The sequence below is a fragment of the Lolium perenne genome, chromosome 2 (genome assembly GCF_019359855.2).
Source record: "Lolium perenne isolate Kyuss_39 chromosome 2, Kyuss_2.0, whole genome shotgun sequence".
Taxonomy (NCBI): Eukaryota; Viridiplantae; Streptophyta; class Magnoliopsida; order Poales; family Poaceae; genus Lolium; species Lolium perenne.
Window position 1 is genome coordinate 170,908,826 of NC_067245.2, and position 71,714 is coordinate 170,980,539.

General features: G+C 45.0%; 4 protein-coding genes across 5 annotated transcripts; all 4 read right to left on the reverse strand.

Moving 5' to 3' along the window:
• Positions 1 to 4,589: 4,589 nt before the first annotated feature.
• Positions 4,590 to 5,705, reverse strand: LOC127330274 (transcription initiation factor IIB-like). The gene has a single exon (XM_051356538.2). The coding sequence runs from the start codon at positions 5,703 to 5,705 to the stop codon at positions 4,590 to 4,592; it is 1,116 nt and encodes a 371-aa protein (XP_051212498.1).
• Positions 5,706 to 11,225: 5,520 nt separating this feature from the next.
• On the reverse strand, positions 11,226 to 12,525 carry LOC139835660 (putative ubiquitin-like-specific protease 1B). The gene is made up of 4 exons (XM_071825518.1): positions 12,148 to 12,525; positions 11,917 to 12,006; positions 11,529 to 11,791; positions 11,226 to 11,382 (listed from the first exon to the last, which is right to left on the reverse strand). Exons 1-4 carry the CDS (start codon positions 12,523 to 12,525, stop codon positions 11,226 to 11,228), a joined length of 888 nt encoding a protein of 295 aa, XP_071681619.1.
• Positions 12,526 to 38,668: 26,143 nt separating this feature from the next.
• Positions 38,669 to 40,588, reverse strand: LOC127333935 (reticulon-like protein B8). The gene is made up of 6 exons (XM_051360377.2): positions 40,429 to 40,588; positions 39,853 to 40,044; positions 39,560 to 39,740; positions 39,299 to 39,440; positions 39,143 to 39,212; positions 38,669 to 39,043 (listed from the first exon to the last, which is right to left on the reverse strand). Exons 2-6 carry the CDS (start codon positions 40,031 to 40,033, stop codon positions 38,874 to 38,876), a joined length of 744 nt encoding a protein of 247 aa, XP_051216337.1. The 5' UTR covers positions 40,034 to 40,044; positions 40,429 to 40,588; the 3' UTR covers positions 38,669 to 38,873.
• Positions 40,589 to 43,059: 2,471 nt separating this feature from the next.
• LOC127333936 (U4/U6 small nuclear ribonucleoprotein Prp31 homolog) lies at positions 43,060 to 51,686 on the reverse strand. 2 transcript variants are annotated; one of them, XM_051360378.2, is made up of 9 exons: positions 51,455 to 51,686; positions 51,073 to 51,128; positions 50,909 to 50,971; positions 50,675 to 50,812; positions 49,257 to 50,149; positions 49,052 to 49,122; positions 48,861 to 48,963; positions 44,899 to 44,974; positions 43,060 to 43,480 (listed from the first exon to the last, which is right to left on the reverse strand). In XM_051360378.2, the coding sequence occupies exons 2-9, from the start codon at positions 51,073 to 51,075 to the stop codon at positions 43,373 to 43,375; spliced, it is 1,455 nt and encodes a 484-aa protein (XP_051216338.1). In that variant the 5' UTR covers positions 51,076 to 51,128; positions 51,455 to 51,686; the 3' UTR covers positions 43,060 to 43,372. The 2 variants fall into 2 exon arrangements, with proteins under 2 accessions (XP_051216338.1, XP_071682441.1); XM_071826340.1 differs by lacking the exon at positions 44,899 to 44,974.
• Between the last annotated feature and the right edge of the window lie 20,028 nt (positions 51,687 to 71,714).

A 71,714-nucleotide genomic window follows, 5' to 3' on the forward strand; every position in this document is an offset into this window, starting at 1 on the left:
TGGTTCTGATCCAACTTGAATGCAAGAACGTGTGTGGGGTGATGTGCGTGTTAGATGGAATAGCATGGTTTTAGTGATTGGATAGTGACAAAAAATTCATGATATATTATGGCTTTGTCTTTTCTATTGCTATCTCACTAGGGATAAAGTGAACGCGTGACAAGAGTGGTGATCTTGTTTATTCAAGGTAGCATATTTGATATTCAAACATCATGTCAAAGTACTTATGGCTATACTCTGTTAATTCTTGATATTTCCCTGTCTTGTGGAGTATAAGAGAGATGTGGTGCATCATCTCTATGTTAGGACATGATGCCCATATGAATGTGTATCTTACACATGTCGAAGTTATATTCTTTATATCTCATTGACGAATTGTTATTATCCACTACAATTTAAAAGAGAGAATAGTCAAGTGAACCCATGAACCCCGGTCCATTTTTAATCATAAGAAACACCTTTCCATTGCATTTATTTTACTTTTTATTTGCAGCACTACTTTAATCCGAAAATACAAAAATATTTACTTATCTTATTTGAACTCAAAACCCCAAAAAAACCTTTACCTCTTTTACTTACTTTACTTGTTTAGTTTGGTTTACTTTAGTTACTACTTTATTTTACTTTTACGTACACGAAACCTTGTGCTTGACAACCACATGGTGGAGCTGGGGACACAAGGCTTTATTTTATTTTGCAGGATTGCTAGAAAAAGAGAGGGAGATATAATTCTTTACTCAGTTCCCCGAGAGTTTTATATTACCCTCGAGTCACCCCTCTGGGGAAAATACTCTGCTGACACAACACTCTGCACTTGGAGTCCCAACGTTATCAAGACTATTTTTTTGGCAACGTTGCCGAGGAGTGGGAAGAGCATCTCACAACTGCATCATCATCAAGCTACGGGTACAACAATCCTTTCTACAACCGCAGGTCAATATTGTGTCAGCGGTTGATGCGTGGTGAAGCACAAGACTACTGCCAGATTATTTTCTGGCATCATCATCTTCATCATCAACTTAGTGCAAACACCCAAGCTTGGGGAGGTTGCACAACTATGAGCTCTCTTTTCTCTTTTAGATTTTGCAAAGTACTTTATTTGTCCTCTTTTTTAGTCTTTACTTTCTAGTTCTTTCTCATAAAATACAAAATACATAAAAATTATGTCCCCGTTTGTTCCTAGACTCTCCTTAGGTCCTAAGATAGATTAGTTCGTGATTGGAGGCCCCTTCTAGGTCTACCATCATCAACCTGATTTTCATTCTTCGTCTTTAGCATCTACCAAAACACAAGCAAATAAATATATCACCATTTGTTGTTAAAACCTCTCTTCCAAGAGTTCTTACAACATGAGAATGAAAACTAACATGGCTTATGAACCATGATGCAAACTTTCTAGCCGTCCTTTTTTCAATGTCCGTTACCCCTCCTCTCTCTGTGGTCTGATACTCTTACTTCAAAACTATCTACATACGAACTATGCACTTGCATTCATCATCAACCTGCATTCACCGAAGAATAATTTTTGGCCTTCACAAACATGAGCAACGAACCGGAGCAACGAAGCTATGAGAAATCTAGGGGGCAGGGATATAATTTTTGAGGAATAGACCTTGGCTCCTTGTTCAGTTTTAAATATATACTGGGCTCGTCTAGGGGTCTTGTTTCAAACCAAAAAAAAATTACCTTGGCCTTTACTCTCCCCAATATGGCCCAAAGAAACCTCGATGTGTTACTGACAAGTGGGACCCCTAATGAATTCAACGGTCCCCACACTGTGGGCTTAACGTGCATGACATATGGATATATGGACCCAGGTAGGCCCGATAGATGATATAAGCCCGCCAAGCTGCCTGGCAGGTGGCTCCACCTCTGACATGCAGGACAGAGAGTGCGCCACGTGATGGTAGGAAGACACGTGTAAGCACATGTGCGCAAAAAACATGGCATCGAAACTAACATGTGGAAACCTAGGTTGGTTATCCTGACAGGACTGGTCTACTTTGCTAGCTAGCAAGCTGTCGGAATGGTCAGTTCCACGTAGAAAGCTCATGTCAGTACCTAACACACGGGACTAAGTGCTGCCGGTCCTGTACATGTTTGCAAAAAGTGGTTGCCCCCCTATATATATGGGTCTTGGTGCTATAAGGCTTGGACTCTTGTGCATGCAGGTGTGGGTCCAGGTCGGAGAAGGAGAGGCGTCAGATAATAAAATATGTGAATATAAGCACACAATTGGTGGTTCATATGTGTCGTGGGGCCTGAAGCCTAGATCTTGTGATGCGTCCCCCCGGGAAGACGCGACTCGGGCCGCCCATGTCCAACGACAAAAGATTGTGGACAATCGTTGACGTTTAGAGGCCACCCATCACAATTTTCTATCCCGAGAAGGCCAGAGAGCGATCTGTGACGCGAAAATGTGAAACCATCACGAGAAATGACAATCGCTGACGGATTTCTCCAAATGGCAACTCCGTTCCGTCATTGAAACTCCAACTTGTTGTAGTGGATAGTTGCTCCCATTTCAGGAAAAGAGAGAGGAGATCGCTCTCGATCTACTACATACCAATCAAAATCCCTTCTTTGTGAGGGAATCCTCTAGATCTAGATCTTGAAGAATTTGTTTTTTTCCTTCTTTGTTCTTCCTCTCTTATTCTCACACAGCGTTTGTAGCCTTGGTGGAATTTGAGAGTGAGGCACTTGCCATTGCATAAGGTGCACCTGTTTGAGTTCTCTATGGAGATTCGGTGAAGTGAGAGTTCGTGGCTGATTCCTTTCAGGTGCTTGTACTCGGAGCTTATACCTCTTGGGTTCTTAGAACCTTAGAAGGTTTTGTTGTCCTTTGTGGTGTGGTGGTCTTTGTGGCCTTTTGTGGTGTTGTGGTCTTGGTGAAAATTACTTGGGAGCCTCCAATTGTTGCGGTATTTTCCTCAAGCTTGTGATCTTCGTGGAGATTACTTGGGAACCTCCAATTGAGTTGTGGAGCTCGGCCCATGATCGTACGGGTTCGGTGACCACCCTCTAGGGTCTCATAGTGGATCGGGGATTTTCATTTTGGTGGGAATGATCGAGGAGAATATGGTGCACCATTGTGACATTTGGAGTACCCTGTGCCTCCACCCTGTTCCAACAGAGAGTAGCACCCGCAAGGGTGTGAACTTCAACATATATCATCGTCTACGCATGGTTTGGTTATTCTTCAACCCAAGATCCTTTACTTACGCATTTTATTTTGTAATAGCCTTTGTGTTTGAAGTTCTATATCTTGCTATCACATTATTGTTTGTCTTGCTTAGCGTATGTTGTTAGTGGACATAAGGACCCTAGCTTGTAGGTTTTGTGCTTTACAAGCTAAACATTAACTTTATTTCGCACTTGCTTAAGCTCTCAATGTAAAAAAGTTTCAAACGCCTATTCGGCTATTCGCCCACCTCTAGCTTACATTCTTGATCTTTTAAAGGACTTCGTCAAAAGACTCGGATGGTGTGGGAGGCCTAAGGCACGCCCGCGGGGGCTAAGCGCGCCTAGGGTGCTTAACAGGCCCCTCTACGGTTCAGTTAAAACTTATGTGCTATTTTTCCATGATTATTTATTTATTAAAACGGGATGCCAGAAGGCTTCTCAACATCAAAATATAAAAAGGAGGATTTCGTTTTTCCAGAATTAATTAGGATTTGGTGTTTCCAGAATTAATTAAATAAAAAAATGCTTCTGTAGTTTAAGTTTTGTTAGTCTAGGATACACGCTTGTCATTAGCAGGTGCTACATTCGTATTTGCATGGAATCACTTGTGTTTTGCCGGAGAATTACCATGAAAGCACTTTTGATTTTCTGACCATGGTGGGCATATACTCTCCCCCATATGAGATGGATCTGAATTTGGAATACAAACTTACGTGAAAATGTGCACCTAGAACATGGCTTTTTTTGGCAATAAATAAGGACCATGTGGTACCTACATAGACACAGGCGATTGGGAGACTGCGACTAGAGTAAAACCCATCTAAGGTTTCCGTCCTTCTTGTGGCGACGCTATCGGTACACTTCACTTCCCGTGGCTTTGGGGTTTTGAAGGTGTGGTGAACCACGGTCTGTCAACAGCGGAAGGTTCTACGCTATTTGTTTATGTTATTTTTTCAGTGTCTTCTTTGGAATGATGAGACGGTGTCTACATTCTAAAGTCGGAATAAGGTCCGCTCCGTCTTACTCTCGTTCTCGTGGTGCGTCTAACATCGCCGGCGCGTGCCCGATGGATCCCATTTTTCGTGTTCGTTGGCGTGGTTTCAAGTGATAGAACATTTAATCTACTCTTTATCTAGTGCAAGCTAAAATGCAAGTGAGATCCAACCAAAGTGCCTCTTATAATACATTTTATAATCTTTACTTTAACCAAAATATTAAACTAGAAATCATAAAATAAAACTACACTGGTGAAATCCCACTTAACACCTTAACTGCAAGTTGCAACCCACCGCATGTGCCATCTTCCATTGTTGTAAGTCTGTACGGACGACCAAGGCCACCAGCTCTGGCACAACTCTCTAATCTACTCCTACTACTTCGTATGCCAAGAATCAACATCTGACTAGCTAGCCAAATAGCAGCTCGGCGTGTGGCCTCAGGTCCTTGTAGTAAACCTCCCTGATGGTCACCTCGCTGACCCCGGTGGCCGTCGACACGTCGCGGATGGATTGGTCGGCACCGGCGCGCTGGATCGCCATGTAGATGACGGAGGCGGCGATGGAATCAGGGTTGCGCCTCACATCCAGGTTCTTCTCCAGCCTCCGCGCCGCCTCCAACGCCGCGTTCACCTCCTGGTCGCCCATCCCGAGCAGCGAACCGAAGCGGCGCAGGTAGTCGCCCGCCCGCACGGTGGTGCTCATCATCATCTCCCCGGCCGCCTGCGCGCCGCCCTCGTCCCCGAGATGATCCTTGATGTGCTTCACGAGCCTCCCGATGTCCTTGATCCCCGCCGTCGCGCTGTCGCCCGTCACCGACGCCAGCTCCTTGAACGTCCGCGGGGTGCCCGCGGCGCGGCACGCGACGTGGAGGCAGGCCGCGTAGAGCGCGTGCCGGTTCCTGCACTTGCCGCCCTTGGGGAACGCCTTGGCCTCCTCCAGCTTCCTGTACATTTCCCTGGCGCGCTCCCTGATGGGCTCCGCCAGCCCCAGCCGCTCCGCCATGTCGTCGATGGAGTGGAACGCGTCGGCGAGCGACTTGTCGGGTACCGCGCCGCGCATCTTGGGCATGGCGCCGCCTCGTGGATGAGCTGCTGCAGCAGCGACCGCGCCGCGCATCTTGGGCATGGCGCCGCCTTGTGGATGACCTGCAGCACCGACCGCGCCGCGCATCCTCGGTAGTACTGAGCAGGCGCCCTCTTCTCCGTGTGTGTCGTCGCTGTCGCTGGCTTCGGGAGACTGCACGTTGCTTACTGGGGAAGGGTAAGCGGTCGTCGTGGCGTTGGGTTGGACGGCGTCGGCGAGTAAATGGTTGGCGGCGCCGCCGGCGTGGACGTGGCCGCTGCCGTCAATGCCCCCAACGTCGTTGAGGAAGGAGCGCCACTCGGAGGACTCGTCGACGTAGCGCTGGTCGAGCACGCGCGCGCACTGGGTGCACACGGTGTCGCCGGAGACGTGGTGGTTGAACACCGCGACCACGCGGCGGCAGTCCGGGCAGTAGCGCATGTTGTTCGCTCCGTCGCACATTGCTCTTGCTAAGAGTTCGATCTAGCGCTCTCCTATTTGGGGCTTCTTTGTTTGAAACTTGGTATCGATCGATATGGCTCGGTGCTCCTTTTATTGATGCAAAGAAGCAGGCCGAGGGCCCGACTAGATTTCCTCCACCGCCACCGTTCCGGATCCGAGTATGAGTCGTCGCCGCTGCGTACGTATGTAAATCTGGGAAGTTCGTGTGTCCGGTTGCTTCAGAGTTTTTGCCTGACCTTGGCTAAGAGTCGGGCTCGGATAGCGAAAGCGCGTCTATCGAAAGTTCGAAACTTCAAACTCGTCACCACCATATTGCCAATTTGCCATCGAGTTACAGCTCTGGCCTCGCTCTGCTTGACATCCACACTTCCCTGCCCGACTCCGGCTCCACCTCGGCGACCTCCCACATGATATAAGCCTAGCGCCGCCCTGCAATTACGACGCATTCTCTCGCTGAACCACTGAACCCTCCTCCCCTTCCTCTCTCCCCCGTAGCCATCGCACCATGGCCGGTCTCATGGCGCAGCGCTCGTCCCGGATGCTCAACAAGATCCGTCGCGAGCTCGTCCCGGAGCATCAACGTCGTCAAGGGGGAAGTCGTGAAGAAGTCCGCTGCCGCTCCGCCGCCGCCGCGCCTGACCCCATCCGTGTCTGGCGACGGCACTGCGACCCTAAAGCTCGCCAACGCGCCCAAGGACGAAGGAGTTGCAACGAAATTCTCTGCCGCGGTGCCGTACCCACGCGTGCTCATCCCCGTCGCATCACCCGGCGCGTCAGCTGCCGCCACGAAGGTGTCCACACCGACCACGTCCGCACCGATCCAACCACGCTCTTCGTCGATCGGCATGACCGTGAAGGTGCGCGGCTCGGCGAAGACCCTGCCAACGGGGGAGCGTATCTTCATCATGCACGCTGCCATTGTCGTCTCCGACGTAGAGGATGGCTACCTTGAAGTGATGTACCACGGCAACTACGTACCCTCGTCGTGGAGTCGTGTGGATCGACATGGATCAGGTGAAGACTACGCCGCCGCCCACCAAGTGATGAAGACAAGAAGTGGAGCCTCCCAGCCAACTACCGTCGATAGTCGTCGTAGCAAAGCTCATATGCATATATGCGTGACGAAAGGCTTAGCTAGTCAAGGATGTATCCTCCCAATTTAACCCTCGAAGTCCGGGGATCAAGGGACTTCTATGATGTAATGAAATTTTCATGTCAATTGAATGAAGATCATGTCCTCAAATTGCCTTGTGCTATGGTAACAAAACCATGTAGACGTCCTGAGGAATCGTCTATCGAGAAGTTCTATCCGTATCTAGTTGGGCTGTGCTACATCGAGGTCGACCTCGATTCCTGGTAAAACAAGGTCAGTCCGACCAGGTGAACTTTCCTTTTCTGGCCCACCGTGGGGACCACACACTTTCCTTTTTCGGCCCACCGTGGGGACCCCGTAGCATACGATCATCTCCCACGTGAACGCCACTTTTTTTGGGGACCACAGCATAAAGCTACATCTACATCGGATCCCATCTTCTTCTTACCTGCTACATGTGCGCTGGATCCCCATCTTCTTCTTCAGCACGCCAAGAACAAGGATGAACCAGGGAAGAACAGTCACATCCAGATTCTTGGAAAAAAAACTTCTCTCCTCTCGTCCAGTTCCTGCCACCAGTTAAACCTGCTACATCGATTCAACCTACTTGACGAATAGATCTGCTACATTGAGGGAGAGATCTGCTACATACTTGCTTGTTTCAGATCTGCTACATACATATAGGGAGAGATCTGCTACATTGAGAGGAGGGATCTGCTACATCTGACGACTAGCAGGTCCAGGAAAATCACCTCCAGCCCATCCCCCTGCTACATCGTCTATCCCTCTGCAAAATCAGTTGACTGGAGGTACTATCTTGCCCAGATTCAGTTACATGCAACTTTGCCTTTGCTACATCTAGTGAAAAATCTGATTTGGATGTAAACCCCTGAAGGTACTAGAGTGTCAGTACTGCCCAGATTTAGTTACATGCACCTTTCCCTTTGCTACATCTAGTGAAAAATATGGCAGAATCAAGTCTTTAGACAGCTATGTTACATGCACTTAGTAGGTGACTTCTATACTGCCTTCAGACAGAAATAAATTACTGCTATGTTACATGTGGCCACTAATGTAACTATAGGACAAACAAAAAGTAACAAGTCTAAAAAAAGAGCATAGAACACAAAAATAGCACGTAGAACACAGGATATAACACAAAAAAAGATGGAACACAAAGGTAACTGGTAGAACACAAAGGTAGGGCAACCATGTTGAACACAAGAAAAAAGCATGTAACTGGGAGAACAACTAGGTAGAACAGAAAAGTTAGGGGCAAAGCTAGAAAGAACACTAGACTGCAGCTGGTATGTTACATGCTCATACTGGTTATCAGTTTCATACTGGTTTGCCATTAGTAAAAGTAGTACTGCATAAAATTTGCCCATACTGGTTGCCATGTCAGTCACATGATCTTTCCTGGTATTGCCTTGGTTTTCTGCGGAACACAAAGATATTTACAACTTGCACCTGTAAAACAGGGAAAAAATAAAAAAAGGAGAATGTTATTTAACTGAAGATGGTAAAAAACAGATGTAAATTTACTTTAAAAAATGTTGTGCAACCAAAAAATCTTAATGATTCATGTCATTGATTCCATGCAGATATTTGTTTTTGAAGAAGAATGCCAAGGGCTCGCGGATTTGAATACTGGTTTGGTGGCATTGATCTCAATGCAACTCCTCAAGCTAGTACATCAACTGATCAACATGCTGGGCAGCCGCCAGAAGTCGGAGGCCATCGTGTCGATCCCCAAGGAGATGAAGCAGGTCCTTCAAACAATGATCAGCAAGCTGATTCGCGTGCACGGACTGGTGTTACACTTTCCAGTGAGGAAAGCGATGGTGAAGCTGAGGTTGAGTCAACGCCTGAAGGATATGTTCCAAAGGTTCCATTTGTTGGCATGATGTTTGACACACCTGAACTAGCTTTGCAGCACTACAACAGATATGCTCACCACATTGGTTTTTCAGTGAAGATAGAATCATCTAGGAGATGTGCTAAAGATGGTGAGCTAGATAAATTTGTTTATGTCTGCAACAAATCTGGGAAGCCTAGAGAAGAAGAAGCAGTCCAGTTAAAGCGAGAGGAATCGTAAGCTAAGCATGTCTTGACCAGCAAAGCAAAGCTTTGAGTAAAACGTGATGGTGCTAGATGGAAAGTTACTCAGTTTGTTGAGGTGCATACACATGAGGTGATTGACAAGTTTGCGCTTAAGAAGTACTTGAGATCACACAACAAGATCCCTGCAGAAGAGAAAACGTTCATTGACTTGTTGCATGAAGTCAACCTTACTTCAGGAAGAATCATGGAAATCATGGGGGAGCTATATGGGAGCAAGCGAGTAATGTCCCATACAACGGCAAACAGTTAATAACTACACTGCAAAACTAGGGAACTATGACAGGATTAAAGATATCCCAGAGCTGCTAGAGTACTTTGAAGAAATCAAGAAAGATGATCCCAGATTTTTCTACAGGTTCAAGCTAGATGCAGAAAATAAAGTGGAGAACCTGTTCTGGGTGGATAGAAAAGCAAGAGATGTCTACCCCCTATACAATGATTGTATTTCTTTTGATACAACATTCATGACAAACCAGTACAGCATGCCATGTGCTCCTTTCATTGGAATAAATAGATATGGTCAATCCATCCAGCTTGGTTGTGGTTTTGTGAGGAATGAATCTTCTGTGAATTTTGTGTGGTTGTTTGAGCGGTTTTTAGAGGCAATGGATGGACTACATCCATTGAACATCATTACAGATCAAGATGCAGCTATCAGAACTGCTATCCTCATTGTGTTCATTGGCATCATACACAGGTTCTGCAGGTGGCATATAATGCAAAAAGTACAGGAAAAACTTGGTACTTTTGTTGCTCAGAGAGAAGACTTGCGTTTAGAGTTCAATGATGTGATTGACTACAGCATGACACCGGAAGAGTTTGAACAGCGGTGGGCAAATATGGTGGAAACGCATGGGGTTGCAGATAACACACATTTTCTTGACCTCTATGATTTGCGTGAGTATTTTGTGCCAGCATATTTCCGCCACCGGTTTTTCCCATTCCTTCAAACTACATCTAGAAGTGAAGGGTTTAATGCTGTTCTTAAGCAGTATGTTCATCCACATGATAGCCTTGTTCGTTTCTTCAAGCAGTACATGAAACTGCAGGAAAGAATTGATGTAACAGAAGATGCTCATGAGTTTGATGGTGATGAGAAGACAGTCAGGCTTTGGGGGGACTTTCCCATGGAGAAGCAGATCCTTCAGACATACACCATGCCCATCTACAACCGCTTTCAGCTTGAGCTTCGGAAAATTACATCCTACAATGTTCGTGACATTGGTGTTACTGAACAAGGGAGCATTCATGAGGTTTTCCCAATACAAGGATCCGTGCGCGGGTACGGTAGGAGGAGTTATCGTGTCGATGCTGATGTAGCTAATGGAATCTACAATTGTGAATGTTGCAAAATTAACAGGGATGGTATCCTGTGCTGCCATGCATTGAAAGTTATGACACATCTAGGGATGGTTACAAAATACCCAGAGCACTACATCCTACCCAGGTGGTGTCTACCCCCTCCCGACATAGTTGCACCGCGGGATGAGAGGCAAGAAAAGCCTGTTGGCCAGAAACTATCTAGAAAAGATATGAGATTGCTTAGATATGGTAACCTCTGCAGTGATTTTGCTAAGCTTGCTGTTGGTTTAGCGGCCTCAGAGAAAACTAATGAAATAGCTGAACGGCACATGAGAGCAATGGAGAAAGAGATGGCAGATTTGAAAAAGGCTAATGCTGATGCACTCAAAAAAAGGAAGAGCGCCAAGCATCCAGTAAACACCAACACTGCTAATGATTCACAAGAAAGTGTACCTATGGAAGAAGATGCTGCTACTGTGGAGAATCAGAAAGCTAGGAACCCACCAATGTCAGCGATAAAAGGGCGCCCAGGTTCAAAAAGAAAGAAAGGTGGTCTACAGTTACAGAAACCAAAACAAGGTCTTTGTGGTGTGTGCAAGCAACCAGGTCACGATGCTTGTACGTGCGAGGTGCGACTAGCAAACCCAGAGAAGTACAGTTTGTTGGGCCTTTTTCATTGATTTGAAAAAAAGAAGGAAAATATATAAGAAGTGAAGGACATTGTGTTTGATTTAAAAATTATGTGGCTCATGTTACCTTGTCGAACAAATTTGTACGAGACATTTTTGCGAATATTTAAATGATTTTTGAGACAGTATGTTTTCTGATGCGAAAAAATGTATCTTATGATTGTCAACTTATACTTTATTGCATTTGCTGAATTCTTTTCGATAGAGTAAGAATAAAGTAACTATGTAAAGTCAGTATTGATACATAGGTAACATTAAAAAATGAAAAAAAAGAGCATGGTTAGAGATATGAATTACCACTTGACACATTTGCTAGACAAATAACTGCCAATTTGCTTTCTTCGTGAAATGTAACCATTTATCTGTGTACAACTTCCTTATGTTTGGAATGTCTTTCTGTGAGTACGTTGTTGGGGTCCTGCTTGGGCATGCTTCAAGATTCTTCAGTGTGAAAAAACCACAGTCATAACTGGGAGATGAAACACAGATAGTGTGTTCAGTCAGACTGTTAGAAACAGCAGAAATGAAAAACCTACAGTAAAATGAAGTTACATTGTTCCAAAAAATATAAAAAATGCGTTATACGTTTGAATTTAAAAGTATTATGAAGCTTACCCATTGTTTTGGCGCGGGCTATCAATTATCTCTATAGGCCAGTCCATGATCTTTATCTTTGAGTTGGAGTACTGTCTGGTCCAGTTAGTCTTTATGCCAGCAATTAGCAAGTGGCAAGCGTGCATGTTTACTGGCTCGGAATTGTTTCCTAGTGAATCATATATCTCGAACCTCTGAGCTTTGATGTTCAGGTTAACAAGCCAGTAATGGCCTGATGCATCCTTTGGTGTTCCAGGAAAAGCTTGAAGTGTAGGGAAACAAACCTGTAATGTAACAAAAATAGATGTGGAATTGTGATAAGGAATCAGAAAAGATAAAAAACATTCTAGTAATAAAAAGGTTTGATCAGGAAAATGATTAGTAATAAAAAAATCAGGTTAGTACTTACAATGTCTTTGTGATCCAATCTGTTTGATGGACTGTTTTCGAAACATCGGGTTACTTCCTTGAGATTATCACGTCCCTCAATTAGGTACGACTGTTTGAACAGATAAGAAGTAAAACCAATTACTATTGACAAAAAGAGAAAGAACAATTAGGTGCACATGTGTTCCACTAATTTCAAGTTCTATCTGATTATCCAAAAAAAGAGAAAGAGAACAAATTGGACATAACTTACAGCTATACGCAGAGGCATAATGATCTTTTTGGGGTTTTGATTTTCCCTTTTGATGATGTTGATTCCAATTTCTGCAACAGTGTTGTACAACTTGTTCCTTGGCCTAACAGATTCAGCAAGGTCACCGAGACTAACATATATGTCATCCAGGTCTATAACTATTTCCTTGTTGAAAGGGTCCCTTGGTGCAAGTTTCCATCCATGCTGGCAGACCATGCTATACACCTCGTCAACAGACTTGTTGACATAAAATGTTCTACTAGCTTGTGAGTTGACAAAAGGCGATTTCGCATACTGTCCTGGCTTGGAAATCCTCTTTTCATACTCATGAGGCACTGGTGTAATGCTAGATGCTGGTTGTTTCGACTTTGGATTCATGCGATCTTGAGCTACATCTTCCTTCCTGGCTTCAGTTCCATCAAGATTGTTATGTTCGTTTTCAGTTCCTTCGCCTAGGTCATTGACATCTGGAGGAGTGTCGAGATCAAATAGTGGAGGATCTGCAGCCCGTCTGATTGCTTCTTCCCTTTTTTCGATTCAGAGCTTTCGAAGTCAAGCTTTCTATTCATAGGATCATGTGCAGCGGATTGGGGCACATCTGTCGTCAGTGTCCTTGGTACTGAATTTTCCTCCTCTGATTTGATAGCTGCAGCAACTTGTGACCTAGTCTGCCTGCGCGAATTGCTACTGCTTGGGCTGTCTCCCGATTCAGTTGCATTTTTCCTTGGTGTTGTGCCTATTCCATCCTTCATAGGACTGTTCTTGAGCTCTTGACGCACAGCAGACCTAGTTCGGTACCTGCCTGGTGATGTTACATTGGTTTCCTCAACTTTGGTTCTCTTGTCTTTTTTGTCAACAAACCTTACATCTTTCCTTTTCTTTGGTATGATTTTAGGCTCCATTTGAGCAAGAATTTGTTGGCACTCAGGCCTCAGAATAGCATCATGCACAGTTTCCAGCCCATCCATTGAAGGTTCCATTTGTGGTATGTTCATCATTAACTGAAACCTATCTAGAATAGGTGTGCCGATATCAATGAACTCGGGTTCTTCGAACAAAGGAAATTCAGGCTGTTTGTGTATCTCGGTGCCAACATACTTCAAGAACTCCTTCCTCCTATTTTCTTCTAGTTTGGATTCTGATTCTTCACTGCAAGTGTTGTCATCTGCTAACTTGTTTGGTGTCTGTACCACATGTTCCTTCTGTGATGAAGTCATGTTTGCGTTGCGATCGATGACAGGAAAATTGATGCATGTAGTTTCTGGTTTAACTTCTTCTTCATTGATTTCATGTTGGTCAACATCATCCTCTGCTCTGTTACATCTTTTCCTCTTCAGATCCCTCATCAAAGCCACTATGTGTTCAGTTTTCGTACTGTCAATGTGAGTAAACTTGAGGGTGTTGGTTGTGACATTATCAGTATCTGCCAATGTAACCTCTGCATCTTCAAGAACTTTATTTCCTTTGCCACCAACGAGTGGAATAACATTTTCACATTCCTGCTCCACTACTGTAACTTCAGCTTGTTCTTCAAGTTTTCCATGATCACTGAGCTGATTATCTAATGTGGCAGCACTTTTTTCAGTGGGAAGAGCATGTTTCGTGGTGTGCTGGTCCTCTATGGGCAACACTGCATTCTTTTGTGCTGATATTTCTGTGTTAACTATAACTACATGCTCCTCATCCTTTTGAAGATTCTTCGTATCAACTGAAGCTTCATCTTCTTTTTCCAAACTCGCATGTTCACTGACAAGCATTTTGGTTTTGGCATCAGAGCTTGCGGGAGCAGGATCAGACTCTTTCTTCTCTGACTCTCGAATTGCTATGACTGCACCAACTGAAGGATGTTGGGCGGCATGCGTGTTACCATCCAACTTTGATTCTCCTTGTACATTCTCTTTACTGGTAGTATTGCTTGGTCTTGCTTTAGCTACATCTGCCGTTATTTTACTTGAATCCTTGGTTTCCACTTGAGAATGAATCGTACCAACATCCTCATGTTTAGGACCTTGCAACTCTGTGTCTTTGTGTACCTTTGGTTTCCTTGGAGGAGCTCTCTTGCTTTGTTTTGGACTGGGTAATATTGATTTCTCTGGCATAGAATTGTGGTTCCTTGATGTCGTTGGGTCACTTCGGCTCGTGGCTAGGTTCCTGACTAGCATCTGCAAGGAAGCTTCAAAACCATGGCACGCATACTCAACTGCTTCTGTAAATCTCCTTTTGTCCTACAAAAGAAGATAATTGGAAAGAAATGAGATGTACTGTAGAAGACGAAATTTAAAATTGTTGTTCATAGAAAATGGTGTTTTATATAAATTTTTCAAAAAGGATGTAATGATAGTGGTCAGCATTTAAATGTGCAAGTATAAAAAAACGATTGCACGACTTACTTCCTATGTAACATTTTGTGGAGCATTCTTTTCGATGAACTTGGTTATTTTGCGAGGGTCTGAGAATAGAATGCTTTGTGACATCTGAACATATTCATCTTCTTCTGATTGCCCATTGTCATTAGCAGTATTGTTGTTTTCATACCCCTGCGCTGGTGCATCATATGGGTCGCTTGTTATGCTTTTTGCAACTTCAGACTCCGACATGGAACCATCATTACCACAACTTTCATTCATCTCTGGATCGGATGCAAAATTCACATTCTCATTATCACTTCCATCTGTTATTGTCCTGTCATCCGATGCATCTTGTACTTCTGAGAATTCTTGCTTTAGCTGCAATTATATCGAGAAAAAAACATAAGGATATAATAAGGTTGTTTCTAAAAAAGACATAAGTGTGAAATGCAATGTAACATGTCAGAGTAATGGAGTTTATGAAAAAACAAACACCAAAAGCACCTAAATGAAGAGGGAAAAACTCACCGGTAATGCACCGAATGAGCCATTTTCTTTCGTGTCTTGCTTTATAGCTTTTCTAACCATTTCATTTGTCCATACTGACACTCTAGTACCTTCAGGGTTTACATCCAAATCCCGCAACTGTAATGAGTCAAGATATTTTACCTGTCATAAAAAAAGAGAAGAAAAAGAAGACCATGGATGTAAGTAAAAGCGTTTCCTTTGTAGAATCATGTTGAGAAGAGACGATGCATGGGTAAAAGTTAGATTTAAAAAACATATGAATAAATTGGAGAAGGAAGAGGTACCATGAGGTACAGCATGCATGGACTGACTTGTTCCTTGTCTGCATCTACACTCAATGATTTACAAAGGATCATTATAACAAACTTGCACATGTTGAGCCGCTTTGCTTCTTTAATATTTATCAATGAAGGATATACTCTAGGGCTGACGCGGATTCCAGTTGTTGGAGCCAGAACAGAGCACATTGCAAAAGTTATGAAAAGCCTCAGAAATTTACTGTTAGCAGGTCTCATTGCAGTGAGCTTTGTTTCTAATGAGGTAAGGGTCGGCTATTTCCTCCCAGTAAGCGATAGTTGCTCCTTCATGAAAGCAGTTGCGTCTCGATCTCGAGCAAAAATGACATCAATATCTCCAAATGGAACACCGATAACTTGTTGAACAGACTCTTCTGTCACAGGTATTGCGCCACGTCCCGGGAACACTAATGTGCAAGACGCTGGATCAAAGCTTTCCATTAGAAACTGGCACAGATCGGGATGCAACTTAGAACACTTAATATCCAGCAGACCGCCATAGTCATTGTTCCTTATCAACAGCTGTTGTTCCTCTGTAATGTTTGGGTATAACCTGACCATCCTCATAGGTGAAGCCCTCTGAAACAATTTCTTACTTTTTGTCTACAGAACAAAGCAAAGAAGTAGTTGAAAACAATCAGAGGATGTATTTTTCACTATGACAGTTACAGAAATACAAATGAAAAAAGAGCAAAAAAGGCACTAGACTAGGATGTTACAAAGTGACTAACCATATTATCTTGGTGATGTTCATTACCAGCCCCTGGAGATTCTTGTTTCACAAATTGAATGGCTGGTCTAGCTTCAGGCATATTTTCCTCTTGCTTGATTAGGAATTGGACTGGTGACATGGAATGCTTCAGTGTAAGCTTCTGGCGCATCTGGTTGTACTTTGAATATCTTCTGACAGACTTGTTTTTTTTGTTACTACTAGATCTTGTCATTGTACCTGTAACAAAAAATCTGCATAAAAGAAGAAGTTACAATTTATTAGAAAAATGTAACCTGCATAAGACATTTCCCCAGAAAAAAGTGAACCCTTAAAATTTCAGAGTAATAGAAATTGAGATGGAATACATTACAGAAAAGAGTTATAGACTCTCTCTGAAAAGAAACGAACAATCCACACATATATTAAAAAATTACAGACCATAAATGTCGTTCATAGGAACTAATACAAAATGAGAATGAAGGTTCGACATAATAAAAAAGTACTTATTACATTTCCATGTTCAGAAGTACATTGCAGCAAAGGTAAAAAAAACACAGGGGAAATATGACAAACAAGATTTGGGAACATCCTCCCAAAAATCTAGTTATGAAATTCCAAAAAAAAAAACGATCACTCGAAGCCTCTCCCCCCCCCCCCCCCCCGGTACAGCCTGATGGTATTTCCTCCCCTAGATGCACTAGACAACACGTTCCCATGCATCATCAATTGAAGCCCTGAAATATATTGGCATGAAAGACGCGTCAAGGGCAGCAATCCTTTTGTTGACATATGCTACTCGATAGAACTTGATCATCATGTGTCCACCCACGTAGAAGTGATGGATAGATGTGTAATGAGCTTCAAATGTGGTCCTGTACTTCATGTACATTGTTCCATCTTGGTCAACAGCAAACTTGTGGTTTGGGAGGTTGGCAACTCGTATGGCATACAGGAAATCCCTAGGGCGTCCGAAATACTTGATTTCCACTCTGAGCAGAGAATCTGAAGGGCCTTCTTGTACACCAAGGATGTCCATTATGGTGGCGGACAACGTGGGGTAGTAATGCAAGTCCATGTCTTCGATTGGAGTCCCAAACCCTCTAGGGTAGTGCATAATAGAATTGCCCTCATGGCATGCAAGGAAATGCTCAACAGTGCATGAGTAAACATCGTCTTCATCATAAGGTAACATGCTGATGGTTTCGAGGTTGATGCATTTGATCAACGTGTCATTAAACTTGAAGGTGCCCCTTGTGTAATCTAGGTTTAGTGCATCAACTGGGTTTGTGCACCTAACAATCAGTTGAGCATGCCGTGTGCTGTTTACGACATAATTGATAGGAGCAGTAGTCAAAGCTTTGACTGTGTGGAGTGCATGGAAAATTGCCTCAGGTGATGAAGAGAAACGGACACAAACCAAGAGGACACCAATTACTGGGCCAGGCTGCAGACTAAGGTAATCCATAACTAAACGAGAAACCATGGGGTTCCTAGATTCTTCGTTGTTGTCCATAGTTATATTTTCTGTCTAAGAAAATTAGTTAGTTTTACTGTGAAAACAAAAAACAACTAATCTGAATATACAGAAGGAAAAAAAGCTAGCTCAAATCTATTATTGCATATAGCATATATGTAAGCTCCATGTTCCATTTTGTGTCCTACACATTATGATGTTATATGCACCAAAAAACTCAAACGTAGAAAAAAAGATGGTAGAGAGTGGGAGCTACAAATTTTAAACAAGGTCGACGTGATGCAATAAACACTGCATGTAAGATGATAAAAATCTATAGTTACCTTACATGCCACTAAAGTAGCCACAAAAAAATTTAAGTAAAGATATCTCATGTAACATACTACGTCGAGGTCTGGAAGTAATATACTGACCAGATTCAGTTACATGCACCTAGCAAAAAAAAATAGAAAATCCCTTTCCCCCAGGTACAGCTGCTGTACATGATTCAGTAATATACTGACCAGATTCAGTTACATGCATCTAGCAAAATATGTTACAAGCACTTACACAGCTACAGCTGCTGGCAACGAACACAAACATATCATTTTCAGTTACATGCCCCCAGGTATAGCTATCATGTGACATGCAGTAATGCAGATACTTATATCATGGTTTGTGTGACCTAGTTACATGGTTTGTGAACCATGTGCTACATGCTTTGTGCCACCTGAAACAACTGATAACCATTTTTGCAGGGACTAAACTAGACTTAGCATTTGATTTTGATAACCATGTGCTACACTGTTACATTTTCATTCCCACATACATAGCACACTGCATGCAAAACCATGGGTGCATGTAACCACTAGATAGGAAAGAGCATACCATTAGAATGTAACACTGTTTGCATAAAAAAAAAGGATCCACAAACATCAGCTATGAGCTTGACCATGGATATGTTGCTACAACTAAAATCAGCAGTTGCGGAGGGGAGATCCTCGAAAAATAACTTAGATCCGTGAATGCTTCAACAGATCCTAACATATGCTCAACGAAAATCGCCATCACTTACCAGGAACAGGTCGGGCGCAAAAGTAGATGTAGCAGCAAACAGAGAAAAGCCAAAAAATCCCCGAATCCCTGCCAGAACATACGAAGGATGTAACCACAGAGAGCAAAAACAGATGCGGGTGCTGCGCTCGAGGGAGGAGAGGGCGCAAACCAGACCTCACCGTCGACGAGCGATGCAGGGATGTGACCAGCGCGCGACGAAGCAAACCTTCCCCCGCCGAGCGGACGGAAATGGAGCTCCGACGACGAATCAGCCGCCAGCCGGCATGGTGTACACCCGCCGCGGACAGGATCTTCTACTCTACGGCGAGAATCGCGGGGGAGCGGCGGCGATTTGGCCGGCGATTTGGCGAAGCTCCGGGAGAGATTTGGGCGAAGGGAGAAATGGATGACGATGACCGCACGAGTCCCGAAATTTGAACCGCCTGGAAAATTACTACACGCACCAAAAAAGCGGTCGGACGTTACGACCAGGTGGTGGCCCCGCGCGGGACGACGCGCGATCGTCCGATCTCATCCAACGGCGCGGACGTGCGACCTCGGCGTACGACGAAAATGAAGTCGACTATGAGATAGAATTTGCGTATCTAGTTTACTACAATTGCGTGCGCCGACCAGATTGAGCACCACTGCTCTTCGATAGGCCAGTGAACAAGCTAACTTAGTAGTTCAACTTACTTCATCTGTTAGAATTTCTGAATACATACATGTCTAACAAATTGAGAGGATCCCGCTCAGTTTTATTTTACATTCTTCTCACAATGTCGAGAGTCGTTAGTAACATGTGCAGATCATGAAGGATGACCTAAATCCTTGCGCTGAAAACTAACAACAATTAAACTTCCGAAGAGAGAACTTATGGCTCAATTGATTAATATGATTTTCATAACACGGGAGTAGGAAAAACACATGATTGGAATGGCATGTCTTCTGTAGTTTCCTACTACTATAAGGCTAGCCATAGTTGTAAGTATCATGTAGTAGTTTCATGCAAATGATACTTGTGTATGATACTATCTCTATAGTGGTTAGTATCATGAATTAGTATCATAGTCATGCTATATTTATTGCTTTTTAGAATCTCAATGCAAATTTGTGCACAAGATTTGTTTGGCATTAACTTTTCTCGTGAGCTATGATACAGTATCCACCTATGTTACTCTAATCTCCTCTCTCCTCCTTAATTAGCTGCCACATCAGTATTTTTGTGGGACCAATGTGCATGATACTAGCTATGATACTAGCACTATGGCTAGCCTAAGATTAGGAAACTACGGAATTTTGGACCCATGAGCATTTAATTACATGTGAAAAACAATGAAATTATATAAAAAAAGGTTGAAGTGAAGGGAAATTTTCCTCCAAAATATAGTGCAAATAAATCCTTTGTAGAAATTCCAAAAGATTGCAATGCTATAAATGAAACAACCTGAAAAGTCCTATGCATCCAAATCCTACACAATTCCTTAGAATCAAAGAAGCCTTAGCTGGAAAACCTCAAAAAGTAGCATGATCAGTTCTACGGAACCCTTGAAAAAGGCTTTTGTTTTCATATTTTCTAACATTATCTGCATAACTCAGGTCTAGATAGACACCTTGACACAATCGAGATTTGTAGACAAGCACTCTTTGGTTTTGGAGATTTTTTCGATAAAGGGAATATATTAATATCAGAAGATACCAATTACACCCAGCCTCTGCAACAACGCGATGTCCTAATAACATTATAGATGCACACAGCCAAAAAAGAGAAAAAGAAAACTAAGAAATAAAAGTCCCGCTACAGTATCCCAGCCATAGCAACAGTAATACATCCACCACCGAGACAACACCTGTAATTCAGACTCTTCAAAAGCAACACCTCCAAGAAGGGAACAGTGCACCAGCGCTGTCGTCGCCCGATCAAAGATCTTAGGTTTTCACCCTGAAGATGGTCTCCGCTCTCAAAACAATGTCTTCAACAAGGACATTGCCAGGCACAACCAGTTAAGGCCAGACCTTGGGTTTTCACCCTGAAAGGTAAGATCCCGAACTTCACATGTGTTGCCGCCCGCACTTTCATACCAATGTTGCGAAATCCGGAACACCAAGCAAGCCCCTCAACAGCGCAAAGACTTGAACCTCCATTAGCTAGTCCTCCAAATCCGGCCTTCATGATATTCTCTTCTTCTGACTTCACCATGGATCAGCTGTCACTTGGTGTCAACACAGAAAAGAGCTTCGCGCAGCACCCTCCAAAACCAAATGGTCGGAATAAAAGCATGGGCGCGCACGACCGAATACCACCGATTCAGCAAACTCCAGGCAATAGAAGCACTGTCACATTCGCCGGCGGCGCCTTCCGGAACTCAACACTCCGGCCAGATCATGAAGGGCAGGCCTCCGGCAGGTCTTCATCTTCGCCCAAGAGAGACCCTAGGACCGCCGACTTTATTCAGGCCGAGCCCCCACGCAACTGGCCATCCCGGCTGCCTACACACGAAACCGGTAGATCGAAGGCGACCCTGGCCGCCAAGCCCGCACAGGGACGAGTGGTGGTGCGGCGGAGAAGACGACCAGAGCAGGCAGAGTCGGCCATGGCCAGAGCGCATCAGCCGGAGTCCATTGGCCCAAGGGCCAAGACCTCCTCCAGCCGCCGCTCGCGCCGCCGCGCACCGCCGCCCAAGATCGCCCCTCCATCGCTGCAAACTGCCACCACGCCGGCCCGAGCACCAACCCCTGCGCTCTCCCATTGCTCCGCCTCCCCGCGCGAAGAGAAGAAACCAGGAGAGCGCCGTCCACCCCTCGCCGTCTTCGCCGGCCAGGGCGCCGCCACGGTCGCCGGCGCCGGCGGCCGCGACGGCCAGGAAGGCCCGATGTGGTGTCTCCTTTGGCTGGAGATGCGATCGCCCCGGAGCCGCACGCGCGACGAGACTTGTTTAAACTCCTTTTTTTTTATCGAGAAAAGCTTTATTACCTGGTCTCAATAGAGCGATGAAAATCCCTTTATTGGTATCTATTACATGAGACATATATATCAGTACTTTATCGAAATAATATATATTCAGTAGATGATAGTATAACTGGCATGCATGACAGCATGAGCGTCTCCCTTCATACAGAGAAGCCATCTACAGTACTCCGTATATAGTTCATGCACTCATCACTCGCGGTATATTACATGCAGGCGCATAGATGACCGGCCAACATACCCAAGTTCTCGATGTTTTACGCTGCTGGAGCCACATCGGGGTCGTCATCGTCGTCATCGCCGTCAAAACCAGCGCCACGGCCGCCCCCCAGGCTGTTCTCCGGGAGAAAGAGCAAGGCGCCCCCTTCAAGGCGATCACTCTCGCACTTGGCCACAGCCATGAATCGCCGGAAGTACATACGCACACCGGCCATGTCGCCTGGTAGTGAGTAATTGACAGTCACCTCCGCTGGCTAACTAATAAGTCGTATGAAGCTAGTAGATATATAGATCGAGGGTTGATGAAGGGTTTGGGAGAAGGCAAAGCGCTATATTTATAGCTGCCATATAGCTAGTTTTCAGATAGTATGTAGCTGCTCGGCGTTTGTGCATGCCACGTCGTCGAAAATAAACAACCATGCGATCTAGCTATAGTACGCACGGAGTTAGTACTTACTAGTACTGTACTACTGTACTACTAATCTAGGCAATTGGCAGCTTGATTAGTCTCCGGCCTGAAAAAGATATCATAGCTACTGTATGCATCGGTTTGAGGATGGAAGACGCGAATGGTTTACCTTAAAACTGGGTAAAGCACAGATGCACTGCCCAGCCAGCTCTGCACCTAGGACGACATGCATGTGGGCTCACACGATAACCGGACATGGCTACACGGTGTTGGATCATCTGTGTATTTGTAAAACTGTATAGTTGTTTAGTGTACGTGCTTGAAGTGGAAATTAGGAGTTGCACACACACTCGATTTTAGGCCTTAAGGAGTTTTCATCATAACAAGTGCACTTCGCATTTGCACAATCGCGCGTTCGAGTACAAATTATGCATGTGTGCATGCAATGCTAGTTTGTCTATCAGTAAGGGCATCTTAAGCGGGTCGATCCATTTTGAACATCGAATGTGTATTTTTGAAGTTGTTTGGATCGGTTCGCGAACAGGAAATGGTGCCTTGTCCTACTCTAGTCTGTTTGGGGCGGCGCGCAAACCCAACGGGTCAACGCGGGCCTGGATGAGGATGGCTTCAACGGCCTGGACGACTTTGACGACGAGATCGTGCCGGTGACAAGCAACAAGTAGCAGGCTCTCCTCGCATGGTTCGCGCCAGAACATGTATGCCCGCCAGCTCATGGCTGCTGAGCGACTGCCCTGGTGGACATGAGGGCGGCTAGACGCAACGAGTCGCGTGGTTCCATGGCAGCAGTGCACCACCAGGCGCACAAGGCGGTGGAGGAGGCGAGGAGAAGGTGGACGTGGAGAACCGGGAGATGGAGGAGGAGGCAGGCGCGTAGGCGAAGGCGTTATGTTCGAGGCAGTGGCAACTGGTGAGGGATAGAGCCCGCTCCGACACCAACATGGAGGCGGCAGCGAGGGATAGAGCCCGTTGGGATGACAAAATGAAGGCCAAGGCAGCGCCGAAAGGAGGAGGAGGCGAGTGATAAAACTCACCAGATGCCTAGGATTCAGCGTCACCGTGGCACCTTGGCAGCGACACGCCCGATGCTGGAAGCAAACCTCGACAAGGCCAGCCACGCTAGGGTGGAGAACGACGGTGAGTAGACGCGGCCTCATTGGACGCAACACGAAGAGTTGATACGTAGTTTTGCTTAACTCCATGTAATGAGACATATATTTTATATAGTGGAATGGAAATTTTATTTGATTAAGTTTGGTTTAAGGGCCTGGTGTGGACAGGGGTGGTCCACTCTGCCGTATTTTCTGCCTAAAATTGTGCCAGAAGTGGTCGATTTGCGTGTGACGGTCTATTTGAATCGCGTCGCTAGGACTTTTTTTTTTCATGCCCTTTGCCTGAGTGAACTAAAATGGATAGTTTTGATTTGCTTGGTGAGTCCACTAAACATATCTTTACTATTATATTCGAGTTGGTACGTCGTCAAACATATTTGATGTCAAAGATTGGAGACATCTTGACCATCCAATCTTACTAAACGTCTCCCGCTTGATATTACTATTATATTCGAGTTAGTACGTCGTCAAACATGTTTGATGTCAAAGATTGGAGATATCTTGACCATCCAATCTTACTAAACGTCTCCCGCTTGATATTATATTCGAGTTCACTGGTAGAAAAACAGGCTTCCGTCCAGCCCCATTAGTCGCGAAACTATAGGAACCGCGACTAATGGAGTCTTTAGTCGCGGTTCGGGAGGCGAACCGCGACCAAAGGCCTGGGCCCAGGGCGCTCGGTGGCCAGCTGGTGCACGTGAGGGGCTTTAGTCGCGGTTGGCCAGGCCAACCGCGACTAAAGGTGCCCGAAGGCCTTTAGTCGCGGTTGGCCAGGCCAACCGGGACTAAAGGCCCATCCCTATAAAAGGGCCTCAGCTCACAGCACTTAGCCATTTGGTGCCACTTCTCTTCACAAGCTTCACAAGGGGGTGTAGGTTTGCTTTTGGTTCCTCTTATGCACACAAGGTGTTTGATAAAATGCCCCAAGAGCATGAAACAAATATGATATGAAGTGTTGGAGCCACACTTGAGCTTCCTTATTTATTTTTTCCTCCTCGATCGCGGTTAGCAACTTGAACCTTTCATGTGTCATTGATAAAATATGCATGTGTGTAGTTCATTGTTTAATTTATATTGTTTGTAGCTAGTTAGTTTAACAAATGCATGATGGTTAATTATATATTTTATATTATAATAATGCAGATGAATCGGCAATGGATGTACGGTAACCGACTCTCCGGCGAGTTCACTACGGGTTTGAAAGATTTCCTCGTAGTGGCTAACGCGAACAAGCAGGGGGGTTTTGTTATCTGTCCATGTGTTAACTGTAAGAATCAGAAGGGTTACTCTTCCTCAAGAGATGTTCACATGCACCTGCTTCGGCACGGTTTCATGCCAAGCTATAATTGTTGGACCAAGCATGGAGAAAGAGGGGTTATAATGGAAGAAGATGAAGAAGGGGATGATTTCATCGATGAAAGCTATCTTGCTCATTTCGGTGATACTTTCATGGAGGATGCTGAAGGTGAAGGGGAAGGTGAAGGGGAAGGTGAAGAAGAGGCACGTGATGATCACGTTGATGATCTTGGTCGGACCATTGCTGATGCATGGAGACGCTGCGAAACTGAAAATGAGAGGGAGAATTTGGATCGCATGTTAGAGGATCACAGAAAGGCGCTGTACCCCGGATGCGATGATGGTCTGAAAAAGCTGGGCTGCTCACTGGATTTGCTGAAATGGAAGGCACAGGCAGGTGTAGCTGACTCGGCATTTGAAAACTTGCTGAAAATGTTGAAGAATATGTTTCCAAAGAATAACGAGTTGCCCGCCAGTACGTACGAAGCAAAGAAGGTTGTCTGCCCTCTAGGTTTAGAGGTTCTGAAGATACATGCATGCATCAACGAGTGCATCCTCTACCGCGGTGAATACGAGAATTTGAATGAATGACCGGTATGCACTGCATTGCGTTATAAGATCAGAGGCGATGACCCTGGTGACGATGTTGAGGGCCAGAAACCCAGGAAGAGGGTTCCCGCCAAGGTGATGTGGTATGCTCCTATAATACCACGGTTGAAACGTCTGTTCAGGAACAAAGAGCATGCCAAGTTGTTGCGATGGCACAAAGAGGACCGTAAGTCGGACGGGGAGTTGAGACACCCCGCAGATGGAACGCAATGGAGAAAGATCGACAGAGAGTTCAAAGATTTTGCAGCTGACGCAAGGAACATAAGATTTGGTCTAAGTACAGATGGCATGAATCCTTTTGGCGAGCAGAGCTCCAGCCATAGCACCTGGCCCATGACTCTATGCATCTACAACCTTCCTCCTTGGTTGTGCATGAAGCGGAAGTTCATTATGATGCCAGTGCTCATCCAAGGTCCGAAGCAACCCGGCAACGACATCGATGTGTACCTAAGGCCATTAGTTGATGAACTTTTACAGCTGTGGGGCAGACCTGGTGTCCGTGTGTGGGATGAGCACAAAGAAGAGGAATTTGACCTACGAGCGTTGCTTTTCGTAACCATCAACGATTGACCTGCTCTTAGTAACCTTTCGGGACTGTCAAATAAGGGATACAATGCATGCACGCACTGCTTACATGAGATTGAAAGTGTACATTTGCCAAATTGTAAGAAGAACGTGTACCTTGGGCATCGTCGATTTCTTCCGAAAATTCATCCAGTAAGAAAGAAAGGCAAGCATTACAACGGCAAGGCAGATCACCGGCCGAAGCCTGCGGAACACACTGGTGCTGAGGTATTTGATATGGTCAAGGATTTGAAAGTCATCTTTGGAAAGGGTCCTGGCGGACAATCAGTTCCGAAGGGAGCTGACGGGCACGCAGCCATGTGGAAGAAGAAATCTATATTCTGGGAGCTAGAATATTGGAAAGTCCTAGAAGTCCGCTCTGCAATCGACGTGATGCACGTTACGAAGAATATTTGCGTGAACCTCCTAAGCTTCTTGGGCGTGTATGGGAAGACAAATGATACAAAGGAAGCACGGCAGGACCAGCAACGTTTGAAAGACCCTGATGACCGGCATCCGGAACGGTTTCAAGGTCGTGCCAGCTACGCTCTGACCAAAGAAGAGAAGGTCATCTTTTTTGAATGCCTGAGCAGTATGAAGGTCCCGTCTGGATTCTCGTCCAATATAAAGGGAATAATAAACATGGCGGAGAAAAAGTTCCAAAACCTGAAGTCTCACGACTGCCACGTGATTATGACGCAATTGCTTCCGATTGCTTTGAGGGGGCTCCTGCCGGAAAATGTTCGAGTAGCCATTGTGAAGCTATGTGCATTCCTCAATGCAATCTCTCAGAAGGTAATAAATCCAGAAGTTCTACCACGGTTACAGAACGATGTGATCCAATGTCTTGTTAGTTTCGAGTTGGTGTTCCCGCCATCCTTCTTCAATATTATGACGCACCTCTTGGTTCACCTAGTCGATGAGATTTCCATTCTCGGTCCTGTATTTCTACACAATATGTTCCCCTTCGAGAGGTTCATGGGAATATTAAAGAAATATGTTCGTAACCGTACTAGGCCAGAAGGAAGCATCGCCAAGGGCTATGGAAATGAGGAGGTAATTGAGTTTTGTGTTGACTTTGTTCCTGACCTTAAGCCGATTGGTCTTCCTCGATCGCGGCACGAGGGGAGACTAAGTGGAAAAGGCACGATCGGAAGGAAATCAACGATATGTATGGACGGCCATTCTCTGATTGAAGCACACCACACATTTCTGACCAATTCCAGCTTGGTGGCTCCGTACTTTGAGAAACACAAGAATATTTTACGCTCGGACAACCCTGGGAAGCCTGAATCCTGGATTAGGAAGGCCCACATGGAGACTTTTGGCAGTTGGTTGAGAAAACATTTAATGAATGATGATCATGTTGTAGATCAGCTGTACATGTTGGCCAAGACACCATCTTCGACTATAATGACTTTCCAAGGGTACGAGATAAATGGGAATACATTTTACACAATCGCCCAAGATAAAAAGAGCACCAACCAAAACAGTGGTTCCGCTTTGATGCAGCAACCGAGAATGGGCAAAAGGTCACATATTATGGTTACATAGAGGAGATATGGGAACTTGACTATGGACCCTCCTTTAGGGTCCCTTTGTTCCGGTGCAAATGGTTCAAGCTAACAGGAGGTGGGGTAAAGGTGGACCAGCAATACGGAATGACAATGGTGGATTTCAACAATCTTCGTTACCTTGACGAACCATTCGTCCTAGCGAAAGATGTCGCTCAGGTTTTCTATGTGAAGGACATGAGTAGAAAACCGAGGAAACGGAAAGATAAGAAAACGATCAGTACATCATGCGATGATCCGAAGCGCCACATTGTTCTTTCAGGGAAAAGAAACATCATGGGAGTGGAGGACAAGACAGACATGTCAGAAGATTATAATATGTTTGCTGAAATTCCGCCCTTCAAAGTGAACACCGACCCAAGCATTAAGTTAAATGATGAGGATGCTCCATGGATACGGCACAATCGTAAGCAAGCAGGGACACAAGGAAAGAAATGATGTGTAATAATTTATTGTACCAAACTTTGTTGAATGGATCATGTGAATTATATTACCCGTGATGTGTTTGGTGTACATTTTCGAATGATTCGAGATACCACTGATGATACATGAAATTTGGAGTGATTTAGTCATACTCCTGCCTAGGCGTATAATATGCATACTCGTAGTCTTCATAGCCACCGCCGTTGTACTGGTAGTCGTCGCCTTCTAAGTTGCCGTCGTCGTCGTCGCTGCTGTCGTCGCTGTCGTCGGGCGGCGCTCGTGGCTCGAACTGAGGGTAGCGCAGGCGGGGGATATCGCCGGCCGTGATGTATTCCATGACGCTCTGTAGAGTCCGGCCGTACCACCATAGCCGACGGCCGGCCTCGTGGAAGTTCCTAGGAGGCAGACCGTCCTCCTCATACCTGGCGAGCGCCCTCTCACGCCGATTGATGAAGAAGGCGTCCCAAGTATGCTGGTTATCGGGATGCCAGCGGGGATTCATCCGCTGCTCCGGCGTGAGGTCGAGGTAGTAGTGGTTCGTGATGGCCGCCCGGCGCGCAGTACCCTGAGGGACGGGAGGGACCGGCACGCCGCCGGCGCTTAGGCTCCAGCCGGCGGGGACGCGGTAGCCCGGTGGGCAAGGGTAGTTCGAGGCGCAAAGCTCCTCCACCTGCTGGTAGGTTAGAGTGGGTGCGGTGGAAGCCATGAGAGAGTGATGAGAGATTGTAGAGATGTGATAATGCTGGCCAAGCCGGGCTACCTATATGTAGTGACAAATGGCGGGAAAAATGGGAGCGGGAAGACAGGAGGCGGGAAGAAAGTGGCGGGAAGAAAGAGACGGGAAGAAAGTGGCGGGAAGAAAGTGGCGGGAAGAAAGTGGCGGGAAGAAAGAGGCGGGAAGAAAGAGGCGGGAAGACAGGGAAGAAATGGCGGGAAGAAGAGGAATCCAGAGCTGGTCATCTAATCTTTAGTCCCGGCTGGTGGGTGCAACCCTGACTAAAGGTGGTTTTTGTGTCATCTATGAAAACTGTCGGTGGGATAAGGATGTTTGGGTAAGCTTTAGTCCCGGCTGGAGGGTGCAACCGTGACTAAAGCTGTCGGCAGGATAAGACAGAGGTGCCCGGGAAGAACTGGCGGGGAAGCGGGGGGCAGGAAGATAGTTGAGGGAAGAAATTGGATTTTTCTGATTTTGAATTGAATTAGTTTTATTTTTCTGAATTTTTTGATATATTATTTGTATTTTTAAGATTTTGAATTGAATTAGTTTTATTTTTCTAAATTTTTTGATATATTATTTGTATTTTAAACATTTTGAAATGAATTACTTCTATTTTTCTGAATTTTTTGATATATTATCTGTATTTTTAAGATTTTGAATTGAATTAGTTTTATTTTTCTGATTTTTTGGTATATTATTTGTATTTTAAACATTTTGAAAATGAATTAGTTCTATTTTTCTGAATTTTTTGATATATTATTTGTATTTTTAACATTTTGAAATATATTACTTCTATTTTTTGAATTTTTTGATATATTATTTGTATTTTTAACATTTTCAATTGAATTAGTTTTATTTTTCTGAATTTTTTGATATACTATTTCTATTTTTAACATTTTGAAATGAATTAGTTTTATTTTTCTGAATTTTTTGATATATTATTTGTATTTTTAAGATTTTGAAAATGAAAAGTATTTTGAAAATGACCTTTAGTCGCGGTTGGCCTGGCCAACCGCGACTAAAGGGTATTTTCCGCGGGAACGCGAATTCCGGCGAAAAATGACCTTTAGTCGCGGTTGGCCAGGCCAACCGCGAGTAAAGGTCTGTCCTATATAAACAGATCGCGGCGGCCTGGCGGTTCACTCGCTCCTTCTTCCTCGAACCGTCAGGCTACCGCTCTCCTCGACGATCGACGACGCCTCCTCTGCCGCTCGACGCCCCGCTGCCGCCGTACGTCACCGTCGTCCGCCGCCGCGCGCCTCTCCCCCCTCTTAAATCTCACTTCCGCGCGCCGCCACCGTACCACGCGCCGCCACCGTCGACGCGCGCGCTGTCGCCGCCGCGCGCGCCGCTCACCGGCCAGAGAGAGAGAGGACGAGAGAGAGAGGGCGCGCGGCCGCCGTGTTGCACCGCTGCCGCCGCGCCGCCGTACCGTCGCCACCGTACCGTCGCCGCCGCCGTCGCTAGCTCCACAGAGAACGAGAGGAAGAGAGAAAGGGGCCAGGGGCGCCTGGCCCATTTTTTTTTTTGGTTTTTTTGTTTTTTACTTTGTAACTATAAGTTTTTTTAATTAAAAACTAGTAAAAATGCAACTACAACTACAACTTAAAAATTTTGTCTAAAAAAAGAACTAAAATTTTGACTTAATAAAAATGAACTAAAATTTTGACTTAATAAAAATTGACTTAATAAAAAATGAACTAAAATTTTGACTTAATAAAAAATGAACTAAAATTTTGACTTAATAAAAAATGAACTAAAATTTCACTTTGTTTTATATTTGAACGGCGATGCCGTCAACGCGCCAACGCTACCTCTATTCATAAAAATGTAACGCCGTCAACGCTACCTCTATTCAACGCGCCAACGCCAACGCTACCTCTATTCAACGCGCCAACGCCAATGCCGTCAACGCGCGAACGCCAACGCGCTCGTCCTCGCCTCCCTCTTCCGCGACACCCACTACCTCTATTCTATATGTGCCGACCGGACAAGAAGAAGATGATATCTCTTCTTATCTGAACCTTGAGGGTGAAGATAAAGCAACAGTAGTATTTATATCATTCGTGGGTGCTGCTAATTCCCCATGGGGTAGCTCTATAATTTTCCAAGGTAAAAGAGCACCCGACCAATTCGAAACAAAAATAAAAAGGAACATAGTTCCAATAAATGGAACCCAGGGACCATATTCTTCTCCAATCTGAGTTTTGCTCAAGTCTCGAATAAACTCAAGGACATATTCAAAGAAATTCTGACCGTCCATCGGTACGGTTTGTGGATTCCGAACTCCTTTTGCCACCGCCATTTCGCCACCGCCACCGGTCTCTCGGTCACTTTTAAAATAACTTAACAAAAGTTTGTCACTTTTAAAATATCAAAAATAACTTAACCACCGCGCGTATACGGAGGGGGCAGCGCTCGTCGCCCCCTCCGTATACGCGCGGTGTTTTTTTGGGATCGAGAGGGGGCGGCGAGGGTTATGTGTCCTCGGCACCGCCACCGCCCTTTCGCCACCGCCCTTTCGCCACCGCCACCGGTCTCTCGGTCACGCGGTCACTGCGTCCCCCCTCTCGCCTCCCTCGTCGCCCTCTCTCTTTATATGTAGAAGAGATGTGATAATGCATATACATAATTAATTTGTTTTGACTACATGTTTTCAGGACTGACATATGGCGGACGATAGAGCTGACCCGATTATGGAGAACTATGATCCGGACGCTGAAGACCATATTTTCGGCATCATAAACGGCGATATTCTATATGTGTCGACCGGATAAGAAGAAGATGATATCTCTTCTTATCTGAACCTTGAGGGTGAAGATGAAGGGCGCCGTCAGCAAGATGATGCCGAAGAAACGTCGATAAACGACGATCTTCAATTGGAAGTAGCAACCACCTCCGGCGCCGAGGTATATATATACATTGAGCCTCTGGTGATACAAACTAACTGATTTGAATAAATATGTGTGTACTAACGCGAGCGACTCTCTTTCTTATTTTAGCCCTCGGCCAGATCGTCGAAACAATCGAGTACGTCGTCAAAGCGTGGCGCAACCAAGACGATGAAACCAGGAGAAACATGCACCATCGAGGTTGTCGAGGAAGCAACCGGTAGGCCGCTGGAGCCCCGCAAGAACGCCACCAAGTTTGTCAGCCAATGCGGAGCCGTTGTTAGAGACAACGTCTCGATCACCGTCCAGGAGTGGAATCAGCCAAAGAAGGCACGTCTTGGTTTCACTTTTGTCGATAAGAGAACAAAAAAAGATTGCTTCAACAAGCTTATGGAACATTTCGTTCTACCTCCGGAATACCAAAAATTCGATGAGGAGGGTAACAAGATTGAGGAAAACAAGGAGAGGAGGAGGCTAGTCAAACAGTTCGCTCTTCATAAGATGTCCGACGCATTCCGGAAATACAAGCAAAATCTAGCCCATGACTTTGTCAAGCAGAACAAGACTCCGGATTTCAAAGGACAATATGAGAAACTGCAACATGATTGGCCAGAATTTGTGAAGCAAAAGAAATCGGAGCATTTCCTTCAAATATCGAAAAAAATAAGGAAAATGCGGCTAAGAAGGAGTACAATCATATTATGGGGCCAGGAGGGTATCGCCTTTGGGAGCCTAGGTGGGAGAAGATGGAGAACGAGCTGAGGGCGCGAGGAATCCGTCCAGGTACGGAGGGATGGGACCCAAGGGCCAAAAGCTGGTGGTACGGGCATGGGGGATCGCTGAACCCGGAGACAGGGGAGTGTGTTTACCGGGGCAAAATAATTAAACCCACCCAAAAGCTTATTGAGGCAATGAGGGATGCTCAAGAGGGGAGGATCAAGTTCAACAGAGAGAACGACGCCCTGACAAAAGCCCTCGGGAATCCTGAACACGGAGGACGTGTACGAGGCATGGGGCACATTCCGTGGAAAATAGGGTTCCCCCAGAACGATGACCCGTACGGTTACAGAAGCCGTAAGAGAAAGATGGATCGGGAAGCAGATGTTGTGGCGCGGTTGGCATCGGAAATGGATGTGATGAAGAAAACCGTGAGTGTACCAGTAGCTGAAAGAGATGCAGCTCGGGCGCAGCATGAAGATCATCAATTGGATCTCGGAAGCCAGCAACGGAGAAGCAGCGTGGCTTCCACGGAGGCCCCACCGGCTGGTGCACCGACGATCGAAATTACTGCACCGGAGCCTCTGGTGGTCGAAATTACTGCACCGGAGCCTCCTCGCTACCCCGTGGACGATATAAAGGAGATGAAAGAATGTCATCTGTATTATCCTATCGGGAACATGTCCATGAAGGTAGCCATCGGCAGTGCTTTACCACCTGGAGCACTCCACCACAACAACCCCATTCAAGATGGCTATGCTCGTGTCACGGTGGAGGACATAGTCCAAGGGTTTGAGGACCTGGACATTGACATTGCTACACCTGAAGGGGCGAGAAGACTTGGAGATGTCAAGTGCCAGTTCGTTCTATGGCAAAAGAAGTTTATCAAGTTTCCAGGCGAGGCGCCAACAAGTCCACCCCCCTACGGTGGTGGTGGTGGCGGTGGTGGCGATGGTGGTGGTGGTGCTTCACCTACACCTCCTTCACGTCAGCCGATGCCGCCCCCCAATTCACCTCCAGCGGGTAAGCAGCCGCCGCCCCCTAGTCCGCCCCGGGCGGGTAAGCAGACGCCGCCCCCCAATCCACCTCCGGCGAAGAAGCAGAAGCAGCAGTCCTGGATTATTAACCCGGACCCTTATGTACCTAAGATAACAAAGGTACCGGAGCCATCACTGAAGCCTCTCCCCACGAGGCCTTGGGAACGTAGTGCCGAGGAAGTCGAGGCGGCCGCGACTGCTGAATATGAGAAATTGAAGGCGGACTGCAAGAAGAAAAGAGAGCCCGAGCCCAAGCCAGAATTTTCTGATGAGCAAAAGAAGTGGGCTAAGTCATTTTTGAACGCACCGTCCCAAGCCGCGAAGAATCTGCCTGACGACTATACACGTGAACTTCGTAATCAGGCACGCATGTTCAAGGAGAAGAAAGAGGAGGCCGAGAAAGCGGAATTAGAAAGTAAAAAAAGCGGGAAACGAGTTGCCCAGCTCGGGGAACAAAGTAAACAATCGATTGCCCCGCTTATAGTGACAGCCGCCGGTCTGGATGCCCCCGATATCATAGAAGCTGCGGCAGCACAGGGATTGACTGTAACGAGTGCCAGAGAACAAGCGGCCAACTTAGGTATTACTCTTCGTGAACTGTTAGGCCTTGATGAGGCGCCAGTGAAGGAGGTAGTACTTACATATGTGAAGAATGGGCCTCTCGTCGAGCCTGCGCAGGAAGAGGATCTACCTCCACAAATGAAAGGTCTGCTGAAATGGTACAAGGGTTACATAGAAAATAAAAACGCCAAAGATTATATTTATGCGGAAGTTGGATATGAGCATCACTTCAAACAGTACTCTGTACAAATTCATCTGAGTGAATTGTTCCAGCTTTTCAATCTGCGCGAGCTCGACAAATCTATCATCAGTTGCTACGTTCTGTAAGTGATTTATTTCTTCCCCATCTCGTTCATATTGCCTGCAATATATATATATATATGTCCTAACTATATTGTTGTGTCCGCTATTATACATGCAGAATGAAGATTAAGGAATGCAGAGTAAGGAACATCCATGATGTTGGGTTCATTGACCCACACATCGTTAATGGATATACGTTACAGCATCACCCCGCCGACGTGGAGGAAGACCTGTGGCAGTTTCTTACAAAGCAGGAACTCAAAAGTGATATTCTATTTCCTTACCATTTTGGGTGAGTGTTTATGTCTTGAGCACATTCTCTTTTGTTTACTCCATGCATGGTATGTGGCCGGCTAATCGATGAGTTATGCATGACGTACTGTGCATGCATCGTATCCGCAGGTTCCACTGGATTCTGCTAGTAATTAAAGTTGACAAATCAGAATGTCTCGTCCACGACTCTCTGAATATGGATAAGGCGCGTTGGGCCGACATGAGAAAAATGATTCAAAAGTAATTGTTTTCATTCATTTGCGCTCTATATCGATTGGCCTATTTCGTTCATTTCCTAATTAAGCTTCAAGTAATTAACTAATAACTCTCTTGTTCATTTAATTTTCTTTGCCTCGTAGGGTTTGGAGACGGTTCTCAGATACAAAGGTCGGTGAATTCAAAAAAGAGCTACATTTCATGCGGTCAAAGGCTAAGAATGGTGGCGATATTCAGCCACCGGGGACCAATCTATGTGGATACTATGTCTGTGAGATGATCCGGAGATACACCTCTGAGCGCGTTCCGAGTGATACCAATGCTCAGAGGAATAACCTCCGGATGATGCTTAGTCCAGAAGCTCGCTTCCGACCACTTCAAGAGGAACTAGCTGGATGGTTCAGGAGGGAAGTCCTCGATCCTAAAGGAGAACACCATTGCGAGGACGTAGAACTATACATGCATTAAATTATGTATGGAAACTTGTTCAAACTTGTATATGGTCATCCGATGATATTGAATATATATTGTATATTCCTCTTGAATTCTTTTTGGTTCTAATTTCAAATTTGTTTGAAATTGTACATTCATATGCATGTATGTAGTACCGTAGAATATGTGAAACTCCTTCAAAATTACAATAAAGCACAAAAGAAATAAAATAATACAAATTAAACAGAAAACAGGTTTAGGGGGGGCAGGTTTAGGGGGGGCCTAAAACCCTAAACCTGCGGCGGCCTTTAGTCGCGGTTGGCCAGAAGAACCGCGACTAAAGGTCCTCCCCCCCCCCGGGCGCCTGGCGCCCACGTGGACGGGCCTTTAGTCGCGGTTCGTAAGCAACCGCGACTAAAGGGGGGGGCCTTTAGTCGCGCTAATTTGGTCGCGGTTGCGCAACCGCGACTAATGGCAGTTGCGAACCGCGACCAAAGGCCCTTTTTCCACCGGTGGTTGGTACGTCGTCAAACATGTTTGATGTCAAAGATTGGAGACATCTTGACCATCCAATCTTACTAAACGTCTCCCGCTTGATATCTAGGCACCCGTGCCATATACCGTCAAAATATCTTAAGGGCTGATCACTTTCCAAACTCAACATCAGGAGCATTAATCGCGGGATCACCGAAATCAATCAACCGTGCCATATACCGTCAAAATATCTTAAGGGCTGATCACTTTCCAAACTCAACATCAGGAGCATTAATCGCGGGATCACCGAAATCAATCAAATTAATCAGGAGACAACCATTGGTTATACATGAAAAACACACAGCAAGCACCAATCACCCGAATCAGTCATAGATGGAAAGCAATCAGGGATAACCAGCGCCACTTGCCACCAATTAAAAAAAATCCTGGGAATGGGAAGCATACGACAATCACATGATTTGTCTAGCGGATCAGGCTAGCTTGGTCGCCATCGTGGTTGCCCTGCTCAGCGCCGCCACGCCGCCTTCATTCTCGTTCTCCTTTCCAACGTCGAGTGCTTCCGGCTGTCGTTGTCTTCCGCTGGTAATCAAGCTTTCTCTTGCATCCGCTACCCCTACTCCGCCTGTCCCCGCTGGTAAAACCCTCTGCCTGTTCAGATGCTTCTTTGCATGTTATTCAAACGTACAGCAAAGTTGTGCCATTTTTACGTATGTTGCACCAGCTAGCTCCTATTTGAAATTAACCATCTAACTAAATAGATATATGAGTATATGGTGATTGTCAGTATTGTGTCAGTCAAGCCACGGACAACATATTTATGTTCGTTTGCAGACTCGTTATTCACTTTGACTAAAAGTGCTTGCTGAGTACTTTTCAAGTAAAACACATTATGAGTTGTATGACCTTAATAGTTGGTGCTATTAGGCATACTATCACTGAACAAGTTATACAATGAGGCCAATCACAGTAGCCAACTTTTCGAAACGATCGGGTCGAGGGATGGAAAATGGGACGGGATTCGCATGTGTTAAAAAGTAGGGTTCAACTGGGGTATACATGTTCCAATCGACCGTTCGATGGCTGGGACACGACCCCAACAACTCAGAGACGATGACCCCGGAACAATGTCGCGGGTTGAGGAAAATATCTGCTTCATTGTTACATGCGCGATCTGATCTGATTTATGGGCTTTAAACACGGTGCGTCTTGTTTGTTCCGTATGTGACTTGATTCCCTGCCAGGCTAGGAGAGCAGTCCATCGGCTGTTTACTCCATTGACTCGATCCCCACACACGGAAACTTACGGAGTAGACGGAGAGATGTTGCCGCCGCCAGCGACCGAATCCCTACAACCCAAACTCTTCATGAATCAATCTTTCCGTTCCTTAGTGTCTCGGGTTCACGTACCGGCCACCGAATCACGTTGTTCCGCACCTCATTCCCGACCCTCGATTGGGGACGATGATCCTGGGACGGGGAACACGGCACCATTCCCCGTTTCCTGCTACTATGGGGCCAACAATGGCTCGGTGAAATGTGGTGCATCTAACTTTTTTAACTTTCTCGCATTATTCCTGACAGATGAGAAAAAATTCGCGTGGATCTCCGCCAGGGGAGCGTACCCCATTGAAAGATCTAACCAACAAAGGTGCAAATGACAGAAAAGTAGCAAAACAAGGCGGTGGCACGAATTGGTATAGTCAATTGTCTGGTGTGGACTCTAGCTGCCACACTGTTGAAAATGAACCATACAGAAGGTGATGTGATGGTGTAACTACATAAATCCTATCGTACAAATGCATATCTAATTGTAAATATTAAAGGGGGTTTGTCAAAAACCTATGAGAGCGAGATTGCCTTCTAGCCACAAAGTCAGTCTGGCTATGCACTAGAAGCATCTCGTACAAAGAACGACAACCTTCATGTCAGCACATTATTGAGGAGAAGACCATTAGGACCATTATATTTACTATCATCAGAGGCTTTTTGCTATAGATAACTTATCATAGAGGAGATGAGTTAATAAAGAAATTAGATATGTTATCATCGAATCCTCTCCTCGCGGGCGATGCGAGGCCACACAACACCATTGCTGAGCGTGGAGGTGCGCTGCCAAATCCCTCGCCCTTCATTCCGTCAATGACGTGCCCTCTAATCTGTCATGTCTACCTGTCACTCGATAACAAGGGGATCGGCCACTGCGGCATAACGCCGCACATAGGAGAATGCGCAAGATCGGGGGTAGCGGGATCGGCTGACGCCGATGGTGGCAGCAACGAGGGTCTGGCATAAGGTGATTTCTGCATCAGCTCCATCGTCAGGTTCTCTCAGGCACCGCTCCAGCAGTGATGCCGGAGTTCAGTGATGGCTTGGGCGTGCACACAACGGGAGCTTGTGTGACTTCGTGTAGGGGGCTCAGGATCAGAAGATGCCGAGGCTGCGAGTTCTACACAATCATAAGAGGTGATTATACCATGAAAATGAAACATAAAAAAATATACCAAACTTGTATGAAAATATCTAATGAACATCGAGGAGTAGATTTTTTTTTGTTAAAAGTAATTAGTCGAGTGCTTATTCCATATCAAACAACGTCAATTATAACGGCAAACGAGTTAGAATCTTATGGGTTTAGAATATCTTGTGAATGTTTTTTCATACAGATGAATCTTTACATGTATTATGTTACGTATTGCAAAAAAATAGATGACGTAGCAACACACGGGCATTCAACTAGTCCTTAATAGCTGGAGTGTTCCATCTGAGTACACTCGTCATATATGAAGTAAGAGAAAGAAGTGAAAAATACAGTTATTATCACCATATACAAAGAAACGTGCCACATGCGGTCGAAGGAGCAGGAGATCCGGACGCCCGGAACCGGTGGCCACCGGCGTCCGACGTGGCGGCCGGGGCCGACGCGATGCTCATGGCCGGCTACAGCCACCTCGTGGAGACAGCCGGCCAGGCTCGTGTCTGCCTCCCCTGCTCTCGTGTCGACGCGCCATGGCGGGTGGAATCTGAGTCCGCGCGAGGAAGGAGGAGGCCGCTAGGGTTCATTGCCTAATCGGCCCGTGCCTGTAGGATCGAGCTAGTCATGGGCCTCATATGTCACCTGGACCACGGGCCGTATGACAAATAAGTGAACGCCCATCTTGTTGATACTTGTTTTTCACGGCGCAACCGACAACTTTTGTTTTTTTTGAGACAAGTCAAAAACTCTACAGTAGTTCATTTTGAGTAACATGACAGGTTTTACATTGCACGCGGGAAAATACATACACCCTACGAGCTCTACCACACCATCCACCCTTTTCATTCCATCGTGTAGCTAAAAGACAGCACAAAATATGTTCTTCGGTACCATGGATCTAAAAATAAATTAACAGCTGTTCTTCCTCTCCTTTGCAGGGGAAATTAAAAGGTAATCTCCGCTGTACACAATCTTAGTATCGACATCATCTTTGTTCATGCCAATTACACAGCTTGGAATCAAAGCTACTGGCTCTTCTTGAACTTGAGGCTCCCTTTTGGTATCTTGCTCAGGACGCCCTTGTCGAGCTTCTGGTACTGGCTCCCGAGCAGGCCAAGCATGTTGTAAAGCATCTCGTCGATTTGATCATGGTACTTCTCGTAGATCACCGGTAGAGTGTGTGCACTCACAAAACCTGAACCAGAGCACCAATGTAAATGGTGTTAGAAAGAAAAACAGAGCGATTGTCCTGATGTCAATCCCCAGCAATATCGAGTGAGATCATAGTTTTTACCGATGTAGATGACACTTATGAGATTGAACCAGCTCCCGATGAAAGAGGCGACGACGAACCCGGCAATCACCTGAAAGAAGTTTCGCTAGTGCTCACTTGACGGGGCAAACTGATCGAACGGACTCCACCTCATAAACCGAATGCATAGGAACATACCATGAGGAACTGCTTCAGATCTCTTCCGCAGGATATATCCTGAAGGCCACCCAAGAACTTGTTCACCTGGGCGCCAACGGCGGCACCAATGTTCGCAAACACCTCCTCCGGTAACTCCACTCGTGGAACGTTGGAAGGAGACCTGAAAATTCAGAAACCATACAGAAATCTTGCTAATGTTTAATCTGCCGACCAAAGTTCAGGTATTGATGGCGCACACGCAAAAAATGCAGAATTTTGTTGGAGTTTTTGCTTATGTACCCATTGAGCATGCCTGCGAAGCTGGACCATCCAAACTGAATAGCCATGCCAAGAACAAGCACAAACGATATAATCGTCAGGAAATGGTAGTCAAGCCATTCGAAGAACACCCAGGCAGCTGTTGCGCCACCAAGAACGCTTGAAGATATCTTCTTGTTCCTCCACAGCAACACGTCGGCGGCTGCGATCATCATCGTCACAAGAAATTAGGCAAGGATCCACCAGCAACTGCATACCAAATTAATGGAATATAAATATAAATGTTATCAAAAGGCCGAGTGTATGGTTCAGACATTTTCCGCCACCGAGGATGTGGTGGACGGACTTGTCGCCGCCGAACAGCTTCTTGGCCTGGCTGGAGATGGAGCCCTCTTCACTGAACCTCACCGACTTCTGCTTGGGGAGCTTGTCGGCGATGGCGTCCATGATGCCGCTTACCATGTTCTCCGCTGCGTTCTCTGAGTGCTCCGGCATCGTTCCCCACCCTGAAGAATACAGTTGTTAGGTAACACCTCTCCATCTGACATGAAGGCAGCTGATGCTTCATTAAGTTTTTGAGCAAGAATATGTAGCTTTTCAGTGTCTTCCACAAAACTGTTGGAAGCGAGTCAGATTGCTCAAGACAACTTTGCTAATTACGGAAAAGAATCTTGATGAAGAATCTTCGGATATGATTTTCATTTGTACATAAAAAATATATTCTAAGATCGCTAACTAGACAAGCTGCTCTTTCGTCTAAGCAGACGAGCAAATCCTGTTCTTTAAGCATGGAAAAGGTAAAGCAAGGTGCTGCATATCCCGATAATTTACAGGCAACAACCAAGAAGAAGAGGGGAAAAGATACAAGCTACAAAGAAAGATGAACTCACCGAGCAAAAATCAGTAGATTAATTAAAGTTGCTGATCTCCTGACGATGAACCCAAGAGGCAGGAATTGGCGTGGTAGTCGATTAGAGAAGACGGGAAAGCTGGGGAAAGTTGGGAGGAAAAGTGCAATTTCTTCTCATTTCACTTTTGGTGGAGGAAGAAGAGCAATTAGTATAATGTTGAATGAAAGGGATAGGTGGGCCAGTAGTCTTGCTCGTAATTGGGCTGTGACCCACTGCCTTATTGGAGCAATACGTGTGATCCATTTTGTTTGTCCACATTAGCTTGGAAATTCCCTAAACTAAAAGAACTTGAAATATTCTCTGCCTGCTTCATGCTGATCATGCTCACAGTTTTTATTTGGTTTTGAATTTCTATTTGGAGCTGTGGCTCCCGAACACCGCGACACGTAATATCAGCACCATCCAAACGCGTGTTCTCGTGTTTTCACCCAGACACGGACAAAGCGTTTTTCACCCAGAGTAGATGCTCCTGTTTCCTAAGATGTTAAAAAATTCTGATAAAAAATATCGCACACAATCTCAAAAAAAAAAATCGCACATACATCTTAACGTGTGCTCGCAAAGTCGTTTTACAAAAAAATCAATATTATTTATGTCGTGTGTAAAATGATAAAATTTGGTGCTAAAAAATACTTCTTTCGATCCCTTTAAAATGATACTAAATTCAAGTCAATCAAAAAGGATTACGGAGAGTAGCTCTTAATGAGATATTTTTTCTTTCTTTACAGAGGACACAAAAAGTGTTGAATTTCCAGAAAAATTGGGCGTGCATATATAAAATGTCAACATGTATGAGCAAAATTTATGTTTGATTTTTTAGAAATGTTTTAAAAAAATTGAGTGCAGGATCATATACACCTGGGATCAAAATCAAAAGTCTATTTCCAAATCATACTCTTCAAACAAGAAAAGGACAACTATTTATCTTGAGCTCAACTTGCGGCGTACAGTAACTGCATGCTCCGAACGCAGGAGTTGCATACAAGACTGCTCAACAGCTCAATTTCCAGTATAACAAAAAGATTATACAGGCTCGAAACATAGGTAATGTTCTGTTGTGCCTGACATCAGACATTGTGATATTGTAAAGCACTAAGTGTAACCTCGCGATATTTCCTGAAATTTGTATGCATACCAAGAAATAAGAGCATCTCCAGTCGCGTCCCCTAAACGACGCCGGATCGAGTGATTGAGGGACGTGTTTTTGTTCATGTCGTGTTTGGGAACGTTATTCCCCAGCCGCGTCCCCCAAACGCCGCCCCCAAGCTCTTTTTAACATTAAAATACTCATTTTTTCTATTTTTATTTAATAGGGAGAAGAAACATTCCACAAACTAATACATAATTAGGAACATGGTTTACACAAACTAAGACATAGTTTGGATATGGTTTTCACAAATTAATACATAGTTTGAATCATGGTTGACACAAATTAAAACATTGGAAAATACGGAAACCTAACTAGCGTTGGCATCGCAGATTTCGTGTATTTGCTGCTAAAAAAGAACACTCCCAGTCACCCAAACTGGAAAATCCAGCTGGTGATGATAGCCCTGTTGATCCTTCCGAAAAAGAACATCCAAAATCCTCTGTGTCTATTTTCGCTGCGAAGAAATAACACTCGGCGTGTTCATTCGTCCTCCTCATCGATGTCGTCGTGGTAGTGCCGGCGGCAGCACGTGTCGTCGAACACCTTGACGCTCATATCCGCGTCGCCAAGGTAGGAGAATGTGAGCACGCAGCCGGCTTCGAGGTCGTGGTAGCGCGCGAACTTCTCTTAGCCGGTGTGGAGGTACATCTTGCCTCGCCCGTCGAAGAGCACGTCCACCGGCCACCGGCAGCAGTCGCAGCCAGCCTCCCGCAGATGCAGCGCGGCCGGCTCGTTGCCGGCGACGAAGTCGGCAAACTTGTCTAGCAGCCTCTGGATGCCGAGTGGGTCGCCCTTGAGGACGATGACGAACTCGAACAACACTTGCTCCTCCTCCTGCAGGTCTGACAATGAGGACGACAGCGTCGCAGGCGACGGCGAGCGTGCAGCTCTGCCGCGGCCACGACCACGACCACGGCCGCAACCTCAGCCTCTGCCAGCCATGGCGTCGACTCTTGAGATGGTGGCGGCTAGGGTTTGTGTGTGAGGGATGATGAGAGAGTGCCCCTTTTAATTGGCCGGAGGGAGGCGGGGGAGCAGTGACGCTCATTAACGTCGTCACGCAGTGCTAAGCGCAACGAGACGTTTCGTTACGCCTCTGCGAAAACTACACCGTCGCTGCGCGCCAATAACTTCCGTCGCGAGGTAGGCAACCATTAGGTTAAACTTGAATGTGTCGCTGATGCGTCGGTCCCATCACCCCGCCTCGCTTTTCGTTGTGTCCGGCGTGCCCGGAGCGTCCCCTGTGTAGCGGGGATGGACTCGGGGCGCCGAACACCGTATTGGATCACGCCAAAGGAGCCTTTGAGACGCGCAGCTGGAAACGAAATTTTATCTAGCGTGTCCCCAAATCCCTTTGAAAACGCGAATGGAGGTGCTCTAAAGACTGAGAATATTACAAACTTGTTTTGTCTTTGTGCATTCCAAGAGTTGTTGACAGTTGTGTCCAGAATGAGATGAAATTCTGGGAACAAGAAACTATACTCTCTTCTTTTTTTTATAAAAGAAATATATTAATATAGAGAGATATCAATTACATTTATGCCATCGTCGCTCGATCAATAGGTCTTAGTTGTTCACCCTAAAGGTCTGAAAACAATGTCTTCTATCATTACCAAGCACAACCAGTTAAGACCGGACATTCGGTTTCATCCTGAAAAGTAGAACTCTAAATTTTACATGTGCTGCCACCCTACTTGCATATTGCTGCTACGAAAACCAGGCCCTACCATACTCTCTTCTAAACTCGGGTCCTTCTGATTTTGACTTGTAACCTCAGGGCCTACTGATCTTCGAAAATGTGCCGGTCTCAGAGAAATAGGTGCTCTGGGTTCCACTTCCAAGGTGGTTTCCATGGGCCTGTGGGTTCGACAGCTCTATTCCCTGTATAAGAGGAACCAACTGTATATTAAAATTGATGAAACAATAACAGGGATTCTATGTGGTTAATCTACCAAAAAAATAAACATAGGTAGGACTGGATTAGTATAAACGTGTCGAGATGCATAAGTACCTACTGATTTACACACTATAGCAACCCATACAGTGCCCGATTTACAAGAAAGAAATATAACATGCAATGTATGCGGCAGCATGAGGTAGAACTAACATGTCAACATAGCAAAATGTTCATGATGAATTCGTGGAAGCAAACTCTACGAACTTGTAGTAAAAAAACAATATGCGTGCACTACCTTTTCTGATCCCTCAAACATGAGAAATTAAACAACTAAGCAAATGCAACATAAAAGTTCAATAGCTAGCTAGAGTTGGTAGCACCTTAGCGGCCATAATCAAATGCCCCACAACTGACCTCTCTACAGTAACTGGTCGAGCCCTTCTCTTCTCCGGGCCGATCCGAAGCCTCTCCGCCGGATTAGCCGGCCGGGGACGGTGGAGGTGGTGCGCCGGCGTAGTCTAGGTCTAGTCTAGGTCCTCTCCTCTTCTAGTTTTTAGGTTTACCCTTGTGGATCTTGGCGTGACGCCAGTTGTTTGGAGCGGGGTGCGCGATCTGTTCGGCCAGATCTGGCACCAGGTAGGCTTCCTCTTCGCCGTGTGGTTGCTCCAGTGGCCGGAGCTGCTCGTGAGGAAGAGGAGCATCGTCTCCTTTAATAAGGCTGATGGTGTTCTTGCTGGGGATGGTCTGAGAGGGGGGAGCTGCAGCTCTTCTCAGCCTATGTCCTGCCGTGGTGGCGAGGGGAGGCGGAAGAGGGAGGCTTCTTTCTTCTCCGGGCGGTTCTTGATTCGGTGGCGGCGGATCGTCATCGACGTGCGCATCCAAGCTAGGGGCATCTGCTGCTATCCATGGCCGGTGCGGCGGCCAATCTTCAACAACCTCCAGGATGGAGACTCTTCCTCGTCCTCGCTGCTGGAGCTCGGCGCCTTGTCACCATCAAGTGGTTTGTCCCCGGTGGTCTCCAGGTGTCTGGCGGCGACGGATTGGTGCCGGAATCGGGTGTTCGGGCACTTGCGCCCCGTTCCTCGACAGAGATATCTTGAGGACACCGGCGTCCGGTGGCGGAGGCTACCTAGGACTCGATTGCTTTTGTTTCTTTAGTTCTAGGGTGGTTTTTGCATATTTTGAGGTCCTTTCTTCAAATTCTTGGTTTCTCAGTACGAGTGATGTAAAAGGGCCTCAATGTAATTTGTACCTGCCACGTTTGGAATGAAAATCCTCTGGGGTCTTCTAGACCCCTCCCTTGTGCAAAAAAAAACAATGCCCCACAACTGGATCGGCCAAAGGTCATGCATAACACCAATTACCTATCTTGAAGTGAACCAAAGAAAAACCAGAAGCTCACCTGAACTGGTGTAAAGGCCAAACTAGATGTCAATCCAGATGTCGCGCCACTGCTACCATAGCTCTTCTCCTTGAATCTGATATTGGAAAGTAATATGGAATCAAAGAGAGGTTGCAGTGCTTGATACCATAAAAAATGCCAGGAATAAAATATAAAGAGGGATGTGAAGATAAAGGGAGTCACAAATGAACTCGTACAACACTAGCTACTTGGCTACTGGAACCGGTACATGGTGCAAATTATATTTAACAATAAACATCCGTGCAAGCAAAACGACCTAACAGTCAGGGAAACATATACATAATGATGGTATATAAAGCATAAAGCACTACGTTGAAAATATCAAGTTATGGGAATTAGGAATAATATATGAATAACTGAATAAACTCCGCCTATGTTGTCCCAACATAGCCGGTCCCAAGCCCGGGTAAAGGAGGAGGGTTGTGATAAGCTTGGCGAGCCAACGTAAAAAACCCAGCCACCCTTATGAAGATGAAACACAAAAGATTTCCGTTGGGACGTAACTCTCTTAGCGACGCGTCATTTCGAAACCCGGGTGTGGTATCAAATGGGCAAGGGCCAGGTCGTCACTCCCTAGGTGGCGTGCCGTACCTTGATCTGGATACGGTGGCAAGTGAGCAAGGATCGGGTCGTCGCATCCTTAGTGGCGCGCTATATCGGCGCCGGGTGTAGTGGAAAATGAACAAGGATCTTCGCATTTGACTTGACGAGTGCGAAGGGTAAGGAAGCTAGCCGAGCCTAGGAGGTTTCGCTTAAGTAGCTAGAACGTAGGGTAAGATTCGGGAGCTAGTTGATACAGCGGTGAGGAGAGGTGTTGATATCCTTTGCGTCCAAGAGACCAAGTGGAGGGGACAGAAGGCGAAGGAAGTAGAGGATACCGGCTTCAAGCTGTGGTATATGGGAACGGCTCCAAACAGAAATGAAGTAGGCATCTTGATCAACAAGAGCCTCAAATCTAGAGTGGTAGACATCAAGCGATGTAGTTGGGGACTTAGTTCTCAATGTTATTAGCGCTTATGCCCCGCAAATAGTCCACTATGAGAACACCAAGAGGAAGTTCCGGGAAGGCCTAGAGGACTTGGTTAGGGGTGTACCTAGTGGCGAAAAGCTCTTCATAGGAGAAGACCTTAATGGCCATGTAGGTACATCTAACATAGGTTTTAAAGGGGTGCATGGGGGCTTTGGCTCTGGCATCAAGAATCAAGAAGGGGAAGACTTCCTAAGCTTTGTTTTAGCGTACGACATGATCGTAGCTAACACCCTCTTTAAAAAGAGAATCTCATCTAGTGACTTTTAGTAGTGGCCACCACAGTAGCCAGATTGACTTCATCCTCTCAAGGAGAGAAGATAGGAGTGCGTGCCTAGATTGTAAGGTGATACCTGGAGAGAGTGTTGTCCTTCAGCATAAGCTTGTGGTGGCTGACTTCCGCTTTCGACTTCGTGTCCAGCGGGATAAGCGTGCGAAAGTCGCTAGAACGAAGTGGTGAAAACTCAAGGGGGAGATAGCCCAGACATTCAAGGAGAGGGTCACTAAGGAGGGCCCTTGGGAGGAAGGAGATGATGCGGATAATATGTGGATGAAGATGGCAACCTGTATTCGTAAGATGGCCTCAGAGGAGTTTGGAGTGTCCATGGGAAATAGAAGCGAAGTTAGGGATACCTGGTGTTGGAACACTGATGTCCAGAAGGTTATTAAGGAAAAGAAGGATTGTTTCAGGCGCCTGTACCTGGAGAAGTACAAGATGGCAAAGAAGGCCGCAAAACAAGCTGTGAGTGAAGCAAGGGATCAGATGTATGAGGACCTCTACCAACGGTTAGGCACGAAAGAAGGCGAAAAGAACATCTATAGGATGGCCAAGATCCGAGAGAGGAAGACGAGGGATGTTGACCAAGTCAAATGCATCAAGGACGGAGCAGACCAACTCGTGGTGAAGGGCAAGGAGATTAAGCATAGATGGCAGGAGTACTTCGACGGGCTGTTCAATGGGGAGACTGAGAGCTCTACCATTGAACTGGACAACTCCTTTGATGATACCAGTAGGCGTTTTGTGCGCCGAATCCAGGAGTAATGGATCCTGATTGTATCCCCATTGAAGTGTGGAGAGGCCTCGGAAACATAGCGATAGTATGGCTAACTAAGCTCTTCAACTTCATTTTTCGGGCAAAACAAGATGCCAGAAGAATGGAGACGCAGTATATTAGTACCAATCTTCAAGAACAAAGGGGATGTTCAGAGTTATACTAACTACCATAGAATTAAGCTTATGAGCCATACAATGAAGCTATGGGAGAGAGTTATTGAGCACCGTTTAAGACGAATGACAAGCGTGACCAAAAATCAGTTGTACTAACTACCATAGAATTAAGCTTATGAGCCATACAATGAAGCTATGGGAGAGAGTCATTGAGCACCGTTTAAGACGAATGGCAAGCGTGACCAAAAATCAGTTTGGTTTCATGCCTAGGAGTTCGACCATGGAAGCCATCTTCTTGGTACGACAACTCATGGAGAGATACAAGGAGCAAGAAGAACCTGCATATGGTGTTCATTGACTTGGAGAAGACCTACGATACGATACCGCGACACGTCATGTGGTGGGCCTTAGAGAAACACAAAGTCCTAGCAAAGTACATTACCCTCATCAAGGACATGTACGATAATGTTGTGACAAGTGTTCGAACAAGAGATGGCGATACAGATGACTTCCCGATTAAAATAGGACTACACCAGAGGTCAGCTTTAAGCCCTTATCTATTTGATTTGGTGATGGATGAGGTCACAAAGGATATACAAGGAGAGATCCCATGGTGTATGCTCTTTGCGAATGATGTGGTCCTAATCGATGATAGTCGAACGGGGGTCAATAGGAAGTTAGAACTATGGAGACAAACCTTGGAATCGAAAGGTTTTAGACTTAGTAGAACTAAAACTGAATACATGATGTGCGGTTTTAGTACTACTAGGCACGAGGAGGAGGTTAGCCTAGATGGGCAGGTGATGCCTCAGAAGGAGATCTTTCGATACTTAGGGTCAATCCTGCACAAGGATGGGGATATTGATGAAGATGTGAACTACCGGATCAAAGCCGGATGGATGAAGTGGCACCAAACTTCTAGCATTCTTTGTGATAAGAGAGTGCCACAAAAGCTAAAAGGCAAGTTCTATAGGACGGCGGTTCGACCCGCAATGTTGTATGGCAAGGTGTGGTGGAGATGCGCATGTTGAGATGGATGAGATGGATGTGTGGTCACACGAGGAAGAACCGAGTCCGAAATAATGATATACGAGATAGAGTTGGGGTAGCACCGATTGCAGAGAACCTTGTCCAACATCGTCTAAGATGGTTTGGGCATATCCAGAAGCCCCAGTGCATAGTGGACGGCTAAAGCGTGCTAATAATGTCAAGAGAGGACGGGATAGACCACACTTGACATATGAGGAGTCCATAAAGAGAGATCTGAAGGACTGGAGTAACACCAAAGAACTAGCCATGGAAAGAGCCGCATGGAAGCTTGCTATCCATGTGCCTGAACCATGAGTTAGTTACGAGATCTTATGGGTTTCACCTCTAGCCTACCCAACTTGTTTGGGAATAAAAGCTTTGTTGTTGTTGTTATTGTATATGAATAACTGAATACCAAGCTGTGCGAAACCGTTGTAACTTCTGTACAGTTGTATTTATATCTTAAAATTGAGGATCACCTAAGTTCCACTATTTTGGACATTTTCTTCTAGTACTTTGAACCACGTAGTGTTGAACTTAAAAGAGTCGGAAAGAAAAAATTCCACTACATCTTATACTATGTTTTGGGGAGCAAAAGGTCAGAAGACCTGCATTGCAGTACTAAGTAACTGGCATGTGATTAATGCTTTAACATCTAATGACAAAGAACAAAAAAGAGCAAAACAAGATACTGCGGGAAAACAAAATAAAACATACTTTTTGGCCACTTTAGCAGCAAGTTTGTTTTGTGCAGCTGAGACACGTAGTCTCCCACTTCCAGCCTGCCCGAGCATGCCATAACCTTCTCCCAAGCCATCACCTGGTATTAACAAGATGTGCTCAAGTCAATATTAATTCATAGTGCAACTAAATAACAAAATGTTGCCGTCCTGTCAATACCAACTGACCTAATGAGCTCTCTTCCGGTATACCAAACTGCATTCGGTTCGCAAGCTTCATCATATCAGTCACCGCATATCTGCAGAATGAAGTTCCCAAAATTAAGGCAAGAATACTGTCTATGTAGTTAATAAATTTTCATCAAACAAGACAAATAAGTAGTTTAAGATAATAGTACGAGGCTGCTCAATATGTATATCTGAGAACAATTACCTTTCTTTCATTTTTCGAAGGCGGCGACCGCCTCTCTTCTTTTTAGGCTCAGAGTCTGGAACAGGAAGTGGTTTTGGAAGCTTTGCAGGAGGTGGTTCTTGCCACTTCTCAATCTTCTTACGGATTTCTTCTAACAAGTTCCGACCAGCTTTTCCAGTTGGATCACCTCTAATTGAATCAATCCTTGCTGCTAGAGTTGACTTTGCAGCTATAAGTCTGCAAGCACGTGTCCTCAGGGCTGGAGGGGTGCTCTGAAATACTTCTGTATGTTCAAGATAGCCAACACGAAACTGAGATGTGGCACTAGAAAACCCAGCAAGATTTTTCTTTTTTGCTCCAAGTAACTGAACGTTGCAAGCAGGCATTTTTGCAAGTGCTCCCAAACCACCAGCAATTCCCATCAGTTTTGCAGCAACAGCACTGCCAGCAATGGCAGAGAGGTTTGGTGCAATGTAACCCATTCTGCCCTCTACAAAATCAAGCACCTTCTTCTTTGCGGCATCAAGATTTAGGGCTCTGTCACATGCTTCAACTGTTTTCACCAAATTCTCCTCAGAAAGAGGCTTCCCACTAGTTGTTGATGCTGTAACGGAGACAACCATTATAACTGCAGAAGGTAAAAGCCCTTCCAGATCTACAAGTGTTAAATCCATCTCATTTCCAATCTTCTTAACAACACGAGCGTAATCAATCGGATGATGAACAAGGGATTCCAGCTCAGGAAACTTCAGCCTATACTTGTCACGTATGAAATTATGGATTATAATGAGCTCATTCTCAATATCTACTGATAAAGCATTGCAGTCAACAATAAGCTGGTACTCTGGATCCTCCTCTAGAATGAATCCTTGATTAGATAAGTCTATGTTTTTCTCAAGCGCTCCTTCGACTTTCTGCAAAAAGGAACTGTTTATTACTAATATATTGTCATGGATGGGGTGAGTGGAAGATTTTTGCAGCAATGCAGCCTAAGGCTAAATTGCGAATGAAGAGCTGCATGCCCTACAGGATAAAATTCAATGGAAACATTATTCCTGCATAAACCATTGCAACATTGAGCGCAAACCAAGAGCTTTTCAGTTGTCTAGCAACGCGAGCACACAAGCTGCCTGCACATGACTCTCGCTATAAAAAAAGGTGCCAGGGTCTAGTCCCTGATTGGTTTATTCATTTTCATAATTGTAACATTGAGCACACTATAAGATTTTCATTTGCACCCTAACTACATCTAAAACAACATTTGTGGATCAGATATGAAAATAGCAATTAACTGCGAGTGTCTCCAAAATAAATACTACATATGTCATGTAAGATCTCTTCATAAACTAGGAAGACTTCACTTTTGCCAGATAAACATAGATCTACGCAATAGAGAGGTATTTGAGTGTTAATGGATATTTACGAGTTTGATAACATACTTGTATTATGTCAATATAACGTTGAGTCTTCTGCAGCTTTGAGACGCTGTCTAGATCATCATAATTGAGGGCCTCAAGGTCAAGCATGTCATCATCACCATCCTCATCCACACCCGCTGCCTCGGCATTGTCTTCTTCCTGAAAAGTTTTGAGAATAGATTAGGAAAAATTCCCGACAAATATATATATATATTCTTAAATATTGCAACACAGCAGACACAGCAATCAACTCACAGGATATGCTTCATTGTCTGACAGGTCGTCAAGATCGGCCAAGAAAGAATCAGCAAGGTTTGCCTGCAACGGTACAAGACCATTCAGAAACATGAGACAGCTTGGCCACATCCGGATAAAAATTGCAATTTAAAACTGTTTAATAGGAGCTGATAGAAACTAACCATGATTTCAGCCCAAGCTTCCCCGGAAACAGCAAGAGCTCCGCTCCAGGCTAGACCTAGTAAGTGAATGAAGAGGATGATCAGGCTTGCACTTACACCGAATACTTATGTAGTAGCCCAATGGGCAGCGCCATAAAGTACAAGCATAGTGTGATACTGCTAGTAAAATAGTACTAATATAGAACAATTTCGGTAGTAAAAAAATGCGAACGAACGATTTCGGTAACTAAGTGGATGGATCCGAGTATCCAGTTTCCAGGACAGGAAACGTCCGGATTAGACTGCTCATAGCCAGGGGGCGCGGATCCACATGATTTGCACAAACCAAAAAAAATTGTGGATACTAGCGGGTGGAGACTAGTAGATGATAAAAGCCTCATACCTCAGAAACCAATGGGGGCCAGATTCCAGACGGGGTGGAGACTGCAGGGACGCGGCGCCGCGCGTGAGAAGCGGGGGAGTTGGAGGTGACGCGCCTCGCGTGAGGGGCGGAGGAGCTGTGGGTTAGGCGTCGCGGCGAGGCCAAGCTAGGGCAAAGCTGCGGTCGAGAACCGCATTAGGAGAGGAAGGGGAAAGAGATTTCTCAAATCTCAAAAGAAAAAAACAAGGGAGACGGTGGAGAAGAAGAAGAAATCGTGGGGAAGAATAACTCGCCAACGGGCCGGACCCCTCTAGCAACGGGCCGACCCACTGTTGTAACGCGGTACCTTATTTTTTTCTTTTTGGGAGCCCCTTCTTTTTTTTTCTTTTACGAGATTTTTTTTAGTGCTCTCCAGCAACGGTTGCTCATGAAAAGAGATAAATCTTTGGAAGGGGTAGGAAACTATGTGCTACTTCCAATGAATAGACATTAATTTGGTAAATCTTTTGTCTCAACAATTATATATATTCTAAAAAGAGAGAAATACACTATTATACCACTAGACTCAATAGTTGTCATCTACCCAGAAATTCAATTCGGCTCCCGGGTGCGTATGATCCATCTACCATAAAAACATATTTCCAAGTGTTAAAAAATGTTGATAAAAAAATTTACATGTACATCTCCATAATATATGTGTATTCGTCAAGTTTCACGAAAAAAATGATATTTTTTTGTAGTCTAAGCGAAAAACAGAAAATTTATTCGTCAAGTCTTTGTTTCAGCACCGAATTTTGTCTTTTTTACACACGCCACGTGACATGTTGATTTTTCGTGAAACGACTTTGTGAGCGCGTAGCACATGAAGATGTACGTGTGAAATTTTTGTTTCAATTTTTTTGACATTTTGAATTATGTCTAACATGTATTTTCAAATAAAGGGAGCATACGCTCCCACGTGCCAAAACATCACTCCCTCATCCACTTGTAGTATAGTCCTAATAGTTGTGAAATGGGATAGAGTAGTCCCAAGAGTTGTCCACTACATGAGATTAGTCCTAATGATCATGGTGTGGACATGTCGCACTTTTTTTTTTTTGCCAAAAGCATATCTAACATTCTTGATGTATTAGCCTATTATGGCATCTCCAGCGCGTGACCCATTCGGTCATGGCCGTCCGAAACGGTTTGCGCGGACTGGTGGACAAGCCATGCAAGCTTCGGCGGGCCGACCCAAACAGATCGACTTGCGCGGACCGACCCATCAATCCACCAAATTTGGATCACGGATGCGTCGTGATGGACAGCGCGCGCGTCCTCCCGCATCCTTCCCTAGACCACCTCGGTCCCTCCCGCCAGTGCCACACAAATCACTCCATTTCCTCCAAAAAAAACTTTACCAAAATTTGACCGGCGGGAAAGGAAGCGGAAACGATGGATCCCATCGCCAATGCCAAGTCTCTGGCTCCTCGAGGCCAAAGCCAAGGCTAGGCTCATGGACGATGATGCCAAGTATAGGCTCTTGGAGGCTAAAGCCAAGGTCATGGCCGAGGAGAACTGGATCATGCTCATCGACTTGGACACCATCTCCGACGCCGAACAAAGGGCTTGGATCGAGAAGAAGTAAAATATAATCCGAGCTCGCGATGTTTGAAGGGCAATGGCATAGATGATATTGACATTTGGGAGAAACTTGCCACTTTTTAGGGAAAAGTAGCCACTTTTTCGACATATTTATGATGTTGTCTCATTTTACATATTTGGAAGGAACTTGCCATTTTGTTGGCAATGCCTTTAGGACAATGGCGCATGTTTGCAACTTTATTTAGTTTCCAATTTACATATTTATGTTGTAAATGTGAAAAGAATTAACAAACTAGCTAGGTCTAGCTAAAATAGCTAGCACTGACCGAATGGGTCGAACCGTTGGAAGCACCTGGCCTGAGGCCAGACCATGACCCAAATTATGTATGCGGGCCAGCCCAATCAGATGGAATCGGACCGAATGAGTCGCTGGTTTGGGTCACTCTGCTGGAGATGCCCTTACTAATAGGGGTGTTTCCGCAAAAAAAACCTTTGCCGCATGTCCACACGAGGATCTTTGGGACTAATTGAAACTACTCCATACCATTTTGCAACTATTTGGACTAAATTGCACAAAGAGGACAAATACTGAGACTAGTGTTGTATTTAACTCCTTAAAAAATTAAGCTATGCCACTAGAATGAGAATAAATGCAACTCACAAGTTCTAATGCCAACATGTGGACATATGCTTTTAGTTCGCATAAAAAACATTTGTATTTTAGTTTGCAAAGAAAACAGACCTAGTTAATCGGGCCTACTACTGATTCTTTCTCCTAACAACTCTTACTCCGCATCATAAAATGTTGTGAGCCAATATCTAGGCTTTAATATCACTGCTGACCAAAAGCATCGGTCAAGATACATGCTGGGTAAACACCTGTTATGTGGGAATTCGTGTTTTAGCTCATAGGTCTAGACGAACCTATTAGAAAAAAATATTTTAAATCAACTTAAAATGTTGAAAAATACCGACAAAATTTGTGGGTTTACGTTTGGACATTCTATGTTTGCTCACAGAATTTGGCGGAGAAAAGACATTTTGTGTGTTCTGCATAAAAAGACAAAAAAAATGTTTCATGAAAATCTATTTTGTAGCACAAAAAATGTTATTTTTTCACGAAATTTTGTGTGCGAACATATAACGTCTAGATGTACCCCCAGAAATTTTTTCCGAAATTTTTGAACATTTTGAAGCATGATTTTTATGCAATGGGTGCATCAACACCTATGACCCGAAGTGAGCATCCGTTGTTAGAGCATCTCTAACAGAGCCCGTAAATCACGCCGGAACCGTATTTTTCCGAGCTATTTATGGGTTTGGGTCAAAAGTGGCGCAGAATAGACTGAACTCGATATCCGGCTCGAAAAACTTTTTCAGGGGCCCGAAAAGTTTCACACTCGACCTCTATTAATACAGACCGAGGAGCAGTTTACAGGTCCGAAACTGAACGGATTTCTCACCCCGCCGCCAGCGCTGCCGTCCGTACAACCGTTTCCAGCCGCCGATTTCTAACTACTTTGCTGAAATTATGACCAAGCTCACGGCTCTAGGCGGAACGTGCGGCGGACGGACATGGCAGACCATGGCGTGATGCGCTGGCCGGCAGGAACGCGGCAGCCGACCTACACGCAGCTAGCCAAGCAATACAGCTATGAGCGTGAGCAGCTAGCCAAGCAATAGCGTGAGCAGCTAGCCAAGGGCGCGGCGGCCAGACATGCGCGGACAGCAAGCTAGCAGCATCACGGCCGCATCTGGCCTGATCAATCTCAGCTGCGTCCGGCCGCATAAATCCGGCTGCGCCGCCCGAATCTTCAGCTCCTCGCGCTTGGTTCTTCCCTGCATGCGATTGTCCATGCCTGACCCCCAATCTCGCCGTTGCAGCCAGGGGAGCGGGCGGCGGCCGCGCGGGGAGTCGTACCTAGGCAGCGACGCTGATAGTTCTGTGAAGAAGATGATGAATTTCTGTTTTTCAGTTTTAGTTTACGGTGTCTGTTCTGCGCCAGCAGTTTTGCGACCCGTAAACACGTTTTCGGAAAACTGAACTTGAGTTTTTCGGTTTGCACTTTTACGGACTCTGCTAGAGATGCTCTTATACAGTTCAGTTTAGTTAGTACCACCTGTTCTGGTCACCAAACATGGATGGCAAGACATACAGATTGTTTGTGTGTCCTGGACTCTACGTTGTCCATCGTATCCTTGTCATCTAATTCTCTCGTTCGTTGCTAGTAGACACAACTTCATGATACATTCATGTGCTTTCTCTAACTTATTTGTCTTTCATGTACAAATACACCCCTATCTGTGTTGTCTCTGCATATCCTTCGTAGCTAGCTAAATGCTGCTCTACAAAATCCCATAAGCACAAGTGCACAACAAAGGGCCTCTTTATTTTTTTAATGCTTTCCACGAAAATAAGTAGGACAAACGAAACAAAGGGATTGGCTTTGCTGTGGGCTTTTACCGAAGCTGGTCTCCTTTCCGAGCTTTTCCTCCTCAGCCCGAAAAGTTATTTTACTTTGCCCATTTCGTTTCTCTTATTTACTGAAAACTTGCCATCGGAGTGCTCGACCCGCACCTTGCTCTACAACGCTCGCACACGGGAGGATAAAAACAAATTGAGAAAAATAAACCGTTTCTTTTCTACCCCACGCGACCAGGGAGAGCGACGCGTTGTGGTCCCCGCCGCCCGTTCCGCCGCCGTCAGCATATCGGACCACCGCCACTGCTTGTCCCGACCGCCGCCAGTGCTCGTCCCGTGCGCCGCCGTTGTCTATCCGTGCTCCGTTCGTTCCTCATCTTCCCGCCTCCATGCGGCCAGAGACGATGGCGATGACGAGCAGCTCGAGGTCGCAGTTCGCCGCATGCGAGCTCCGCGTCTTCCGCACGCGAGCAACATCGCTTTGTGCCTGTAGCTCTCCGTCGTTCGTCCGACCAGTGTAGGCCTGCTGCGCTCCGCCGAGCGTTGGACGTCGTTGGCCTGGAGACTCGCAAATCCTGATGGTCCATACCTACGTGCGTCCTCTCCCCTATTTTCTCCATAGGTTGAACAAAATCGAGCTGAATGGTGATGTTCACATACGCCGACCGTCATCGGTGTCGTTGCCTATTCGACGGTACCTCGGAGGAGGGATCCTCACGAGGGGGAGAAGAAGTAGGGGCTATAGGGCGGAGTGCACTCGGGACGGTGGTACGCGATTTACCCAGCTTCGGATCACCTGCACGATGGCAAGGCCTACTGTTGCTTGTCTGGAATTATCTGGGCGCTTTCGCGTTGTTACAATGAGTTGTAGTTGTGCCTCTAGGGCTCCCGGGATCCGGCTTATAAAGGCGCACGGATCTAGGGTTTACATGGAGAGTCCTAGCCGGAATACAAGTTGCCTAACTACGGTACAATATCTTGCCGTGTACGTTAAGGATCCACCTTCCATCATGACCATGCTGGATCCGGATACTTCATGGGCCTCCACGGATCCGGCCTCCTTCGTAGGTCGGTTAGGATCCGGCTTCCTGTTCCTGGGATGTACTTCATCCTTCAGGATCTACAGCAACTGGGCCGCCCGATGGGACACATGCCACATCACCATCTGTGGGCCACCCGGGCTTGCCGGATCTAGGCCATGCCGTTGACATACCCATAAAGTATACCCACAACAGTAGCCCCCGAAGTTCTCCGAGATTCATCATTCCTCCGACTTCATTCAGCTCGGATCCAAAGAGAATCTTGAAGAGCTTCAAAAACTTCCTTGTTTCCGATGTCGTCTTCTCGGAAATCTCTTGTTCTTCACTAATGACAATCGTAACAGATTTTCCATTTTTCCCGCGCTAAATTTTTGGAGATGCGAATCTCTAGCCGGAAATTTCGGGAGTGCACAGTTAAGTTACATCCACGTCGTCTCACCGCTTTTAACCTAAGACACGTGTCATGTATCTAACGGCGCGACCGTTCAGTTTCCGCCGTCGGATCCAAAACAAGAATCTCCGCGTGAGGTCTATAAATACCCCCATGCGCGGTAACTTTTCATTCTTTCACCGTCTCACCCACCTCGTCTTTTTCCTCGCGCCGCGCCGCCCACCAGATCTCGACTCCGGCGAGCTCTCCCACGAAAAGCTTCGCTTGCCGCCGTTCCAAGCCTCATTTCGCACCAAGATCTTCACGGTTGAACGGGAAATCTTCCCGGCCGCCGATTCATGGTCAAGTGGCGGAGTTCGCTTCAAGTCCGGCGACCTTAACTTCACCGGAGCTCCGTTGGACCACCGCGCCATTAACGGTACGTGCGCCGGCCTTGTAGAAGAAAGACTACTGTAGATCCGGTTACTCAATTTAGTTTTCCATGGGTACAGCCGGAAGCATGTCACATGGTTCATCAAACTGTACTGGTAGTTCTCCGAATAGCCCGGAACCCAACACATTAGAACCAATCTGCCCAGAACCCATTGCATTCTTGCCACCATATGTTTCCAACATCAGGCCAGCTCAACCATTCTACGCCTCTTCCAGCACTGCCCTAGGTCGGATCCCTACTCCCAAAGAATTTCAAGAAGAACTCGAGGGACAAGCCAGAATGGCAGCCAAGGTGCACGAGGTGGAAAACAAGAAAGCTTCCAAGGCCTGGATCCGCGAAGGTGAGAGGGGTCAATGGTGGCCCTGTTTAACCACGGACGCGGAGCTTAGGGAACTCCAGAACGAGGGCATGATCTCCTCACATTGGAGCTTCATGCGTGACTCCGACGTCCCCGAACCCGATGCAGACGAAAGGGTCATGACCAAAGCTTGGGTCGAGCGCGGTCTATCGCTCCCATGTTCGGAATTTTTCCTCTCTATCCTCAACACATACGGACTTCAGCCCCACAACATCTGCCCAAACTCATATCTCCTTCTATCCAACTTCGCAACACTTTGCGAAGGGCATCTCGGAATCCAACCAGATGTCCGATTGTGGCAGTTTTTCTTCCGGGTAAAGAAAGAAACGAAGGACAAGGCCATGGTGAACTGCGGGAGCATGACTTTTATGCTCCGACCTGGTCGTATGTATCCGCCCCATGACTCCCACGAATCCGTCCGGTATTGGAACATCGGATGGTTCTATGAGAAGAACATCTCAGTTCCGGGTGTCCACGAAGGATTGCCCCAGTTCGTCAACGAACCTCCGGAAGAACTCGCCAGTTGGAGCCTCGTTCCCACGCTTGCTCAGTTTCCGATACTGGAAAAAGCAGCGCGAAGAATTTTTTGGTTAGTCCATGATGGGCTAACCGGAGCTCAGCTCACTTTGAGCTGGTTCACTCGGCAGATCCAGCCACTTCGGTACAATGCGCGATTAATCTGCGCATACACCGGGGCAGACGACCTTCTCCGAGCAACCCGCCACAACCTTCCGGCTGATTCCCTTAAGAGGAGAATCAAGACGCTCATGAAGATTGGCCGGGGCCAACCGGTCCCGGAGTTAATCAAGGATATCCAGACACACAACCAATGTCCTCCGGTAAGCCCTAGTTCCTTTGTTATTCTTAACTTCACAAACTTTAGATGTGTTCTAACTTACTTTTAATTCCCTTCCAGCTCAAAACTTTGGCGGAGGAGAACTTCCGCACCATACTCCGTGTTCCCGTCAGCAGCGAAGCGGCGGAGGAAGATTGATACGCGTACAGCACGCGTCCGTTGGGAACCCCAAGAGGAAGGTGTGATGCGTACAGCGGCAAGTTTTCCCTCAGTATGAAACCAAGGTTTATCGAACCAGTAGGAGCCAAGAAGCGCGTTGAAGGTTGATGGCGGCGGGATGTAGTGCGGCGCAACACCAGGGATTCCGGCGCCAACGTGGAACCTGCACAACACAAACCAAGTACTTTGCCCCAACGAAACAGCGAGGTTGTCAATCTCACCGGCTTGCTGTAACAAAGGATTAGATGTATAGTGTGGATGATGATTGTTTGCAGAAAACAGTAGAACACGTATTGCAGTAGATTGTATTTCAGTATAGAGAATTGGACCGGGGTCCACAGTTCACTAGAGGTGTCTCTCCCATAAGATAAACAGCATGTTGGGTGAACAAATTACAGTTGGGCAATTGACAAATAGAGAGGGCATGACCATGCACATACATATTATGATGAGTATTGTGAGATTTAATTGGGCATTACGACAAAGTACATAGACCGCTATCCAGCATGCATCTATGCCTAAAAAGTCCACCTTCAGGTTATCATCCGAACCCCCTCCAGTATTAAGTTGCTAACAACAGACAAATGCATTAAGTATTGCGCGTAATGTAACCAAAAGAACTACATCCTCGAACATAGCACTAATGTTTTATCCCTAGTGGCAACAAGACATCCATAATCTTAGAGATTTCTCGTCACTTCCCGCATTCACGGAGACATGAACCCACTATCGAGCATAAATACTCCCTCTTGGAGTTACAAGCATCTACTTGGCCAGAGCATCTACTAGTAACGGAGAGCATGCAAGATCATAAACAACACATAGACATAAATTGATAATCAACATAACATAGTATTCTCTATTCATCGGATCCCAACAAACACAACATATAGAATTACAGATAGATGATCTTGATCATGTTCGGCAGCTCACAAGACCCGACAATTAAGCACAATGAGGAGAAGACAACCATCTAGCTACTGCTATGGACCCATAGTCCAGGGGTAGACTACTCACACATCACTCCGGAGGCGACCATGGCGGCGTAGAGTCCTCCGGGAGATGATTCCCCTCTCCGGCAGGGTGCCGGAGGCGATCTCCTGAATCCCCCGAGATGGGATTGGCAGCGGCGGCGTCTCTGGAAGGTTTTCCGTATCGTGGCTCTCGGTACTGGGGGTTTCGCGACGAAGGCTATTTGTAGGCGGAAGGGCAGGTCAAGGGGCATCACGAGGGGCCCACACTACAGGTCGGCGCGGCCAAGACCTGGGCCGCGCCGCCCTATAGTCTGGCCACCTCGTGGCCCCACTTCGTCTCCTCTTCGGTCTTCTGGAAGCTTCGTGGCAAAATAGGACCCTGGGCGTTGATTTCGTCCAATTCCGAGAATATTTCCTTACTAGGATTTCTGAAACCAAAAACAGCAGAAACAAAGAATCGCACTTCGGCATCTTGTTAATAGGTTAGTTCCAGAAAATGCACGAATATGACATAAAGTGTGCATAAAACATGTAGATATCATCAATAATGTGGCATGGAACATAAGGAATTATCGATACGTCGGAGACGTATCAGCATCCCCAAGCTTAGTTCCTGCTCGTCCCGAGCAGGTAAACGATAAACAAAGATAATTTCTGGAGTGACATGCCATCATAACCTTGATCATACTATTTGTAAAGCATATGAAGTGAATGCAGCGATCAAAACAATGTAAATGACATGAGTAAACAAATGAATCATATAGCAAAGACTTTTCATGAATAGTACTTCAAGACAAGCATCAATAAGTCTTGCATAAGAGTTAACTCATAAAGCAATAATTCAAAGTAAAGGTATTGAAGCAACACAAAGGAAGATTAAGTTTCAGCTGTTGCTTTCAACTTGTAACATGTATATCTCATGGATATTGTCAATGCAAAGTAATATAACAAGTGCAATATGCAAATATGTAGGAATCAATGCACAGTTCACACAAGTGTTTGCTTCTTGAGATGGAGAGAAATAGGTGAACTTACTCAACAATAAAAGTAAAAGAATGGTCCTTCAAAGAGGAAAGCATCGATTGCTATATTTGTGCTAGAGCTTTGATTTTGAAAACAAAAAGAGAGCATAAAATTAAATTTTTGAGAGGTGTTTGTTGTTGTCAACGAATGGTAGTGGGCACTCTAACCCCCCTGTCAGGCAAACCTTCAAAGAGCGGCTCCCATTTTATTTTATTTTTGTGCGGCACTCCTTCCAACCTTTCTTTCACAAACCATGGCTAACCGAATCCTTCGGGTGCCTGCCAACAATCTCATACCATGAAGGAGTGCCTTTTTATTTTAGTTTTATTATGATGACACTCTTCCCAACCTTTGCTTTCACAAGCCATGGCTAACCGAATCCTTCGGGTGCCGTCCAACAATCACATACCATGGAGGAGTGTCTATTTTTGTTAATTAATTTGGGGCTGGGAATCCCATTGCCAGCTCTTTTTGCAAAATTATTGGATAAGCGGATGAAGCCACTAGTCCATTGGTGAAAGTTGCCCAACAAGATTGAAAGATAAAACACCACATACTTCCTCATGAGCTATAAAACATTGACACAAATTGAGAAGCATTTTTAATTGTTTAAAGGTAGCACTCAAGCAATTTACTTTGGAATGGCGGAGAAATACCATGTAGTAGGTAGGTATGGTGGACACAAATGGCATAGTGGTTGGCTCAAGTATTTTGGATGCATGAGAAGTATTCCCTCTCGATACAAAGTTTAGGCTAGCAAGGCTATTTGAAACAAACACAAGGATGAAGCGGTGCAGCAAAACTCACATAAAAGACACATTGTAAACATTATAAGACTCTACACCGTCTCCCTTGTTGTTCAAACTCAATACTAGAAATTATCTAGACTTTAGAGAGACCAAATATGCAAACCAAATTTTAGCATGCTCTATGTATTTCGTCATTAATAGGTGCAAAGTATATGATACAAGAGCTTAAACATGAGCACAACAATTGCCAAGTATCACATTATCCAAGACATTATAGCAATTACTACATGTATCATTTTCCAATTCCAACCATATAACAAATTAACGAAGAAGAAACTTCGCCATGGATACTATGAGTAGAGCCTAAGGACATACTTGTCCATATGCAACAGCGGAGCGTGTCTCTCTCCCACACAATGAATTCTAGGATCCATTTTATTCAAACAAAACAAAAAACAAAAACAAACCGACGCTCCAAGCAAAGCACATAAGCTGTGATGGAATAAAAATATAGTTTCAGGGGAGGAACCTGATAATGTTGTCGATGAAGAAGGGGATGCCTTGGGCATCCCCAAGCTTAGACGCTTGAGTCTTCTTGATATATGCAGGGGTGAACCACCGGGGCATCCCCAAGCTTAGAGTTTTCACTCTCCTTGATCATGTTGTATCATCTCCCTCTCTTGATCCTTGAAAACTTCCTCCACACCAAACTTAGAACAACTCATTAGAGGGTTAGTGCACAATCAAAATATACATGTTCAGAGGTGACATAATCATTCTTAACACTTCTGGACATTGCACAAAGCTAATGAAAGTCAATGGAATCGAAATATCCATCGAACATAACAAAACTGGCAATGTGAAATAAAAGGCAGAATCTGTCAAAAACAGAACAGTTCGTATTGACGAATTTTATTGGGGCACCAGACTTTCTCAAATGAAAATGCTCAAATTAAATGAAAGTTGCGCACATATCTGAGGATCACTCACGTAAATTGGCATAATTTTCTGAGTTAGCTACAGAGAATTTTGCCCAGATTCGTGACAGCAAAGAAATCTGTTTCTGCGCAGTAATCCAAATCTAGTATGAACTTTTCTATCAACGACTTTACTTGACACAACAAAACACTAAACTAAGATAAGGAGAGGTTGCTACAGTAGTAAACAACTTCCAAGACACAAAATAAAAACCAAGTACTGTAGTAAAAACATGGGTTGTCTCCCATAAGCGCTTTTCTTTAACGCCTTTCAGCTAGGCGCAGAAAGTGTGTATCAAGTATTATCAAGGAATGGGGCATCATTATCATAAGCTCCCCCATCCGTAGTGGTACTAAGGGCTTTGTCAATTTTTGGCCTATAATAATATTTCTTTGGTTTAGGCACTTTAGAGACATACATAAACTTTTGCTCCTTACCCACATAAGCTTTCTCCTTATATTTAAGAGAAGAAAATGTCAAACCCAAGGTTCCCATAGCTTTTTCAAGTTCGCCAATCCTATTGGTTTGATCATCATGGACAACACAAGTTCCTAGGACACTAATTCTTTCATCAATTCCTCCTAAGGATTTATCAAGTTCATCAGTTTTATCAAGTAACATTTCCAATTTAGTTTCAATACTTGGAACATTTCTCTCTATGGTTTCCAATTTTTTCATAACATCTTCAAGAGAGATTTCAGTTTTAACTTCATCAACAGGGGGTATTCCAAATAGACTCTCAATAATGCAGCTAGCTTCTAATGCAGGAGTACTTAGGAAGTTACCTTTCGCGAGACAATCAAGAACATACCTATTCCAGCTAGAGACACCAACATAAAAATTCCTGAGTAGGATAGTGGTGGAGTGTTTCTTAGTGCACCTATTATGGGCATCACTAATTCTATACCAAGCATCTCTTAAACATTCTTCCCCTCGTTGCTTAAACGTACGAACTTCAACTTCAGGATTACTCATTTTAGCAGTAGCAAATAAAGCAAACTAGATAAAGTAAATGCAAGTAACTAATTTTTTTGGGTTTTTGATATAGCAAACAAGATAGCAAATAAAGTAAAACTAGCAACTAATTTTTTTGTATTTTGATTTAGTGCAGCAAACAAAGTAGTAAATAAAATTAAGCAAGACAAAAACAAAGTAAAGAGATTGGGATGTGGAGACTCCCCTTGCAGCGTGTCTTGATCTCCCCGGCAACGGCGCCAGAAAAAGTGCTTGATACGCGTACAGCACGCGTCCGTTGGGAACCCCAAGAGGAAGGTGTGATGCGTACAGCGGCAAGTTTTCCCTCAGTATGAAACCAAGGTTTATCGAACCAGTAGGAGCCAAGAAGCACGTTGAAGGTTGATGGCGGCGGGATGTAGTGCGGCGCAACACCAGGGATTCCGGCGCCAACGTGGAACCTGCACAACACAAACCAAGTACTTTGCCCCAACGAAACAGCGAGGTTGTCAATCTCACCAGCTTGCTGTAACAAAGGATTAGATGTATAGTGTGGATGATGATTGTTTGCAGAAAACAGTAGAACAAGTATTGCAGTAGATTGTATTTCAGTATAGAGAATTAGACCGGGGTCCACAGTTCACTAGAGGTGTCTCTCCCATAAGATAAACAGCATGTTGGGTGAACAAATTACAGTTGGGCAATTGACAAATAGAGAGGGCATGACCATGCACATACATATTATGATGAGTATTGTGAGATTTAATTGGGCATTACGACAAAGTACATAGACCGCTATCCAGCATGCATCTATGCCTAAAAAGTCCACCTTCAGGTTATCATCCGAACCCCTCCAAACATTAAGTTGCTAACAACAGACAATTGCATTAAGTATTGCGCGTAATGTAATCAGTAACTGCATCCTCGAACATAGCACCAATGTTTTATCCCTAGTGGCAACAGCACATCCATAATCTTAGAGATTTCTGTCACTTCCCCAGATTCACGGAGACATGAACCCACTATCGAGCATAAATACTCCCTCTTAGAGTTACAAGCATCTACTTGGCCAGAGCATCTACTAGTAACGGAGAGCATGCAAGATCATAAACAACTGATGGCGTGTAACTCACACGTTCGTTGGGAACCCCAAGAGGAAGGTATGATGCGCACAGCAGCAAGTTTTCCCTCAGAAAGAAACCAGGGTTTATCGAACCAGGAGGAGCCAAGAAGCACGTTGATGGTTGATGGCGGTGGGATGTAGTGCGGCGCAACACCAGGGATTCCGGCGCCAATGTGGAACCTGCACAACACAACCAAAGTACTTTGCCCCAACGAAACAGTGAGGTTGTCAATCTCACCGGCTTGCTGTAACAAAGGATTAACCGTATTGTGTGGAAGATGATTGTTTGCAGAAAATAGTAGAACAGTATTGCAGTAGATTGTATTTCAGTAAAGAGAATTGGACCGGGGTCCACAGTTCACTAGAGGTGTCTCTCCCATAAGATAAACAGCATGTTGGGTGAACAAATTACAGTTGGGCAATTGACAAATAAAGAGGGCATGACCATGCACATACATATCATGATGAGTATAGTGAGATTTAATTGGGCATTACGACAAAGTACATAGACCGCCATCCAACTGCATCTATGCCTAAAAAGTCCACCTTCAGGTTATCATCCGAACCCCCTCCAGTATTAAGTTGCTAACAACAGACAATTGCATTAAGTATTGCGCGTAATGTAACTAGTGACTACATCCTTGAACATAGCACTAATGTTTTATCCCTAGTGGCAACAGCACATCCATACTAGTGACCTTCTTCCTTTCGCTTCACCACGATGACGAGACTGATGACTCTGTTGGTAGCTGCCAGGTAAAGGAGCATGGGCTCTGACTCTTCCGGAGCTGCTAGGATAGGTGGGGAGGTTAATATTTCCTTCAACCTTTGGAGTGCTGCATCTGCTGCGGCATCCCAGACGAATTTCTCTGTTTTCTTTAGCAGTTTGTACAGAGGTAGCGCCTTCTCGCCAAGACGGCTAACAAACCTACTGATTGCTGCAACACAACCAGTTAGTCGTTGCACATCTTTGAGACAAGTTGGCCTTTTGATGCACATGATTGCCTTGATTTTCTCCGGGTTCACTTCGATGCCCCTGTGAGAGACTATGAAGCCAAGGAGTTTTCCGGCTGGAACGCCAAAGACGCACTTTAGCGGATTCAACATCATCTTGTACCGTCGGAGTTTCTCAAAGGTTTCTGTGAGATCGCTGATCAAGTTGGATCCTTTCCGGGTCATGACCGCGATGTCGTCGACGTAGGCGTGTACATTCCGGCCAATTTGGTCCTTCAAGCACCGCTGCATCGTACGTTGGTAGGTGGCACCTGCATTTTTTAAACCAAAAGGCATGGTAACATAGCAGTAAGTGCCAAACGGAGTGATGAACGAGGTCGCCTTTTGGCCGGACTTCTTCATCCGGATCTGGTGATACCCGGAATATGCATCAAGAAAACACAGAAGTTCCGCCCCTGCCGTCGAATCAATGACTTGGTCAATGCGCGGCAAGGGGAACGGATCCTTCGGACAATGCTTATTCAAGCCGGAGTAATCGATGCACATTCTTAGTATTTCCGAATTCTTTTTGGGTACAAGGACGGGATTTGCGACCCAATCAGTATGGATAACTTCTACTACAAAACCTGGCTCTAGTAACTTTGCTAATTCCATTCCTATGGCGCGGCGCTTCTTATCTCCAAAGCGTCGCATAGCTTGTTTCACCGGTTTAGCCCCCGGATTTATGTTGAGGTAGTGCTCGGTGAGTTCCCTTGGTACTCCGGACATGTCAGAACGTTTCCATGCGAAGATATCCATGTTAGCGCGGAGGAACTCGACGAGCGCGTCTTCCTATTTCGGGTCCATGTTGGCTCCGACCGAGACCTGTTTGGTGGTATCTCCTTCCTTGAAGTTGATTTTCTTGGTCTATCGCAGCCTTGAAGGAGTTTTTCTGTTCGGAGACATGCTTCTTGGTGGTGTGCATCTCTTGAGGATCCACCGCGGGTCTGTAGCCTTGCAGCTCCTCTCCATATATCACAGACTCTGCGAAGGCGGCTTCGCCCAACTCGCACTCGTGAGCCTTCTTGTAGTCTCCTGATACGGTAATCATACCTTTTGGACCCGGAATCTTGAGCTTGTTGTAGATGTAGCACGCTCTTGCGTGAAATTTGTGGTAGGTGGGGCTGCTGTTGACGCGTAAAGCACACGCCCGTTGGGAACCCCAAGAGGAAGGTGTGATGCGTACAGCAGCAAGTTTTCCCTCAGTAAGAAACCAAGGTTTATCGAACCAGTAGGAGTCAAGGAGCACGTGAAGGTTGTTGGTGACGGAGTGTAGTGCGGCGCAACACCAGGGATTCTGGCGCCAACGTGGAACCTGCACAACACAATCCAAATACTTTGCCCCAACTTAACAGTGAGGTTGTCAATCTCACCGGCTTGCTGTAACAAAGGATTAAATGTATGGTGTGGAAAATGATGTTTGTATGCGAAGAACAGTAAAGAACAATGTTTGCAGTAGATTGTATTCGATGTAAAAGAATGGACCGGGGTCCACAGTTCACTACTGGTGTCTCTCCAATAAGAAATAGCATGTTGGGTGAACAAATTACAGTTGGGCAATTGACAAATAAAGAGGGCATAACAATGCACATACATATCATGATGAGTAGTGTGAAATTCAATTGGGCATCACGACAAAGTACATAGACCGCTATCCAGCATGCATATATGCCTAAAAAGTCCACCTTCAGGTTAGCATCCGCACCCCTTCTAGTATTAAGTTGCAAACAACAGACAATTGCATTAAGTATGGTGCGTAATGTAATCAACATAAATATCCTTAGACAAAGCATTGATGTTTTATCCCTAGTGGCAACAGCACATCCACAACCTTAGAACTTTCTGTCATCGTCCTGCATTAAATGGAGGCATGAACCCACTATCGAGCATAAATACTCCCTCTTGGAGTTACAAGTATCAACTTGGCCAGAGCCTCTACTAGCAACGGAGAGCATGCAAGATCATAAACAACACATATATGATAGATTGATAATCAATATAACATAGTATTCCATATTCATCGGATCCCAACAAACACAACATGTAGCATTAAAAATAGATGATCTTGATCATGATAGGTGATACGTCCAAAACGTATCTACTTTCCAGAACACTTTTGCTATTGTTTTGCCTCTAATTTGTGTATTTTGGATACAACTAACACGGACTAACGCTGTTTTCAGCAGAATTGCCCTGGTGTCTCGTTTTTGTGCAGAAATCCAACTTTCAGAAAAATCCCCGGAATTTATGTCGAAGGTCTTATTTTTCCAGAAGATTTACGGAGCCACAAGGGCAAGCCTGGTGGAGGCCCGAGGCCCCCACACACTAGGCCGGCGCGGCCCAGGAGGGGGGCGCGCCGCCCTAGCGTGTGGCCCCCTCAGCTGGCCTCTGACGCCCTCCTCTGGACTACTTAAGGGTTTCGATCTAAAAATGCGAGAGGGGAAGTCGAAGTCGCCAGAAACCATCCAGTACGCTGCCACCGTCGCGAAACTCCGTCTCGGGACCAGAAACTCCGTTCTGGCACTCCGCCGGGACGGCGAATTGGAGGAGATCATCGCCATCATCACCACCGACGCCTCTCCATCGACCAGCAATGTTTCCCCCATCCATGTGTGAGTAATTCCCCCGCTGTATGCTGAAGGGGATGGTAGGGATTGGATGAGATTGGTCATGTAATAGCATAAGATTGTTAGGGCATAGTGCCTAGTGTCCGTAATTGGTACTTTGATGATATTGTTGCAACTTGTTATGCTTAATGCTTGTCACTAGGGCCTGAGTGCCATGATCTCAGATCTGAACATGTTATTGTTTCATGATGATATGCATTGTTTTATGATCTTACCTGCAAGTTGTATACACATATCGCTGTCCGGAACCCGAGGCCCCAAAGTGACAGAAATTGGGACAACCGGAGGGGAAGGCAGTGATGTGAGGATCACATGTGTTCATGGAGTGTTAATGCTTTGCTCCGGTGCTCTATTAAAAGGAGTACCTTAATTTCCAGTAGATTCCCTAGAGGCCCGGCTGCCACCGGCAGGTAGGACAAAAAATGTTGTGCAAATTTCTCATTGCGAGCACATACGACTATATACGGAACACATGCCTATGGATTGTTTAGTACTTGGACACCGTTTTATTATTATCTGCAAATGCCCTGCTTTGATTGTTACATGAGTTTCTCTCATCCATGCAACGCCCGTTCATCCATCCCTGTGCCTACAGTATTTTAATCCTGATGTTTACTATAATCACTGTTGCTGTCTTTATTCCACAGCTGCTGTTATTTCACTACTGCTACTGCCATAAAACTGTTACTACTGATAAACTCTTGCGAGCAAGTCTGTTTCCAAGTGCAGCTGAATTGACAACTCCGCTGTTAAGGCTTTCAAGTATTCTTTGTCTCCCCTTGTGTCGAATCAATAAATTGGGTTTTACTTCCCGCGAAGACTGTTGCGATCCCCTATACTTGTGGGTTATCAAGACTATTTTCTGGCGCCGTTGCCGGGGAGCATAGCTTTATTTGGAAGTTCACTTGGATTGATATTGTTCGCTGCAAATTCTCCATCATGGGTAAATCTCGCGATCCTAAAGTCGCCATATTACCATCCACTACAAGAAAAGGTACAACTATGAGTACCTCTGCTACTCTTGATTCACCATCTGTGATAAGTCAACTTGTTTCACCACCACAAGCTTCACTTGCTGGTACTTCTGCTGAATCTGAAAATTCTTATAATATTGATGATGTTTCTGCTGTGCTTGATGATAGTGGTTCATTGGGATCTTTTCTAGATGCTACAATTGCTAGGTCTAGACAAATTGAAAATACTCAAACTCCTAATAAAAATACTGCTACACCTGTTAATTCACCTGAGTCTGTTGATTACTCTAGTGATGATCCTGATGAGGATAATGTGGAACTTGATGATGATTTTATTAATAGATGGAATGCTACTACTGATGCAAGAAAAATTAAAAAAAATTCTTGCACAACATACTGTTAGATATAAGTTGTCTCCTGATCCTAAATTTGCCACATCTCCTATAAACATTAAGGATAAAGATTATGATTTTTCTCTTGATCTATCTCATATAGCTATTGTTGAGAAAACACCCTTTTGTGGTACTGAAAAATAAAGTGTTGTAGAACACATGAATGAACTTTCTACTTTGAGTAGCCTGTTCTCTGATGATGTCAAGATGCGTACTTATTTTGTTGCTAAATTTTTTCCTTTCTCATTAAAGGATGATGCTAAAACATGGTATAATAGTTTGCCTCCTGGTTCTATTAATAGTCCAGGTGATTTGCTTGATGTTTTCTTTCGGAAATACTTTCCTGCTAGTGCTCAACATGCTGCTTTACAGGAAATTTATAGCTTTGACCAGGAGGATGGAGAGAAATTGCCTGAGGCATGGGCAAGATTTTGCTCTCTTATCAGAGCTCGACGTGGACATGATTTGGAAAAGCATGATTTACTTGATATATTTTATAGTGGACTAACCATTGAGTCTAGGGCATATTTGGAAAGTTGTGCTGGTTATGTTTTCAGGAAAAGAACTCCAGAAGAAGCTGAAGAATTATTGGCTAAAATAGGCCGGAATCATGATGATTGGACTACATCGGAACCAACTCCGACGCCGATATTGAAGAAGATGGGTTTGATTAAATTAAATGATGAAGATATGAGGGAAGCCAAGAAGTCTCTTAAGGAGAAAGGTATTAAATCTGAAGATGTGAAGAACTTACCTCCCATAGAAGATTTATGCAAGATAATTCCCCCTTCATCCATGATTGAGGTAAACTCTCTTCAACGCTTTACTAGGAAAGATATTCCGTATTCAAAACCTCCTGCTCAATGTTTAGATGAGTTTGATAATTATATTGTTAAGCAAGAAAATTTTAATATGAGAGTAGAGAATCATCTAATGGAAAATTCTCAAGCTATTAGCAATTTGCATGATATTGTGGAGAGAACCTCCAATGATGTTAAGATGCTTGTTAAACATTTTCATATGGTTCAAACTCAAATTGATCAACTCACTAAAGTGCAAAATGACTTGTTAAAAAATAGTTCTAAAGAAAAACATGCTTATGAAGTAACAACTAGAGGCGGTGTTTCTACCCAGGATCCTCTATATCCTGAGGGGCATCCCAAAAGAGTTGAACAAGATTCTCAACGAATTGAACCTAATGCTCCTTCTAAGAAAAAGAAAAAGAAACATAAAAATGTTGTAGAATCCTCTGAACCTGTTAATGATCCTAATAGTATTTCTATTTCTGATGCTGAAACTGAAAGTGGTAATGAACATGATAAAGATAATGATAAGAATGATGCTTCTGATAAAGAAGAAGTTGAAGATGAACCTGAAAAGCATGCTAAAAATAAAAATTATACTAAAGAAGATTTTACTGCTAAGAAACATGGTAATGAAAAGAGAACCTTGGGTTCAAAAGCAAATGCCTTTTCCTGCTAAGAAACTAAAATCAAAGGAAGAAGAACACTATAATAAATTTTGCGATTGGATGAAACCTTTATTCTTGCAAATCCCTTTGACTGATGCTATTAAATTGCCTCCTTATTCAAATTATATGAAAGATATTGTCTCTAACAAAAGGAAAATTCCTAATGAGGAGATTTCCACTATGCTTGCTAATTACTCTTTCAATGGCAAAGTTCCAAAGAAGTTGGGCGACCCAGGTATACCGACTATTCCTTGTTCTATTAAGAATATCTATGTTAGAACTGCTCTATGTGATTTGGGAGCGGGTGTTAGTGTTATGCCTTTTTCTCTTTACAAGAGACTTTATTTAGATAAGTTGATACCGACTGATATATCTTTGCAAATGGATGATAAATCTACTGCTATTCCTATTGGTATATGTGAGGATGTTCCTGTTCAAGTTACTAATAACTGCTTGATATTAATTGATTTTGTTGTGTTGGAAATGCCTGAAGATGATAATATGTCTATTATTCTTGGGAGACTTTTCTTAACACCGCAGGGGCTGTTATTGATTGCAATAAAGGAAAAGTTACTTTCAATGTTGATGACAAGGAGCATACCGTTTATTTCCCCAAGATTATTGATAAAGTATGTGGAGTTAATACAATGTCTAATGTGAGAACTATCAAAATTGGAGCTATTGATTGTCCTATATATGAGCCTAAAGAAGGATATCAAAATATTATGATTGGATCCATATCAATACAATTCAAGGTAACATGATTGATTTGAGGTTTAT

Bases quoted from the DNA above. Each gene is read 5' to 3' on its own strand.
- LOC127330274 (XM_051356538.2), bottom strand. From the start codon at position 5,705: ATGTGCGACGGAGCGAACAACATGCGCTACTGCCCGGACTGCCGCCGC.
- LOC127333935 (XM_051360377.2), bottom strand. From the start codon at position 40,033: ATGCCGGAGCACTCAGAGAACGCAGCGGAGAACATGGTAAGCGGCATC. The intron at 39,741-39,852 runs GTCTGAACCATA...TGATGATCGCAG, and splicing joins CATCCTCGGTGGCGGAAAAT to CCGCCGACGTGTTGCTGTGG. The intron at 39,441-39,559 runs GTACATAAGCAA...CTGAATTTTCAG, and splicing joins TTCGCAGGCATGCTCAATGG to GTCTCCTTCCAACGTTCCAC.
- LOC127333936 (XM_051360378.2), bottom strand. The intron at 50,813-50,908 runs GTGAGTTGATTG...AAAACTTTTCAG, and splicing joins CAGACAATGAAGCATATCCT to GAAGAAGACAATGCCGAGGC. The intron at 49,123-49,256 runs GTAATTGTTCTC...TTCATTCTGCAG, and splicing joins CTTCGAAAAATGAAAGAAAG to ATATGCGGTGACTGATATGA.
- LOC139835660 (XM_071825518.1), bottom strand. From the start codon at position 12,525: ATGAATCCAAAGTCGAAACAACCAGCATCTAGCATTACACCAGTGCCT. The intron at 12,007-12,147 runs GTAAGTTATGTC...CTGTTCAAACAG, and splicing joins TTATGCCTCTGCGTATAGCT to TCGTACCTAATTGAGGGACG. The intron at 11,792-11,916 runs GTAAGTACTAAC...GTTACATTACAG, and splicing joins GATTGGATCACAAAGACATT to GTTTGTTTCCCTACACTTCA.